The sequence below is a fragment of the Triturus cristatus genome, chromosome 2_2 (genome assembly GCF_964204655.1).
Source record: "Triturus cristatus chromosome 2_2, aTriCri1.1, whole genome shotgun sequence".
NCBI lineage: Eukaryota > Metazoa > Chordata > Amphibia > Caudata > Salamandridae > Triturus > Triturus cristatus.
In genome coordinates, this window is record NC_140582.1 from 844,160,935 (window position 1) to 844,233,023 (window position 72,089).

Below are 72,089 nucleotides of genomic sequence, written 5' to 3' on the forward strand. Positions count from 1 at the left end.
ATGTCATGCCCACCATCTCAAATGGGGTGGCACAACAGGAAGGGGAACCTGGTGAGCCTTGTACTTCCCTCCTGACTTTCCACTGGCCTTGCAGGTACGGCATGACCTGCAGAACCCATCTGAGGCCATCCTCTTACTGTTGCATAAGTTACAACTTTGGCGTAACTCTACAAGGGGTGCTTTTCCACCCATTGGTGACACCGGTGAACTTGCTTCTGTACACAGATGTGAAAGACAAGTTAATGTAGCCCCGCAAACACTACCCAAAGTATATAGAGGTACTGCTGTTGGGTTACTAACAATCCCATAAAAGGATCAGGGGCACCGTGGAAACAGCAACAAACCTTTATTTCGTTATTCACAGTATCACACACATTGTACTAAGAAGGATGAACATTGAAAAGTTAAAAGTACTTATTACTACAGGAACAATCTGTTTCTCAGTACATCTAAAATAACAACACAGAATATTATAAAAAACAGCAACTAGACGTTATAAATAACAAGAATAAAATGAACACTTCTAGCATTGTTAAAATGTCATTCAAGTTTCATCCAGAACCTAACACCCTAATTCCTACTTCTATGCACTATATTATGAGAGCATAAAAAGGCACAGCAACTTGTAGTTTAGAGTTTCTTAGGGAGAAGCGAAGCACTGCATACCTTGTTGACAGCGGAGGTGTGAAGACAGTGTTCCCCGCGAAGGGCAGACATCCACTGTGGTAGCAGTTGGTCAGTCTTCCTCCAGGACTTGGCTTTATCACATTCAGTCTTCAAGCAAGATGTATCATCTGCGAAGTGTGCTGGCAGCAGGTTTGACCATCTCTGGCAGAATCTGGGTGAAGGACCTCTCCTGACAAGTGATTAAGTGGCAGTCCTTAAATACTTAATCTTATCAGAAATTGAAATTTCTGACATAAGTTTAGAAATGTCTGACATAGATTATGTTCATCAAGGCATGCAGCCTGATGATTCCTTATCAACATATAAGGCTAAAGGACTTCAATTCAGACTACATTATTTTGTTTATATGTTTGTATGTGTTCTTGGTAAACCTTGACATGATGAGGAGGAGACATATGACACAGACGAATTTCACCTTAGATTTTTTATCTATATCATTAATCGAAGAACTTGACAATATCACAGTTTTTCTAAAGATAAGGTCTGCCAATATCTGCGTTGACAGGCAGATATGACAATGATTCTGCATTAATCAGGGAATGTGGCGGTGTCCATTGTCTAAGTTGAGGAAGATGGCGAACTCCAGGATGGAGTTGGGCCTACACAAATGGAGTCAGAACTTAGGGACTTTATGTCAATTCTAGGCCAATAAAAGTGAGTGGCAAGCCTGCGAAAGGTCTTGTCTTGTCCCAGATGACCTGCCAGGGGAACATCATGATCCGGTACAAGTAGGAAGGCCTTCTGGCACTGGGGGACCACCAACACATGAGTTTCACCAGGCTCAGAAACCTTAGGCTCGCTATACAGTAGACCATTCTCCCCGTAAATCAGTGATCTCCAGGGGTGTTGTCAGCTGTCTGGGATTTGGCTTGCTGCCAAAGGCCCTCCAGAGTAGGGCACTCCTTCTGCGTTCTGCATAATTCCTCACTGGTGAAACATACTTCCTTGTGTCGATTGGTCAGTTCAGATAGGCTTCCCAGGGTGGCAATGTACTCCCCTGTAGGATCTGTGGCATTACCCTCAGCCTCCTCCTGGACCGTGGGAGTTTCAGTAGTGGGTTTCCCACACCCCCTGCCCTTCCTCTTTTTTAATTATATATTTTATTGAGTTTCAAATAAAACGTCAAACCAAACAACCCTCACACTGACCCCTCCCCCCATTTAGGAGGACACATAGGCAACCAAATGACATGTATTTTTTACGAGTACTATGTAATGTTCTCCAGATCGCGGTCATTGGTCGCGCTGCCATTGGTCTGTGGCTATTTACCAAGTCTTTAGTTCCCACTGTTGTCTTGGGGAATACCACCATGGGCCACCCACTGCAGCAAGCCCCCTCCAACCCCAAAATATCAATCCATGCCCTTGCACCGGGCTCTCCACCTAACTCAGATTTTATCAAACTTGTTTGGACAGACCCGCATCTTGTCGATTTGTATGTATGTATGTGTTTTTTGTAAAGCGCACTGCTGCCGAGGCGTCGTGGCACTGTAGACCGCTGGGGAACCCGTCCTGGCTATCCCTGTGAGATGGTCCCTCATGGGTATCTCCAAGGTGAAACCAGGCCGTTGTGGAGATGAGGCAAGCTAATACCCAGAGTTGCCGAGTGTGATCCCTGGTTAGAGTAGGCACCGAGGCGAGAATTATCGAGTCCGCTGGCCCTGGTCCAAGACCCTGCTGCGTCGGGAATTGAACCCTGGTCCCAGGCCATCCTCTGCTTCCGGGTCTGCTGCCTCTAACCAGTGAGCCACCTCTTCTCTCATACACCAGTCTATATTGACTTCCCAGTCATCCACCCTCAGAACCCTGGCAAAACACTACAGCCAGGCTTGTTCTTAACCTTCCGTCAGGTGTTCCTTTGGCCCCATTGCTGAAAGCCTTACATTGGCTATTGATAAGGCAGAGAAGTATTTTTTAAATCTGCTGTCTTACCTATAACGCTTTAAGAGTTAAAGGCCCTAGATATCTCCAGAAGAAACTTAAACGCCATTTACTTACCAGAAGCCTAAGATCTTTGGATAAAGCATTGTTGAGTGTACCCCATATCCGTCTGACTATTTGCGGAGGCAGAGCCTTTTCTTACCTGGCTCCGCTTTATTGGAACAAATTACCTCTGCACATTCAACTCTGTACTAATATTGATAAATTCAGGAAATTGATGAAAACTTCCTTATTTAAGTTGAATTTTCCCTGCTTGTGCTTGCTTGTACCTGTAGGCTGCGCCAAGATGCCCTTGGGTGAGTTGTGCGCTATTTTAAATTTAATTCACATAACAACATAACTGCTCCATTTTTGGATCACATCACGCCTAGCCACCATTATGGCCACATCGCAGAATAAACAAGTATATTTGCCCAAAATTTTGACGTGGGGTCCAGTGTAGTGTCAATGACTCCAGACATCCTGTTCCCCACACCCATCCAAAACGGCTGCAACCTGGGACACTCCCATAATGTATGAAGTAATGTTCTTCAGTGTGAGCATCCCCTCGAGTACTTGTCTCATGTGCATCTATTCATTGCAAAGAGTGGTGTCCTTGTAAAGTATGCCCTATGTAGGGTTTTGAGTTGGACCAGCCTAACGTTCGCCTGTATCGCCACCTCCCTGGGATATTGGCATGCCTCACCCACTCAATGTTTTCTAGACTGCCAAGATCACCCTCCCACCTGTCTCTAAGGGCTCTGAGCAGCAGGGTGCTATTGGCTAGCAATATGGTATACACCGCTGATATGGTGTGCCTATATAATGGGGCATAGAACACTCTGAACTCTAGGGGGCTTTCCTCCAGGAGCTCCTCAATCTGACCTACACATCCCCGGAGGAAGTATCTGATTTTTACGTAGCGCAAGTACTGACTCCCCGCCAGTTCATATTCCCCCTGAAGTGTCTCGAAGGGAATTGGGCCCCTTGTAGTCCACACATCACTTAGCTTTTGAAATCACCAGGAGATTTTATTTGGTCCCCTTCTCAACTCTCTGAGGTGGCGCCAATTCAACAGCCTCCCAGAGGGGTGTCTCTAGCTTAAGACTGCCCCGCCATCCAATATACTTTGTAGCCCTTCTCCAGACACTAATGACCATGGTCCCTTTTCTCTGTGAATGACCAGTTGTTGGCAACGATTAACTGTGTCAACCAGCAGGATAGATGTAGGTCAGGGAGGGCAATACGCCCGTCAAAAACCCTCCTAGTCAGTATCAACATCGCTATTCTGGGGGTTTTGCCATCCCACAATTGCAGTCTCGTGGTCGCCGCCTGCCGAAAGAAAGTAACTGGAAACTCAAATAGGGAGTTCTGCAGAGCATACAAAAATATGGGCAAGTTTATCATTTTGTCGAGCGCTGCACACCCTGGCAGCAACAATGGTAGTTTATGCCAACTGCCTACATCCCTGCCATAGTCCCCCAGCAGCTTGCCCAGGTTGTTGCCATAGAATTATATTCAATATTAGAGTGAAAGAGGGAAAATGTATACCAGGCCACCCTCCACTCAAACTGTAATACAACAAAATAGACCTGGTAACATCAAGGCACTCCTTTAAATAAATTACTTACATGGGATTCCTAGGAGGGTAATGTAAAAATATATTACTCCTTCATTAGTAGTTCTTGTCATGAACTATCATTAGATCCCTGGTGCCATGCAACTTAAAAAAAAAATCTAATTCCCAAACGGTGAGGGTAACCAACCATGTATAGTGTCACTCAACCAACATCCATAAGTGACGGTGGTGCAAAAAACAGAAGCGAAAAGTGGAGAGAAAATGAGAAAGTATCTCACGTGCGCAACACCAGAGGAGCTGCTGGCAGGTTCTCACCAGTTTGCTCACGATTTTATCATCATCAATATCTTTCTCATACAAATGATTGTGTGTCCCATTTAGGAAAGTGTAAAAAGGAAAAAAAAAATTGCAAACCCCAAAACCAAAAGAGAACAGAAAAAGACCCGTGAACTCTTAAATAAAATTAGGTCTGGCTCACATATACAATTCCAGTTTCTTTATTCTGTTGTGTGAGTCATCCCAAGGTTAAAAACACGGTCATGTCATGTAACCACATTCAGGAATGGCCAACATGTTTCATTGCCTTATCAAATTTACGGCAAATTCATCAGGGCATCGAGGGTCTGCGTTCACTTTCCCTGGACTTTCTCTTTTAATAAGAGGAGTGACTAATGAGAGTCACGGGCCCGCATACCAGCTCTCAATTAGTTCAGTGAGCCAATGCTAGTTGCACTTCTTTTCCCCAATGTAAGCACATCCGTTACTTACACCGTAAGGATTCCTCGTCGGCACTGTAACTCGTGAGTAATATATTTTTACATTATCCTCCTAGGAATCCCATGTAAGTAATTGATTTAAAGGAGTGCCTTGATGTTACCAGGTCTATTTTGTTGTATTATGTTGCTATAGAATGACTGGCTGTCTCTGGTGACATAGATACCCAGGAATTTAAAGCCCTGCTCCTCAACAGGACCCGGACAGCTCCACTTCTCCCTGAGTTTCCATCACATGAGTGGGTAGAAACAAGACTTATCCCAGTTAATACGTAATCCAGACTAGGAGCCAAAAACATCAAAGATTTCCAGTATCCTTTCGATGGAGCCTTCAGGCTCAGCTAGGTAGAGAAGACGTTATCTACATAGAGCGAGACCACATCCGCCCACTCATGGTCCCAGCAGAGTCCACGCACCGGGGTGTACCATTTTATCCAGCCTGCTCCCGGATCCATGGCTATCGCAAAGAGGAGCAGGGACAGCAGGCAACCCTGTCTCATCCCCCTCTCCAGTGCAAACCGCACTGAGAGAGTGTTGTTAACCCTGACATGGGCTGTGGGGCAAGTATACAATAGTCAGACCCAGGCCAGGAAGGACGGGCCAAAGCCAATCTTTTGCAGCAGAGCCATGAGGTAGGGCCATTCCAAGGAATTAAATACCTTAGTCGCATCCAGTGTCAGCAGGGTCACTGGCTCCTGTATGCAGTCCCCGTGGGCCAAACTTAAGAAAAGACATCTTAGGTTATGCCTAGCAGGCCTATAAGGCATAAGGCCCGATTGGTCTGGGGCCATGATGGTGGGGATCACAGGCACAGCCAAGACCTTCACCAGAGGAGCATACTTCCGAGAGGTTTACCCTGCTTAGGAATTAAGACTATATCGACTGTTGAAAATCAGCAGACAGCACCCTCTGGGACAGCACCTCAGCAAACAAAGTACAGAGCAGTTTCACCATCTGACGTTTCACACAACATAAGAACTCCACTAGGAAGCAATGGAGAACCGATGACTTCCCCCCCTTCAACCTCGTAGGTCTACCGCTGTTTCCCCCCCTGCAATTGCCCCTCCAGGGACTTCATCGCCCTGTTGTCTGGTGTCACAATCGGACCCTTCCAGTGGAAGGCATGCAGCTCATCCAAGCACCCATTGTCCCATCTTTGGGTGTTAAGGCTGTCAGGTGCTCAACGAAGGCCCATGCTATCTTGGGGGCCGTCTGCACCATGTCACCCTCCCCCATCCTTACTTTCACAACCCACCGCCAGTCCTCCCTTCTCTGTTCCAACCACTCCTGCATCTTCTCAGCCTTATTCTCCACTTCATACAGTCTATGTTGTTTAGCTCTGAAGAGTGACCTGGCTTTGTGGTGGGCTAGCCGCAGTATTATGCTCTTGCAGTCTCAATGCGGGCCACCAACTCCTCCTTGGGGTGCTTCACATACTGGGCTTCCCAGTCCAACAACTGTTCCTCCTGCTCCCTACAGGCTTGATCCCATTCCCCCTTCTTGCCAACAGTAAGGGCTATCGGCCGGCCAGCCACCAACATTTTATAGGCCTCCCTCATAATAATTCCCGATGTGGCTGAGCACTCGTTATGCTTGAAGTAGGCCTCTGTGGCATCTTGTGCATAGTGCTTCGAGGACCAATCTGTAGGGACCCTGGGATCCAATCTCCAACCACTGCCCATGCGCACTACTGGGCCAGTAACTTGCATCGTCAGCAGTGAGTGAGCCAAGATGCCCTGAGGCAGGTAATGCACGTTCCTGCATTTAACCGTGTACCCCGCTGGGACCAGTAAGTAGTCTATTCGGGCCATGGATTGCAACTCAGTTGCCACATAGGGGAATTAGCTCTCTCCTGGATATGTGACTCGACACGGGTCCCCCAGCCCCATCACCGCCACAAAGCTACTCAGTCTAGTTTTGCCCCTGGGTCACTTCCCCTTTTGATTAGCCTGTCTAACTCCCCCCAACAACAAGGTTTAGGTCCCCACTCACCACCAGCAATGCCTCAGTAATCAACGTAATCCATCCCAATATCTTGTCTACGCCCTGAGATTGGAGGAAAGTATCAAATATCTCCCATAGCCACCGAGCAGCCCATTCCCCGTTTGTCACCCATGCCGTTTACATTCGAGGAGAGAAATGTGAGGGAAGCTCCGCTTGTGTTATGGAGGTGGCGTATCCCCCATCCTTCCCATGTCTGGACACATGATAAGGATACAGCCCCTCAAACTGCCCCCATGTACCTCCCTACTCCCCAGCCCACCCTGTTTCCTCGTTCGGTGAGTATGCAACCACCCACCCCCAATGCCCGAGGTACCTGTCGCCCACCCCCCAACACATTATACTTCACCCTACTGAGAGTGCAGTTCTGCAACTCCGTAGCATGTTGCCAAGCCTCACAGCTCACCACTCGCTCCTTGCTACAGCCCCGTGTGTTCCATAATCCCAGGTCCCAATCAGCAGTCATTCTGTGGCACATGCCCAATGGCCAGGACTCTCAAACAATTTTGCATGCTGTCATGGCATTCACCATGGGTGGTTCAAGAGATTCCCTTGCTGTCTCCCGAATAAGGGGAGTTCATCACCAAGGTGGATCATTTGTTATTTGTGCACCAAGTGCCCCATTCTGGACCTCCTGTACCATCTTTGAGTTCTCCTTCTTGGCCTGATCCTTAGTGGGGATCTTCTGCCCTGACACTGGGCAGAGCAACTGGATCTCTGCTTTTGCCATTCGGGATCAGAGCCCCGCTCAGCCAATCCGGACCCCAGATACCCCTTTCGCTCAAGCCAGTCCCAAGCCTCGGCCACTGAAGCAAAGAAGAAAGACTCCAACTCCAATGAGAAGTGTAGTTTCGCGGGTAAGAGCAGAGCATATTTCATATTTAAGCCTCTCAGATGCATTTTCACCTGTTCAAAAGTTTCCCTTTTCCGCAGGACTGCTGTGATTTAATCGGAATATATGTTAACTGGATTGCCCTTGACCTGCCAAGGACCTTTAGCTCATGCCTCCTGTAGAATGCGGACTCAGTTTCTGAAGTTGAGTAGTCTAGCAATTATCGGCATGGGTGGCACCCTCCAGGGGGGCGGACTCCCCAGGTCTATGAGTGGCCAGGCACATACACTCCACCTCTTTCCAGGTGGTGTGCTCCAGATCATTCCGAATCAGACAAATCATGGACTCACAGCTATCCTTGAGGAACCTGAGACCACCTCATTCAAAGGGAATCAGAGTCACTGGATTGTGACTCTCATGGTTGTCAGCTACTACAACTTGGTGGACGACATTTGGGACTACCTGCTCTGAGGACACCTGACGGTTGTCACGCTGACTCCTGTGTCTCTCAGTGGGTCACTCTCTTCCAATTGATGGTGGCCCACTATCTATATTTTTTAGTGTTTCTAGGCATATGGGCATTTGGCTCCTTCTCTCCCTCACCCAAAGACACTAGGGTAACCTTTGCACCACCCCCCACACTAACTGGGACAATCTTCTCCCCAAGCGCTATACTCGCCAACCCTGGTGTCTGCCCACCAGTGGGGGGTTGTGCCCACTTGGGACACTTGGCATCCCCCTTGTAATGCTCAACCTGTTGGCACTCACAGCACTTTGGCATGTCCTTCCCTGAGCACTTGTGATCAGGGAGCCATTTATTTGATTGGAAGTCCTGACCTATGGAACTATTTTGGGGACCTTTACAGAACTCCGTGTTTTTATGTTTGTCTCCCCTCTCCTTCTTCCTAGGTTTCTTCTGGTGGGGACCCTGCCCACCCTTGTGGGGATCCCCCCAGATACCTTTTTGTGCTGAGCCACCGGTCCGCCTCCTTGGCAAGCTCTTGGGGGGGTCAGTGAGCTTGCTGTCAATCAGATGTTGCTGCAGATCTGCAAAGTAAAGACTGAACATGTGCTCTCTAGCAATAAAACTATATAGTCCTTGGTAATCCTTTATTTCAGTGCCCTTCACCCAACCATTTAATGCCTCGCAAAAATGATCCACAGAATCCACTCGGGTCTGCTGGGGCAGCTTCTGACTGTTCCTAAACTTCTGCCTTTATTTTTCCGGGGTCAGACCATATTTCCTGGTCAGGGCCTCCTTCATGAGGGGATACTTCAGGCTGTCCTATTTCCCTAGGGCTAAAACGGCATCCATCCCTTCAGTGGGTATGTCCCATAGGCCTCAAGCCAGTTATCTATGCCATCTCCCACAACAAAGTTAGGCACCAGATTTTTTGGGATGAGGATCACTGCACAAATACAAGTCCTAATCTCACCGCTGAATACCAATGTAAGAAATTAGGTTACTAGTTGAGGGGAGGATGGAACCCCACTCAAGCAGCAACCACAATCCTTGTCAGCATAAAGTCGCAAGCAAACCCCAAACCAACCTGTCCATAACCCTCTGGTAGCTTGGCACAAAAGCACTAAGGCTTAACATAGAGGCAATGTGTAAAGTATTTATGCAGCACTTCACAGTAATAAAAGTGAAACACAACACAAGACAAATCTCACACCAATTGAAAAACAGTAGAGCAGAATGTAATAAATAGTTGAAGACCAAAATGACAAAAGTTTAGGCAGTAGAAAGTGAGACATTCAATTTTAAAGATTTAAGTGAAAATAGTGCCAAAATGTACAAAGTGCCAACTGTAGAAATCTGGTCACGTCGGACAATTTATAAAGTCACAAGTTCAGGCCGATCGTGATTCAGCGAGGCCCGGCTACAGGGACTGTTAGGCCAGCTGAAGAAAAGTACCTTAAGTACTGGTTGCAGAGTGTTGCAGGGTCCCATTTCGAGGATGAGTTGCGCAGCGTTGATTCCTAGGAGCTGCAAAGCTGTGATGCAGAGTCCTGCATTGGCATTGAGGATGCCGTCGATGAGGGGCTTGTGATGCGAAGACCTACGTCGAGGATGTGTTGCACAGAGGCGGTTCCTGGAAGGCTACAGGCAGCGATGCGAAGTCCTACACTGGAGGCAAACCATGCAGTGGTCCCGATGTGGCGTTTGGTGAGGCGATGCATCACGGAGCGACTCTGATGCAGAGTTTCTGGTCGGCAATGCATCTCACAGCGGCTCTGATGCATCAGTTCTGCTGGGACCACATTTGGGCTGGCAGAGCACCTTCAAGCCCACTTCCAAGGGTCCAGGAATGGGGTAGCACCACTTGGGTGGGTACAACTCACAGCAGGCAGAGTCCAGGTACTGGGTTCAAGGTCGTTGGAGCCTTCCCGCCCTGAAATTCTGGTCAGGAGGCCAGCCAGCTAGTCCTTGGAGTTACTCTGGTGGTCCTGGGTTCTAGAAGCAGGTTCAGTCCTCCACTCAGGCAGCTGGCAGCAGGGCAGCAGAGTGGCAGTCCTTCTTGCAGAACAGCACAGCAGTCCTTCCTCTGAGTTTTTCCAATGGTCCAAAAGTGAACTGAAGAGCCCGGTCTAAGGGTCCAATATTTATACCTTGTGTCCACTTTGAAGTAGGAGAAGGTTCTAGAGGTTTTCATCCCCCTTAAGGTGTCAGACATCCCTGTCCTCCCTACCCTGACCTCCGCTTGTCTAGGGTCACAAAAGACCAGTATCAAACTCTTTGGTAGAGTGCTCAGCACAGTCTTTGTGATGTACACGTGTGATAGGTGAAAGCTTCTTCCCCTCATCAACTCAGAGTGGCCCACCCTGCCAACATTTCTCTTCCCTTTGTCTCACTGTCTGGGAGCAATAAATAAAGGCCACCTGCCAGCTACAACTAGTCACGTGACCCAGGAACCGGCTGCAGGGACCAAATGGTTAGGACAAAAAAATTCCAACTTTCTAAAAGTGGCATTTCAGAATTGTGACTAAAGATCCGACTTTACAATTAAAGTGGGCTTTTAATTATAATTCTTTAGACACCAAACTCGATATTCCCACCTACTCTAAACTGAAAATTATCACTTATTAAATTAAGTAAGTTAACCCAATGTTATCTTATAGAAGTGGTAAGCCTCACTATAGTGAACAAGATTTTTTCACTACCAGGACATGTAAAACTTAAAAGTACATGTCCAACCTTTTAAATACACTGCGCCCAGCCCTCTGAGCTGTGTAGGGTCTACCCCAAGTGTGACATGTGTCTTAAAAGGGGAGATTTGGGGCCTGGCACAAGTTTGCCTTGCAAGGTCAAACTGCCAATTTAAAACCGCACACACAGGCCGCAATGCCAGGCCTAAGATTTGTTTAGAAGGGCTACTTAAGAGGGTGACTCAATCAGTGCTGCAGGCCCACTAGTAGCATTTAAGTTACAGGCCGGGTACATGTGGTACTACTTAACTAGGGACTTACAAGTAAATGAAGTAGGCCAATTGGGTATAAGCCAATTTTACTATATTTAAAGGAGCGAGCACTTTAGCACTGTTCCACTATAGTAAAGTGTGCAGATTCCTAAAGCCATTAAAACGAAGCCAGAAAAAACAGGAGGCTGAAAGGCAAAAAGTTGGGAGAATACCACGCCAAGGATGTCAGGTCCAACAACATATATTACACCAACCCTATGCTCTGAATAGTGAAATATAAGGTTTTGTGTGACTTGGACAGAGACTTATTGTGGGGTTCTGTATTCAGAACATTAAGACTCAAGTAAGTATATCAAGTTTCAGAGATAAAAAAGGCAAATAAAAAAGTAGTCTGTATGCATAGAATAATGTTAATGGTAAACGTCTAAGACTTGTGTTTCATTTCATTAATTTCAGCAACATGTATTAACTATGCATATTGAATAAAAATTTTAGATAAAGTTGTTTGTGCTTATTTATGCGCTGTTCAAAAACATAATTGTTTCTCGGTGTTTCTGCTGTAAACACTTCTGGTTACAGTGATGTGTTGACGCTGTGCACGGTTACATTGACCCAGACAGTAGTTTCTTAATGTATATAAAAAATACATGTAGTGCATATGGCTCTACAGACTGTATAGAGCAGTGTGTCCAGTGACTAAAAGGCAGCCATTCTGACATGGAGCCAGTTGGTCTTAGCAGCCAGAGGTCACAGTAGCAGCCTGCAGGCCTCTAGGTCACACCTTTGCACAGGATTTTAGTAATAGTCTGGGTTAACCTAGGTATCTGGGCTCTGCCTTGAGAGAACAGAACTAGAAGCCAGGTGATTCAAATCTGCTGCCTTTGGGCTACAAACAGTACCCAAATACATGCATCGGTTCACTTCCGCTGTCAGAACCCAGGTACCCCGCCTCTCTCTCACTGGCTGCATCCTTGCTCTTGAACCTGTACAGCGCCCCGAAGCCTTTAGGCTATATTCATGCAATACTTTCAAATCATAAGATTTAGATAGAGCAGTATTCAAGGTTCCACGGGTCTTATTAATGCTCAGGCTTCTCACAAAAAGGTGTCTCTCTGGTTGCCCCTGTCTTACAGGCTCAGCACCCTGCATTGCTGCATGCACATGCAGGCACCAGTACTGCTGTCATCAAGGGAGCGGGCAATGATGGGGCCTGGCTGCATCTGGAGGCAGTGAGGCGGCCTCAAGGCGCTGTGCTGCTTGGGAGAGGTGCGTCCCACATCAATCTCTTCCCTGCTCAGACAGGCTCAGAAAACACAGTGTCCTGAGAGATGTCGGTGTCCATACCCAGCACACCGAATGCAATGCCCGGGAGAGGAGTGGGGTAACAAGATGAAGCGGAGGCCCCGGGTGTCTTCATGGCACACATTGAGGAACCAGCAGGCTGTGGTGGGGAAAGGGGGGGGGGGGTGACGTGTGACAGGCAGTACTTCTAAAACCGCTGTAGCAGGCAAAGAATGATGAACTGTCACCAGACTTCAGAGGCCCACATCAAGGGATTTGATGGTTTTAGTTGAAACAGCTCGATGGACTGGCACTTCAGGGGATTTTGTCTACTGAGGAAACTCACAGAGCCATGTGGGCACAGCAGAACACACAAAGGTTCTCTAAAATGGGGCTTTAAAGAGATTTCTGCACAACTGCTGGGAAGATTTAAGAGCGGCTTCCAATCAGTGGTCGAAGTGGGCGGGATCGGCATGGAGGGCATGCCCCTACTTCTTTAATTCTTTACATTCCGTTCCCCTACTTTTTAGGTCTCGCATGACCCAGCGCATGCGCTGGTCTGGCGAGACTTATTGAGAGGGCTCCAAAAAGTGCTACCAGGCCAGCCTAGAGCTACAGTGCATGTGCGCGGGCTCGCGCGCCACTTTTACCGCGATTACTTTCACTTACGCGGCCGCAGGGCCGCTTGGCATAGCCAATAGGTCTCGCTTTTGGGACCTTATAAGTATTTAGTTATGCAACTGTTGTATGGCTAAACACTTATAAGGTCCCAAAGGCGAGACCTATTGGCTATGCCAATGCTTGTTTATTTTAAACATGTGTCCCAGGACAGCAGAAATAGCCAAGGTCTATAGATAAGGCTCGGCGTCCTTGGCCATTCGGGGACGGGTGGTTGGGCGGAGAAGGAAAAGGACTCTTCTTGCCCTGAGAAGACAAGGACAGTGTCCACTTCTCCTGCTCTGTGGGTGGCAACTGCCCTCCCCCCTCTCTTCCTGTTCCTCTTATTTCCTCTCTTTCTGTCTAGCTCCTCCTGAGTTACTGAACACTGTGACTTCAAGAAACGGTTCTTACCTTCTCTTTCCTCCTTTCGTTTATTTGTTCCTCTGTGAAATGGATCTAAAAAAGACAAGCATCTGCAATGCAATAGGTCTTGCATTAGCGGAAGTTTAAGCTATTGGCATTGTAAATGACAATGCCTTTTATTTATCAGTTTTGATAATTAACACATAAATAAAAAGCGTTGTCATTTATTATGTCAATAGCTCAAACTCTTGTAAATGCAAGACCTATTGCATTTCAAAGAAGCGGCCGCCATTGTCCCAAGCTGCTTGGAAAGTGAAAGAGCGCATGGCGCACTAAATGTTGCAGGAAAGCATGTTGTGCCTGTAGTGGGTGAAACTCATTAAAGAAAATAGGGCTTATAGATTAAATAAGACGTACCATGTTACAACCAAAGTAAATGGGTTAGCCCTCATGGAAGATTACAAATAAAGACAAGGCGGTACTAAGGAGGGACTAACAAGCCTATTAACGAATCAGAAGCCAGCATTTACGAAGGACAATGACACAAGCCAATGACAAATAGGGGCTTCAAGTCTTTACTCAAATACAGCATGCCACGCAGAGCAGTGCATACGCTTGCAAGGCTCGACCTAAAAAGTAACATTGCGTAAAAAATCTTTTTTTTAAACGAGCGGAGTGGACGAGCTAGGGAAGGAGCAACATGGAGGGAACAAGGGAACGTAGCCATCCAATCAAAAGGACAGAAAAAAACTAGTTCAGGAGGAAAAATTTCAAACTTCTGAATGAAAGTCAGCAAATAAGAATCGAGCAAATTATGTTGACAAGAAAGCCAAGTAGTAGTGTGCAGTGGGGTGACCCATTGGCATTTGCATTTTCACAATAGGTGTGACACCACAGCAGACGGAAGCTGTTGGTTAGCAATACCTAAAAGCAAAATGCTGTAATTCCTGAAAATCTGGGCAGCAAGATGTCCACATGGATATTTACACAATATTTTTGAAAGGATAAATTGCTGCTCTTTACCCCCCTCCCAATCTGCCATCAGTCATTTCAAACCTGGATGGAGTCTGTGTTTAGGTCTGGCCAAGCCCAGCGAGAGCTCCTAATGTCCTTCCTCTAAATGTAAACTTTGCACTGCAAACCATGCTTTGTTTCAGTGCCCAAGATCAGTATGCAGGGTATTGTCATTGCCGGTTTTGAGAAGTTGAAAGCTTAATATTGACAAGTCTTTTAGTGTTCTAAAAACAGGATACACTGTAATACCAGTCATTTATTTTTAAGCATTTAAATTTGCATGTTCTGGGTTACTATCTTTTATCTGACTGTGAATGTTTTATGTAATAGGAGTATTTGTTTCATGTTGGAAATGCTTGTTACGGCTTTCTTCATATTTACAGTGTTTTTGTAAAAATCGATAAACAATTGTGGGTGAGGTGTCATCAGCTCAATTGCGACCAAAAGAATGTTCGGCACCTAACCATTCAACTTTAGCATCGCACTGCGGGTGGAGACGGTTTTCAAATAGTGGAGGAGGAAGGGTGCCACTGCCCTAATGTGAGCCAGGAAGAAGCACTCCTCAACCTGGATTGGGTATGAAAATACCGTTCTATTTGGAATGCAGTGGGGCCCGTGCGCCCCGGTACCACTGTACCTGCTGAGCCCTGGTTCAGCAATATTTACGAGATTGGCCCGTGGGAGATTTCGGACATAGACTATGGGGTTACTGGTGAGATTATCAAACTCAATTTAAATTCGCTTTTTTGCATTTCACCTCGCCGCTAAACATTCAAAAAGACTTCCCCCATCATGTTCCCGTTCTATGATTTCTTACTGTAGCAGGGCAGACGACAGCTATGTGACCCGACAAGGCAAGCCCTGTAGGGGGACTTTTAGCCATGTTATTGCTGCTCTGGAGAGACACACATGTATTTGGTTACTGATGGATAGATTTGCACGGGTGCATTGGTAGATGGCTAAGTGGCTGCATAAATGGATGGACATGCGGATTCGCTTGTCACATCTCGGCAAACCGAACCCTCTCTCTTTGCTTGTCTCAGCAAAGCGATATCTCAGCCAATGCTTTTGTATGATTATGATAATAATAGCTTTAAAAAAGCAATGCAATGTTCTAAGCTGTGAAAATCACACAGCATGCTGGCAGGTATACTTTGAATGCCTGAAATGACCCCACGACCGAAAAGCCAACCAACACTTACACCGCAGGCTTCCCTCCTCCTTTCAAGTTACAGGAGTGCAGTGGAGGCATGAAACACCCCGCCACACTCGGGAACCAGAGAACAAGCAGTTTGAAGCCCGGTTTGCCAGGAAAAATTAGCACCCGTGGAGCTTCGTTCCATTGCGTTTTGCTGCCACGGGCGCGGTTATGTAGTATTACTTTGGGAGGGGGGGGGGGGGGGCAAGCCAAATCGAGAACGATTTTGTGTGTGAAAAAGGCCGCTCTATTGAAACAGGTGCATATTACAAAATAACCAACTGGCAACTGCCTTACAAAACTAAAACCACGCTATACATCGAATAACTGACCCCCCCCCCCCCGCCCCTATGATCCCCTCATAACAACAACATTACACAGTATTGTAGTTAAAACTTTTTGCTCCAATGTACCCACATTCGCTACCTGCCGTTCGGCAACTGTAACTAACAAACGTCTACCCTGAAACTTAGACTACCTGCCTACCCTTTCCCTGCTCACAAACTTTCAATACTTAACCAAAAACCTCTGCCAACCCTTGCCAACTTTTCAAGACCCCACAAGCACCTGTTCCAAGCAACAACATCCATAAGATCCCTTATGCACCTGTCTAAACAAACCTGGCCTGAAAACAGGATACCCCAATGTCCCCACCACAGATACATTCTTAAAAAAGAGGGATGGGAGGGAGGGGAAAACTTTACTAACTGCACTACCCTGCTCCCAGCCACCAGGTCACCAAACCTAAAATGGTGGCTGGCAGCACCTCTCATGGAAACATATAACCATTGGGCTACTTGGGCTATACATGGGCTATACCCAGAAAGCCCAAAACTGCAAAATGGCCATCCTTGGCCAGCCCTGCCCCTCCCCATCTGCCCAGGGGGGGGGGGGGGGGGCAGACCTCGTTTTCTTTTAAACTCCTTATGCGAGGCGATTCGCCTGAAGAAAACTACCTCAATGTTCCCCCACTTGGAAATAACGACAGAGATGGTCATTTTGTTGCGGCTGATTTTAATAAACACTGAAGTGTTTATTAACTCGATTATTTTAAATTAGAAAATCATGTGGCCAAGTGGTGGAGTAATTTGTAGAATAACTCCATTTTTTTGTTTGACGGAAGTGCTCAGTTAAAAGGAAGCCTGGTGGCTGTGAGCCGGGTTGAGTTCCTGAGCAGAGGCGGGCAAGTATGCAAATAAACAAATGAAAGGCTTGGTATGCAAATAAACAAAAGAAAGGCTTAGGAAGCGTGCCCACGGATGCTGGACTAATGAAGCCAAAAAAACACAAACACTTAAGGGAAATACGTGCTGAGCCAGCAATGAGCCAAAAGCATTGATAAAGAAAGATAAAGTTCTCCCAAACAGGGAATAAAGACGTAAGCGTCTGTACACTGTACTTTACCGGTGCTCCTCAGCCTTAAAGGAAGTGAGCTATGGGCTGCAAGTTCGAGACAGGAGCCTGCAAAGAAGAGTGACGCTGGAATGCACCAATGGTAAGCAGGAGGTGGTAATAGAGTGGTTTTATTGATGACAGCAGGTCTTGCAGACAGCGCATGCACTGACAGACTCGACCTAAAAAACACTTTTGCTGAAAATGTCATAAAGCCTTGGGAATAAAAGTTTCAAAATATGAAAAATAAATAACTAAATTAAGCAAGCAGAGTGGTCGCAAAGTGGTCAGATTGATATTATTCACACCAAAACACATCAGCGTCACTTTACAGAGCTGGCCAGTGAAGCACTAATTTTGTTTTCTTGTCTTTCTTTAAACTGCATTGTTTTCCCTGGTGGGAAAATGCACCAATCCTGGAAGTACTTCAATGCCTGATTGATGGGTGGATTGGAAAACAACATTTGTACAGCGGCTCTGTGTTCATGGATGTGGTCTTTTTAAACCATACTGCTTCCGTTTGGTAAGGATATAAGCAATGGACATTGAAATGGGTCCCTTCAGGGCCCTGTAATCATGTCCTTAACTTTTCAGGCAAAAGTGTTGTGTGTTGATTTAGATACCGTATATAGGTTTCCCGGTTTATGTCCTTATATAGGCACAATTCGCATTGCCCATATTTAGGCATAGAAATCCTATCCTTATTTAGGCATTATCCATGCTAACCAAAAATAGGCATGGCCACCTACATCCGTTCATCTACGTCACAACGAGTTCTTGGAAAACCAGAGTCTTAAGCCTTTAGGACTTCCCCTTGCTTGGATATTAATTTCTCCAAGAACTCATTATTATGCATGAACATCTATTCCTTAGGGGTTCATGCATGACGTTCTTCTGCCTGACTTTTACGTCAATACTGGCATTCCTAAACACCTTCAAGGTATAAATATACCTTCACTTGCCATGGCAAACCACGGTTCGGCTGCCTACTTGCACGACGCGGCTCGCCACGGCAAGTTCGGAAGGAAGTTCAAGTCCCCGCCTGACGCACTGACCAGACGCTGTCATCCTCCTCGCCGAGAATCCAGCTCCAGTGTTTCTGACTCCCCTTGCGGTGTGTTAGTGATCGAGACTCGGAAAGAGATTCTAATCTCACCCATTCTAAGGTATGGAGCGGACTAGAACCTAGAGCAGGGATACTCATAGTACGGCCCGCGGGCCGCCAGCGGCCCGGCAATCCTTCCTTGGCGGCCCGCGGACCTTGCAGACATCGTACCTGTGCAAGCACCGCCGGTTGCAGCAGCGCGGAGCTATGGGGGCCGGGCCGGGTGATTCTTTTAAAAGCCATTCACTTGTTAATAAGGCTTTGTTGTATTTCACCTCTTCTTAGCGCCCCTGCATCTCCCCTCTGAATGAGTGGAGATACAGGGGCGCTAAGAAGAGATGAAATACAACAAAGCCTCATTAACAAGTGAATGGTCTTTAAAAGACCTGTGAAGTACTTGGGTGCGGCGGCTGTTTGTGTTCCAGGGAAGCTGACTCAGCGCGGGGTGAGGTGACGGACTTTCACCAAAAGGTTTCATGTTTCAAAAATGTCACAAAACGGAGCAATCATACACTGGCCAGATTAATGGCATCCTGCTTAACTAGTGGGAAATACATCTGTGTTGATAAAACAACGCCTAACAAAAATTGAGTTTGAGAGGTAATACCAGGTGATTTGTCAAAAGGGGGTAGTAATTTCAAAACACTTAAGGTCTTTAATCATCCAAAGATATAAAGGACATTTGGGCAATGGGTTAACAACTGTTCACAGACCTTGCAATGCCACCTACAAGCTACAACACTTTGGGCTGGCTGGCTGGAGCACACATGGAGTCTGCTCAAAAGAACCGGGCACTACTATGTGTATGCATGTGGGCGCAGAGCGCTCGCCTGCCGTACCACAGCTCGCTGACTATACACCTGTCAAAAGAGGAAACTGCACACCTAGTCCATCAAGACGCTGCTGTCCAGGTCGCCTAAACCCTTCTCAGCCCCCACCCTGAGCTCAGCACTCTGAATGTGGAATCTGTCGTGGCACACCCACGCAACACACCGCACATGCGTTCGTCTGTGAAGCACCTATGATAGGAAACAGGGTTTCAACAACAGAGGCAATTTTGATGCAACAGCTGAAGACAGTTACATTTTTTTATTGACAGGAAAGTGAAATATAAATGTTATCTTTAAAAAGGGAAAGAAAGAAAGAATATAAATGAAAGGGAAAGTCTTTGGACCTGCATTTAACAAACCGTGCAAAAAAAATAACACCAGGAGCCATATTTATAAAACCTCAGGCTCTCATTTGGGTGGGCCTGGTGCAGACAGCATCTGTGTGCAATATCGCAAAAATATGCCTTCTCTCCAGGGCAGGTGCACCTCTGCTGAGGACAGCGCAGCAGCAACAGACTGTAGTTGCTGGTCTGTCCGTCAATGCAGAGGTCCCGGCAGCACATTGGGTGGCGAGAGGGATTCCTGAGTACAAAAGCATTAGCCTGCAGAGTGATGCCTGCAGGTCCCGGGGAACGTTGTGTCCTACTCCTGAAGGTGCACACACTGAGGGTGCGCATTGGCTGTACACCACTTCATATGCTGCGTAGCATTAGTGCACCTATCGACAGCCGGCTTTTCCCTGTGCCACTGTCTGAAAGATATGACGGACATGACAAAGTCTTCCAGGGCTTAATTTGTGCGGGTGTTTGCCAGTGCTTTTAACGCCCTTTATCTATAAACATCGGCATGTATTAACTAGAATCCACCTCGGCTGCCCACCTTGTCCTGTTGCTTTCTTGCCATCCTGCTGTTCCTGCGGCTGGGCTCACTTTTGCCCCCTTGACAGGGGGAGGGAGGGAGACAGGGAGGGAGGTAGACTAACGCAGTGAGTGAGGCAGATAGAGAGAGAGAGAGAGATAGAGGAAGAGAGAGAGGGAGAGGGAGGTAGACAGGGAGAGGGAGAGTGATAGAGGGAGAGTGATAGAGGGAGGGAGGGAGACAGAGCTAGATAGATAGATAGAAAGATAGATAGATAGATAGATAGATAGATAGATAGATAGATAGATAGATAGATAGATAGATAGATAGATAGATAGATAGATAGATAGATAGATAGATAGATAGATAGATAGATAGATAGATAGATAGATAGATAGATAGATAGATAGATAGATAGATAGATAGATAGATAGATAGAGATGTGTGAATGCCGGGTCTGGTGGCTCAGTGGACGAAGGCGTCTGCTGCAGGGGCCTGTGTTCAACCTCATGGTCACAGTTTTTTTTTGCTCTAGCCCCGCCCCCTCCCCCACTGACCCCGCCCCCACCGGTGCAGCCCTCGGCCACAAACCACACTGTAAATTTGGCCCCCGAGAGAAAGTTTGTGAGTACCCCTGACCTAGAGGGACTTTTCTTGGCTACTATAGCTAAACTAGACTATACACAAACAGCACCTACTTCTTACCTCGTCCTACACTTAGGTTAGGTACACTGGGGTAGAAGTAGCTAGAAGCATCAGATGAGTATTAACATTTTTGCCTGTGTTATTTATGTATATATTTTTATGAATATCTGTCATAGCTATAAACCATGCTATTGCAGTAATATTTTATCTTACTGCTAACGCTGTACGTATTATACTTCGCATTCTGTCTTACGATTGTCGCAGTTCATATCTCTTGCACGAGAAATAAGACTGTTCAATAAACCCTTTTTATTGAAACGCCCGTCGACCCATTTCTGTGTAACTCTGTAGAAACGAAGCATGCACGATTGACTGAGTGCAACTGTTATCTATTGTTTCTACGATTCTGAGATTGTTCCGATTCTAAGGGAAACAAAGTTGTCATGTTTATGCGGTTGTCAGAAACTAATTCCTTCTTGTTTATTCGAGTAGTTTCTAGTGACCTCTGAGTTAGCTGGCACACACAAGTAATTAAGTTTAATGTACTCGATAGAGACATACTGACCTCAGTCCTATGTCAAAACTATAGTGTATATTATTCCAATGCGCAGAGCCTATCAGGAATATAGGAACTACACTACAAAAGCACTCACTGATTTCTGAATTGTGAGTGTAAAAGTGTTATGGTAACCTTATTGTTCCTGTTTCCATTTCAAATGCTTTACTTAATCTTGCATTCCCTACGAATGTTTGCTTTTTCCAGGATGTTATTATTTTGTTTTTAGGTAGCATATTGCTCTTGTCTAGTGCGTAATTTGAATTGAGTCACATCCAGGTGTTTATAGCGGTGCACAATTGGGTTGCAGTTGAAGGCAGTGCGAGTTTCTTTCAGTGGGGCAGTATGGTGTTCAATGGGGGAGAGGATGTGGCACTATGGTCAGAGCTGCTGAATTTAAAACTGGGGAACCAGGTTCAGCCTTCATGACCAGTCCCCCAGACCACTTTCCTGAGGGAGCACATTCCCATGCTAGACCTTAGAAGGCCCTACAAGACCTTAGAAGCCCTGGTGACTTAGCACCAGCAGGTGGACTCTAGCGGTGGCAAGTCTGGGTTAACCCTTGAAGGCTTGTCCACCACAATCCATACTGAAGTTCACCTCCAGTCGTACATGCAGGTCTATGAAGCAGCACACCCCAGAGCAACAGTGACTGTCACTGAGGTCACAGGAGCCTTAAGAAGGGCGGACTCTAGGGCGGTGTGACTGCACCAGGTGTCTACTCTGGGTGGGAGCGTCGTGTTTGCCAGTTTATTATGGTCTTAAAAGCACTTGCTGCCTTCTTCCTGGTCTCCAGCAATTTTTGGCAACAATAAAAATGTCATGATAACTCCGGTGATTAATGTTCTTCCTAGAGAGAGATAGGAGTTTTGTCTAGTGGAAGTTCTGACTCATGGAAAGGTAGCACGGAGGTTTAATGTGCCTGCTGCAAAGAACATTTACCATGCAGATCACAAAGTGCACATAATGTAAATTGGTCAGTGGGTTACTGCTTTTGTCAGCGAGATCCTTTTGTTACTTGCAGTTTATAAGTAACAGTGAGTAATTAACTGTCATCTAAGAGCTGCATGAAAGCGGCACGGTATAAATTAGAGCATTAAGGTTTTCCCCCCAGTCTTTGATTATCCTAATGTTTCAAAAAGTGTTCTTTTGGATAGAAGTTAATTCTGATTATTAAAGAGAATCCCCAACCATGGTATTACATTTTAAATTATTTGTGTTTCTCCAAACCAATCACTATTAAACTATACTGCCTACTAGTATGGTTGTCATGTGACTCCTACACCTTTTAATCCATAGTCTTATGTAACATTTCCTATACAGTGATTTACACATGTATAATTGATTGTCTCTGTGGGTTGTATGATAGAGGCACACAAGGCTCAACCAAGCGTGCTTCTACCACGGAGCCTGAACCACGAATGTGACTTAACCACGCATTCCTTCACCACACAATTTTGTGGTAAAGGCATGAATGGCAAGGGTGCATGCGTGGCTCAGTTCATCACTACTCCAACCCCCCTACCCCGGCCCTCAGCCCTAAATTACAAACACCCCACCTGCTCCCCTGCCCTAAGCCCTGAATTACAAACCCCTTACCTGCCCCACGCCCTAAGCCCAAAAAACGGCCCATTCCTTAACTACTCCCCCAAAACCAGCCCTCAAAGCTACCACAACCCCCTCCTCCTGCCCTGGGCCCTAAAAACTTGCCCCCTCCTTAGAAGTACCCTGACCCCCTCCGTCTCCCTGAGTCCTAAAAGCTTACCACCGACCCCACCCCCCGTAAGCGGCCCTCAGACTCGAGCCCTAAAAATTTGCCTCCGATCCCCCAAGCCCTACATTACAAAACCCCTACCTGCCCCCCCGCCCTGAGCCCGGAAAATGGCCCATTCCTTAACTACTCCCCCAAACCCAGCCCTTATAACTACCCTCAGCCCTCTCCTTCCCCGAAAGCGACCCCCAGATCCAACCCCAGCCCCACTTACCTGTCCGAGGCCGCTTCCAGTTCCGACGCTCCTGTTCCAAGTCCACGCTCATCCCGAACACCAAAGCGCATTTGCCTTAGCCTCGTATATGTGTGGTTTAGACAAATGCGTTGTTCGGTAAGCGTGGTTACGCTTGCAGGCTTCCAGAACTCGTGGCTCTGGCCGCGTAGTTCCAGATGTTTCCTGTCTCTGTGTAATGTGTGTGATGTAAAGTGCTCTGACACCATCCACTGGTATGAGTTGCGCTTAGATCAGATTATATGCTTCTGAGAGAGAGTGTGGTTATTGAGACTCGAGGGGCACTGTAAAAGGATGGTAGTGAGGGAATCCATGGCGGAGGTGCTCACTGGAGGGCACCAACAAACATTGCTCCACATGGAGACACCAGGGATAAACCCGGCCCAGCCCTTGGGGCCAGTCCGCCTCACCCCTTGAGGCCAGTCCGCCTCACCCATCGGTACCTCCATTGGCTTTGTTTCAGCAGTAGTAGTGCAACTCACCAGGGATCAGCAATGCAAGATTTGCACACACATCAAACTAAGTTTGCAAACTTCACAATCTCTCTGCTTCATGCACAAGCACTTTTAACATGTGCTGCCTGCTTTGGGGCCACTGGAATTATGCAAAAAAAAAAAACTAAACTATGCTGAAGTGTTGACTGAATTATGCAGCAGTGAAAGGCTGCGGTGCAATGCAGTATATTTTCTGATACTTTATTTTGACATTTTTACACATGCTAACAGTCTCTGGAACGATTTTGCCTTATTAGTACCAGTGTAACATACAAATGCAATGGTGAGAAAGGTGATCAGTCAACCTTTGCAAAGGGTTCTCCGCTTCACACCAACTTAAGTCAAATTTTTGAGTAACTTTTGATCCGTTTGAACAACAAACTATTAGTTAAAATTGTCAGACTATACAGCAGATGTTGTACTATGTGGCAAATATGGGAGAGACATAATTATATAGAAAACATTTGCAAACTAGGATATTTTGCCATTCATGTTTGAACTGCTCTTGTGGAAAAAGGGAGAAGTGCTGATGACAGAAACCCCATGGCTCGGAGAGAAATGGCTTTTGCTTCCAGTTTTAAGCGTATTTGGGACATTCTGTGATTGGACAGATATCCCACTTTGTGAATGTATTTTAATGGCAATAACTCACATTAATTCACTGAAAAAAGTCTGAAGTACACCCTTAGTTTACCCCACATTTTTTGTTCATCATATTATAATCCAGTTTGGCGTGCCTACACTCTTATGCGCTCTGTTCCTTGGCGCAAATTTAGCATGGCATCAAAACATTGTGACACGCAGTTGTCGTGCCCCAGAAGAGTTGCACAGCCTTATGCTCATTTGAGAAACATATTCACTTGTACTCCATAGTATTACCAAAGTTCATCCAAATTTATTTCCATTTTTTAAAATCCATATTCATCCGTCACGTCAAAGAAATGAAGTTCAAAAGTTTTCAGCATTTTAATTGCTCAGGAATTGCCCATCCAGGCCTATTCACAGGCATGTAAGCAAGCTCCATTCCTCCGATACATTTGAATAACCCAATGCATTTCGGTCTGATTTCGACCTTCGTCAGGGGTATCTAAAATGATTAAAAAATGATCATCAGCCCCACTCGTTTTTAAACAATATAAATACTCAAAAATTAATCAAGAACCCAGTGGTCGAAGTGGGGAAAAAAAAGTATGGGAACTGTGGTTGGAGAATCAGAGGGCGGGAATAACCCATGGACTGGGTCAATGGGCGGAGTCAGAGGTGTGGCCAGAAAGAGCAAAACATCCCAGTTTTTAGTATTTGCTTGGTATTTCACAGACCGGTTACAACTTATTACAATATTTAATTCAACCAATGGATACACATGTTTATTAAAGGTTGAATATGAGTTATTCACGTTAAAATGTATTCACAAAGTGGGATACGTTTCCAATCACAGAATTTCCCAAATACACCTAAAAGTGGAAGTACAAGCCATTTGTCTCCGAGCCATGCAGTTTCTGTCATCAGCACTTCTCCCTTTTTCCACATGAGCAGTTCAAACATGAATGACAAAATATCCCAGTTTGCAAATGTTTTCCACCTAATTATGGCTCTGCCATATTTGCCACATAATACATCATCTGCTGCATAATCTGATGATTTTAACTAATAGATTGTTTGTAGCTCAAATGGATCAAAAGTTACAAAAAAATGTGACTTGTGTTGCTATGAAGTGGAGGGCCCTTTGCGAAGGTTGACTGGTAACTTTTCTCACTGCTGCATTTGACTGTTACACTGGTACTAATGAGGCAAAATATTTGCAGAGACTTTCAGTCTGTATAAAAATGTCAAAATAAGAAAATATCAGAAAATATAGCGCATTACTCTGCAGCCTTTATGTGTGCTGCATAATTTAGTCAACACTGTGGCATGATTTTGTTCTCTCTTGCTGCATAATTCTACTGGCCCCAGAGCAGGCAGCACATGTTAAAAGTGCTTGTGCATGGAGCAGAGAGGCTGTGAAGTTTGCGAACTTAGTTTAGTGTGCGTGCCAATCTTGCATTGCCAATCCATGGTGAGTTGCACTAGTACTGCTGAAACAAGGCTAATTGAGGTACCAATGGGGAGGCGGACTGGCCTCAACGGTCCTGTGACCTCAGTGACAGAGTCACTGTCACTCTGGGGTGTGTTGCTTCGTAAGCCTGCCCGCAAGACTGGAGGTGATCTTCATCATGAATTGTGATGGACAGGCCTTCAAAGTTAGCCCACACTTGCCACTAGTAGGGTCCACCTGCAGGTGCAAGGACACCATGGCTCTTACAGTCTAGCTGGGCCTTCTAAGGTCAAGCATGGGAATGTGCTCCCTCAGGTGAGTGGTTTGATGGAGTGGTCATGAAGGCTGAACTTGGTTCCCCAGTTGCAAATTCTGCTGCTCTAGCCATAGTGCTACATCCTCTCTCCCACTAAACACCATACCTCCCCACTGAGAGAAACTCACGCTGCCTTCAGCTATAACCCAATTGTGCTGTGCTATCAAAGCCTGTATGCCACTCTATTCAAATTATGCACTAGACGAGTAATATGCTGCCTGAAAAAAAGTAATAACATTTTGGAAAAAGCAATTACTCATAGGGAATGCAAGATAAAGTAAAGCATGTGAAATGTAAGTAGGAACAATGTGGTCTTAACAGGGCTCAACGAGGTGAAATGCTTTATGCTTTACTAAATATATGATGGCCGATGGTGCCATAGAGGTAAAAAAAAGAAAGATAACATAATCTCTTCCAACATCCACAAAAATGTCAGCTTTGCTTGACAACCTCTGTGCGTCCAACATGCACAATAAGACCAACTCTGCTAAGAAACAATGCAATATTAAAGAAGATTAGTGCCAACTCTCGCTTGTGACACACAACAGTGCAAGTCATCCAGGCCACCATGACTACCCCATAAAGAAACACTAGTGCACATGCAGACTAATTTTGTTCAAAAGCTCTACATTATTAGCCCAGGTTCGTGCAGACACTCACGTCTGGCTCAAATCCACCCAGCAATCATGATAGTCCCAAACACAAACACGGTAGGTCTCAACCATAGCATATATGCACTGGTCCAGAGGGCTATTAAATACCCATCAACTTCTGTTTCTAAAAGCACTAGAACGTGACTGAAATATGTCCTCTTGCAAGGAAACCCTGAAATGCTGATAAAGTCCTTCTTTACAAGCCTGAACATGAAAGAATAAAATCTTCAAAGATAACCTTTAATCAAGGAATAATGCATTCCAATTAGATCTCACCATGAGATAGACTTTAAATATCCAAGGGGGCTGCAGACACGATCTCGTCATTAAACTCAGAAATGTCACTATCTATTTCCACAATCATGATGATTCAGGGAAATGATCAGTCTCTGCTGGCCTTCCATTTCATTTTTCAGAACCTAAAAAAGTGAATACTAACCACAGTGAAAATTCCCTCAGCCCATAAATAGCTGCTACCCACAGGTGACGCCCACCCTGTGCTATAGCTTCCCATCAATCCACTAGCCCCCAAACCACCTCACCTCAGGGGAAAGGCCTGCCACCTCGTAGCAGTGCCGCTGACCATAATGCAACTGATAATCCCAGCCCTTTTATAAAAATGCACCTCATTAACACTCCCTCTCCCTTGATGCAGACAACATCTTATGTTCTTCCTACTGCCTCACGTTTAACTCACAGACATCGTTTAGTGACAGCTTCTCTACTTACCTTGATGATCTCCTCTTCCCAGACCACAAAACCATTTAAAAGATCTGATAGGGTAAGAGAAGAAGAAAGATTGCCCTAACCAATGCCACTAACCTTTACTGCACTATCATTGCCGAAACAACCTATTCGCTGTTTGAATACATAGCATCTTGTGTCTCCATCAACCCCATGTTCTCTCCCATTGTCTCAGTAGTCTACCTCACACAGCCACAATCCCAAATTCCTGTAGGAACTCCTGGACGTGGCAATCCATTTTCAAACTGAGATCAATAAATGTTATCCTGCCCACCAGAACCTACAAACCGTCCCTACTACATTCTCCCCCTTTGAACCACCAGAGACCTATGAGATGCTAAGCCTGTCTGTCAAAATAAAAGCATCTAATTCACCCATGGAGCCATGGTCAGCTGAGCGTCTCCTCCCTTTCATTGACTTTGATACAACAAACATTTCAAATGCTTTATTCCACAGATCAGGTGTGCCCCCACTCCTTCCAAAGCATACTATCATACCTCTCCTCTAAAGAAAAAGGTCCTTTGAAAATACAGGTACCGGTTCAAGCTTCCTTTTCTCACTAAGGTTCTGGAAAAGAGGAGTATGATGCAGCTCGGACAGTATGTGGAACTAAAGTAGCTCCTCTACGACCGTCAACACTGCATCCTCATGGAACATGGAAGCAGCCCTCCCCGATATACGAGAGGAGCGCCTCCTCTCACCGTACGAATGTGAGAAAAATACATTGTGGCATGCTGTGTCGGTATTTCTTCTCTGTTAGGTCTATTGTTATGTAAATTGGTATTAGTAAGGCTATTGATTCCCTTCATGTTCTAGCTCGGAACTCTGTTGTGCCTGTTTGATCGCTACCGGTTTTCGTGCCCCTGGGCCCTTGGTACCCGCAGTTTATCTTCAGCCTACAAATAAAGAACTACAAAATTATTTGAGAAGCATCTTCAATACATTACAGACATTTGCAGCAAAATGCCTTCTTTCTTTTTTAGATCCATTTCACAGGGGAACAAATAAAGGAAAGAGAGGGTAAGAGCCGTTTTTGAAGTCACGGTTTTCAGCAACTGAGAAGACAGAAAAAGAGGCAATAAGGGGAAGACGTGAGAGAGATGGCGGCAGCAGCAAGCGGCTGAGCGGAAACGGACACTGTCCTTGTCTTCCCTGGGCAAGAAGAAAGAGAGATAGAGCCCTTTTCCTTCTCTGCCACACGCCTGTTCTTGAACGGCCACGAAGGGCCGAACCTTATCTAAAGGCTTTCGCTATTTCTGCCGTCCTGGGACGCGTGACTAAAAACAGAAAAGTAGGGGAACGCATTGCATAAAATGAACAAAGTAGGGGCACGCCGTGCCCTTCCGATCCCGTCCACTTCGACCACTGCTCTGCACTCACAGTGATCACTCTGCACTCACAATGAACTTGCGCTGTTCACCCTGTACTTCACCCTGCAGTCACACGAGCATCCTACTCACCCTGCCCTCATGTGACATTTTACTCACCTGTCCCCCTCACTGCTCATTCTGCAATCTCACTCAAACAAGCCCATCACTAACCATATATTCATTCGTCCCACTCTGCACTTGCATCCGCACCCAAATTCATATTGTCACCTCACTCACCCTGTGCAGTCACTCCTCTCACCCTACTCTCACACTGTTGCATCATTCACCGTGCACTCACATGGGCACTCCTGTCACCCACACAGTGCAGTGGGTTAATATGCCTGCTACAAAGAAGGTATACCAAGCACGTCACAGAAATTAATGTGAGTAAACTACGAGTAGCCCTATTAAAAAATGAAATGTTTTCAGAAAGGGGCTTTAGAGAGATGCGGTGTATTGTTGGCGAGTGATAGTAAGGGAATTCATGGAGAAGGGGGAAATGGGGGAGGGGCACCAAAAAAGACTGTTGCACCGTGTGCGACCAGTGCTATGGCCAGCCCTGGCTGGGAGTCTTAGATCCAACGAAGATCGGGTCTAGTTGCACCCCTTATAGGGACCCGGAGGGCCGCTCACACCCGTTGGCTCTGGTGCCACTACACTTGCTGCACTATTGATAGCTAGCTCTTAGGCCTGCTGCTGTGCGACCGGCAGGTTGTTTGCAGGCGTTACCTTTATCAAGACCACCCTTTGGGAAGAGGCCTGGGTCCTTATCTATATGGGGGCAGAGGGATGGAGTAAAGCCTGTATCTGAGGCCTCCAAAGAGTGGGGCAGCTATGGGTCCGAAGGACCCTTGTGTACCCTTCCCAAGGGTTCTTCCCTGTTGTGGGGTCTTGTTAAATATCCTTCACCCCATTGGCAGCGGGCCTCTATTGACATGCTTCCAAAACAGGTGCATGCGCTTGGGCAATAAGGGACATCATACTTCGCAAACGTGCATTGATTCTCCCTCTAGAAGACCACTCTGCTAGCCCCGGGGTCAACTCCACCAAGACCATACCCGCCAACTCACATGGTGCCACGTGTGTCACACGATCTCGACACCCTTCACACGGGCACCCGGCGATGAGCCGAAATCACACGGTGGCATGTTGCAGGGAAAACGAGCTGGAAATCACTCTAAATAGAGGATTTCCAGCGCGTTTTCGCTGACTTTGAAGTGCAGACGTCCATTATGTGGTGTGAAAACACGCCAAGACATCGCCACTAGCCTCAATGACCCTTTGTTATTACTGTTTTTTTTTTAAAGACCGTGGCGGGGTTGCCCCTTAGGTAGCTATCGGCACGAGCCCCACCACCAAAGGCCCCGCCCCCTCCTCACAGGGTGGCATCAATTTGTAAGTTGGCAGGTATGCAACTGCGTTTGCACATAAGCAGTAGTTTGAATAATACTTCTAATGTCCTAAGATAGTCATGTGACGACGGTAACGTCCCGTTTTTCACCCCAGCTCCCTTAAACTCCAATGCAGTGATTTATATTACCATGAACTGTGCGTGGTATCTGCTCCTTGGAGTGGGAATTGGAATGTTGAGGATATGGAGTTGTCTTTGTTGACATAGTGATGTCTTCTTTCTGTCTAGCCTTTTTACGGTACGTCTGTGAATCTCGTTGTTATTAATGTTGACAAGAGTGCTTCCCGTCGCGTACTGCCCAGGACACGTCAGAAGCAATAAGGCTCTGGTGCCAGGTGCCATTTTGTGACTGGGTAAAAAAGCAGATGCAGGTAGTTCCTCCCTCTGGCCACCAGATGGCGCCCGGAGCCTCTCTCTCGCTCTCTCTCCACTCTCTTCTCCAGTAATTGATGGAGGCAGCAAGAGGAGATAATTAGTTTTATGTATATAATATTTGATCATGGAGATATTTTTGCCTTCTTCAAAAACGCTATATGGAGCCCGTAATATGTGTTAAAATAGTTAATTTGGCATTATCTGTTGGAATTGTTTTACCGGCCCTAGTTGAGATTGTTGTAGCATCCGCTGAAAATGTAGGCAATGTAAGCAATGTTAAATCTAATTTTTTCTGTGCAAAACCTAATTAGCCATTTTAAAAAAGGTTAACGCCAGCGCCTGAGACGGTTTTTGTTTAATAATCCCATTACTGGCGGCTCATCATGTATAAAATGGTGCAGTAGGATGCAAAATTTCCACTTGTTTATAAGTGTATCCCAGAGAAATGTATAAAACAATCCGGGGCAGAGGAAAGGGAAGGTTAGTGCGGCGTAGAGTGTCCTCGCCGGAAACGTGAGTATAGATCTTAAGCCCTCTTCCCTTCGTGTGTGTATATGTGCTCAGCTGCTGGTCTTTCTTTTACACCGATATATTTGTGTGTACGGCGTGTTGGTGTATTTTCGCGGCTGCTCTCGTGCGTTTTCACCTCTGTGTTTCCTGCCTGTGCGTTTTACCGGCGTCGACAGCAGCAGCCCTGGCTTTGCTGCAGTGTCCCCGGGAGAGGTGCCGTGCAGCGCTCGTCTCTCTGGGGGTCTAGGGGCGGTGGGCAGGACCTCTGAGGGGCCACCGCTACCTGGGACGGCTGGACACGGGGACCCCTTGATGCCCCCTGCCTTTTTCCGGGAGTCTAAGCACATTCAGCCAATGACCGAAGAATACAAAAAGTGTTAAACTCGGGTTTACGGCTGAAGTGGGGGCTCCCATTGTGAGGTGCGAAGGCGTGGTATTTGTTGGTGTGAGACAGCCCAGGTTTTAATGTTTTATATTTCGAATATGTTGGTGGAAATAGTGTTTGGGTCACTCTAAAATCATATTGTGCTAAATATGTCCGTGATTATATGAATCATATTTTAGCTATTGTCTAGCAGTTGCAGCGGTTAGTTAGTCATATGCGCACCTTTACCCATCACAGGTCTGTTTTTTCCAGTTTGTGTCGAGAGGCAGGCGGCGTTCCCGCCAGAGTTTGAGGCACACAGGGCTTTCGAAGACCGACCGGGTCACTGCGGTGATCCGGGGAAGAACCATAGGGCCCAGTTGGATAGAAACGCGACAAGAGGGCTCGGATAGCGCGTGCGTAGTACGGATCAGAGCGGCTCGTTACCGTGTCCCATCCGCGGCGGTATTTAGAGCGGTTTTTCCTACTAAGTGCAGTCAAGTAAATATACTGCGCGCTAAGGTTCCTGCGCGCTAAGGTTCCTGCGCGCTACTTCAACCCGCATTGCACTGGACTTTGCTGCATGATGGAGCTCGTTCAAGAACTCCTCGTCTGTAGGTCTATAGTTACAGGGATCATTTCTCTGGTTAAGATTTCACTTGACCATTTGCAAATGGATGCACGACCCTTTTGCTAGTGTATGGGGTTCTGCGCGGATCATTTTTCTGGTGTTTGCAGTCGCATATTGGCCCTAGCCGATGAGGCTTTTCAGGTCTAAAATGCTACTTTGAATTTACCTGTAGAATGTCCTGTTTTCCCCATAGCAACATATATAGTCCATTACCCAAACCCTGTTTGCGCAATGCATGTTAAAGGAACCATTTAGTACTGGACGACTGGATTTGACATCAGGGTTTACTAGTTTATTTCTGCTCTTTATTCTTGTACCGTTAAATCTGCCAATAGTAACACCTGCTGTTTGCAACGCTTAGCAACGACTTCGAAGCGCTATATTTAATATAGATTAGCCCCACTATCATATTTAGCTCAGATGTAGACCGATTCCGTCTCAGCCACTTCCACGAAGGGACAAACCTCTGAACAGAGTATGTTCACCGATGGTTGACCGGCGTCTTGTGTCATCAGACTGAACACACCGCACTGCGCACACGCGCTTTATGCACAGTTTTCTTATTTGCACACGCCGTATATTATTTCTAACATCGAATTCAACAGGGGCGCTCCCGTTGCACGTCGTGTCTGCAGGCGCCGCGTTTGTTCGTGGAATCCAAGCAGGACCCCGTGGGTGTGGGCTCCAGCCGTCCTGCTGCAGGGGGCTTCTCCGTGGGGGAGAAAGGGATAATGATACATTTTATATAGCGCTTGTTACTGCAATGTGCTGCGTCTAAGCGCTGTAAATAGCATATTTCTAGGAGGTTTGCCAACCTCGCAGAGATAATAGACGGAGTGGGCTTTGCATGGATGAAGAATCGTGATCTCGGCGCCTACGTGCAGTGGTGGTGCCCGCCGAGGCACGATTATCAAAGTGACTGCCCAGGGACAGTGCGTCTCTCTTGGACCCTCACCCCTTGCACCCCGAGTCTGCGCATACACAATAGTGCCTACTATATATTTCACCAAGTGGAAACTGGCTCCAGGAGGAGAGCGGGGCTGGGGCGGCAAACGCTCCCGTTTCCAGTTCATTCACTATTAGAACACGTGTCAATCGTGCTTTTTGTGATGTTGAAATGCGTGTTTCATCTGAGTAGGGTTGAAAGGTTTGTCCGAGGTTGTCACGGACGCCACGAGCGGCTTACGTACCTGAGCCGGGAGCCGCCGCCGCCGACGGGAGGAAGGTACCGGAAGCCACGAGCGTAAACTATCTTAGTAACGTTGCACCTTGACGCGGATGCGCCTATATGCCGGAGACTGGAGCGCCTTTCCCCTGGTCTAGACGTGTTTGGTTGTGTATGTGTATATATGCATATACGCACACACACAAACACACACTTGATTGTAGTCAGGCGAACCCTGAAAAGTGACCCGCACCCCATAGCGGCTTTTCAAGCAGTTCTTTCAGGTCCCACCCCTACTGCCACATTTTCAACATTGCTAATCCTGGAGAAAAAAATTGACGCAATATTTCCCAATTGGCGTTCTGCTGCACCAGTAGCGCCTAGAAAAGTGCTGCGCTCCGGCGTAAGGAGTCCTTTATAAATCGTTACAATTCAGGACGGTGCTCTCGCTTGTAGCGGCTAGAGGCGCGATGGTGGTTCTGACAGTGATGTGCAGGCGGATCCTCCCCAGCATCACTGACTTGCAACAAACACAATATCTCGTTTGTGTTACAGATTTTTTTGTTTAGTTAAAAGCGCCGTGTTCGCTCACGGGCGTCTTGCCGCTACAAGCCACTTAGTAGCCCAAACCAAGTTCCGTAGAAAATATTCTTATTTCCTGAACTGAAGCTGATGGCCCAAAATATGGGGAAAGCCCTGGCTCTTGGACCTGCCTGCTCTTTCCTTCTAAGGTATGAAGGGTGCGAGGTGTCCCTGTTTCACGAGTCTCCAGAGAGAGACGGGGAACGAGGAGGCCAGGACGCCCTGCGAATCAATGAGAGGAGTGATTGAGGGAACACACTGGGAGATGGGCAAGAGACAGAATGATGGACTGAAGACTCGGGTGTTATACATAAAGGAATGAAAAAAGAAAGGGAGACGGGAGGAGAAGGGAATTGAGGAAAGAAGGAAGAAGGGAGGACGTGGGTGAAAGGAATAGAGAGATCATAGAAGGAAGAATATACGGAAGAAAGGAAGAGGGAATGGAAAATTATAAGGGAGGAGAAAGAGAAGAACGAAAGAAAGAGAGAGAGAACGAAAGAATGAGAATATTGAATGAGTGACAGAATAAGGTCCCGAAGTTTGGATCAAGAAGGAAGGATGGGCGATGTGTATGAATTAAGGAATGTAGGGGTGACTGAGCACCTTGCAGTGGGCCCTTCCTAGGGGAATCGATCACCCGAACCCTGGGCTTGGGAGGAAGGGGACAGGAATGTGCTCCGGAGGAGGTGGGGGGGCCGGGGGCATACAAAGGTCCCCCGAGTGACAGGCCGGCCCGGACCAGGACGTGGACAGGCGAGGGGGCTTCAAAGGACGCACATAAAGGGGGCGGGACGCCTTTCTGAACCGAGCATGGATGAAAAGCCCCCAAAGCAAACAGGCGAAGAAAGCGATTATTCCCGAAAAAACAGAGGGCGTCAGAGGGGAAAATTGAAGAAAGGGGACAGGAGAAAAAATAAAGAGACAACCTCATGAATGTGCCGCCTTTGGTGTGAGGAGAAATGTGACAAGGACATGAGGCAGGGTGTAGAGGCGTCGAGCGCCCTCCGGGAGCACAGAGGGACCTGCTACGGGGGCAGCGAGCACCTGAACTCACTCACCCGTAAAACAAAAGCGGCCAGGTCTGGGCAGTGTTCCCTTCACCTCACTTCAACTCACCCATAGAGCCAACGATAACGGCGCTGGGGCTGGAGCAACTCACCTCACCCATAGAACCAACGAAACCTGCGCTGGGGCAATGCGCATCTCACCTCACCCACAGAAACATAGACACGAGCTCTGGGGCAATGCGCATCTCACCTCACCTCATCCACAGAACCATAGAAACCAGCTCTGGGGCAACGTGCATCTCACCTCACCCACAGAACCATAGAAACCAGCTCTGGGGCAATGCGCATCTCACCTCACCCACAGAACCATAGAAACCAGCACTGGGGCAATGCGCATCTCACCTCACCCATAGAACCAACCAAACCTGCGCTGGGGCAATGCGCATCTCACCGGCAGAACTATAGAAGCCAGCTCTGGAGCAATGTGCATCTCACCTCACCTCACCCATAGATCCAACGAAAGCTGCGCTGGGGCAATGCGCATCTCACCTCACCCATAGAACCAACGAAACCTGCGCATGGTTAATGCGCATCTCAGCTCACCTCACCCATAGAACCAATTAAACCTGCGCTGGGGCAATGCGCATCTCACCTCAACCATAGAAACCTGCTGTGGGGCAATGCACATCTCACCTCACCCACAGAACCATTGAAACCAGCTCTGGGGCAATAAGCATCTCACCTCACCTCACCCATAGAACCAACAAAACCTGCGCTGGGGCAATGCGCATCTCGCCTCACATCACCCATAGAACCAAAGAAACCTGCGCTGGGGCAATGCGCATCTCACCTCACCCACAGAACCATAGAAACCAGCTCTGGGGCAATGCACATCTCACCTCACTCACAGAACCATAGAAACCAGCTCTTGGGCAATGTGCATCTCACCTCACTCACAGAACCACAGTAACCATCTCTGGGGAAATGCACATCTCACCTCACTCACGGAACCATAGGAACCAGCTCTTTTGGAATGCGCACTCACCTCACCTACAGAACCATAGAAACCAGCACTGGGGCAATGCGCATCTCACCTCACCCATAGAACCAACCACACTCGCGCTGGGGCAATGCGCATCTCACCTCACCTACAGAACCATAGACACCAGCTCTGGGGCAATGCGCACCTCACCTCACCCACAGAACCATAGAAACGAGCTCTGGGGCGATTCACATCTCACCTCACCCACAGAACCATAGAAACCAGCACTGGGGCAATGCGCATCTCACTCACCCATAGAGCCAACCACACTCGCGCTGGGGCAATGCACATCTCACCTCACCTCACCCAGAGAACCAACGAAACCTGCACTGGGACAATGCGCATCTCACCTCACTCACAGAACCATAGAAACCAGCTCTGGGGCAATGTGCATCTCACCTCACTCACAGAACCACAGTAACCAGCTCTGGGGCAATGCACATCTCACCTCACTCACAGAACCATAGGAACCAGCTCTGGGGGAATGCGCATCTCACCTCACCCATTGAACCATAGAAACCAGATCTGGGGCAATGCGCATCTCACCTCACTCACAGAACTGTAGAAACCCTCTCTGATGCAGTGTGCTTCTCACCTCACTCAAACAAAGAAACCAGATCTGATGCAATGAAGGCAGCTCGAATGCAGTGTGCATCTCACCTCACTCACAGAACCAAAGAAACCAGATCTGATGCAGTGAAGCCAGGTCTGGTGCAGTGTGTATCTCACCTCACTCACAGAACCAAAGAAACCAGATCTGGTGCAGTGAAGCCAGGTCTGGTGCAGTGTGCCTCTCACCTCCCCTACAGAACTATAGAAACAAGGTCTGGGGTAATGCACATCTCACCTCACCCGCAGAATCACAGAAACCACCTCACTCACAGAGCCAAAGAAAGCCGGTTTGGGTTTTGAACATCTCATATTCACAAAGCAAAATACCCCACTTTAGGGCAATGTGCACACCCCCTCCCCCACAAAGCAAAGGGATCTGCTCTGCGGCAAGCGCACCTTACGTCACTCCCAAATAAAGGCAATGTGCATCTCGCATCACACAGGTAGAGCAGAAAACAAATCAAAACCCTCTGGGGAAATGTGCACCTCACATCAGTCACAACATAAAGAATTCAGCTGTGCGGTATAATGTGCTCTTCACGTGATGCAGGCAGTGTGCACCTCACTGACAAATAGATCACAAGGACCCACCCCTGGGGCAATGCACAGGCCACAGGGGACGAAGTGCGCCCCATATCACTCTTTCAAAAGGCCCAGATAACCCTTCTAGGGCACCACTTGGCACAGGAGTGCCTTGCTAGGTTAGTGTGCCTCTCACGTGGAGAAGTGTGGCCCAGGGGTTAGAGGCAGCAGACCCGGAAGCTGAGATCGGTCCTGGACCAGGGTTCAATTCCCCGCCTCGGCGGGTCTTGGGCTAAAAATTCCACGGACTCGATAATTCTCGCCCCGGTGCCTCCTCGACTCACGGGTTCACACTCTGCGACTCTGGGCAATAGCTTGCTTAATCTCCACAACGGCCCCTCGCGGCGGGATGCCTGACTTTCACCTTGTGGATGCCCTGCTATCTCACAGGGGAATACCAGGACGGGTTCCCTAAGCAAGCGCCGGGAAACCCACAGCGGGTAGCTGTGCGCTATATAAGCTCAACTACATCTACATTTACATTTACACCTCATAAAAATACAGCAAATGAACCTTGTTCTTGTCACAGCGTGCCTCCAATGACAGTCCGAGCCAGCGTGACCCCACTTCACTCACAAGCAGAGAAAAAGAATCCGCCTATGGACTCTGTGCTCTCCACGTCACACACAAAACATAAAGCCACCTCGATCTGGAGCAGTGCACCCCTCGCCTCACTCCAATCACCCTGCTCTGTGGGGGACCTAGAGCACAGCAACACCTCGCTCATTCACTTACAGACTCAAGGACACCGAGCTCAGAGGAGCGGACCTCAGAGCACAGCATCACCTCACTCACTCACAAAACTCAAGGACACCCCGCTCAGGGGAGCGGACCTCAGAGCACAGCAACACCTCTCAAGCCAAAGGACCCCTGCTCAAGCGAACGGTCCTCCGAGCACACCAACACCTCAAAATCCAAAGGACACCCCACTCAGGGAGGGGACATCCGAGCACAGCAACCCCCCCTCACTAACCAGAGGACAACCCAGTCAGAGGAGCCAACCTCAGAGCACAACAACACCTCACTCACAATCCAAAGGATTCCCCACTCAGGGAGCGCACCTCAGACCACAGCAACACATCGCTCACAAACCAAAGGACACGTCACTCAGGGGAGTGGATCTTAGAGCACAGCATCACCTCACTCACAAAGCAAAGGACTCACCACTCAGAGGATTGGACGTCGGAGCACATAATCACCTCACTCACAAACCCAAGGCCACTCTGCTCAGGGGAGCGAACCTCACAGCACAGCAACACACTTACTCACAAAGCAAAGGTCACCCCAGTCATGGGAGAAGGCCTTAGAGAACTTCACCTCACTCAGAATCCAACGGACACCCCACTCAGGGGAGTGGACCTCAGAGCACAGGGTCACCTCACTCACAAACCAAAGGACACCCCACTCAGAAGAGTAGATCTCAGAGCACAGCAACACCCTTACTCACAAACCAAAGAAAACCCTACTCATGAGAGTGGTCCTCAGAACAGAGAGTCACCTTACTCACAAACCAAAGCAAATCCCACTCATGGGAGTGGATCTCATAGCACAGCAACACCCTTACTTACAAACCAAAGAAAACCCCACTCAAGGGGGTGGACTGGGCACAGCAACACCCTCACTCACAAACCAAAGGACACCCCACTCAGGGGAGTGGACCTCAGAGCACAGGGTCACCTCACTCACAAACCAAAGGACACCCCACTCATGAGAGTACATCTCAGAGCACAGCAACACCCTTACTCACAAACCAAAGAAAACCCTACTCATGAGAGTGGTCCTCAGAACAGAGAGTCACCTCACTCACAAACCAAAGCAAACCCCACTCATGGGAGTGGATCTCATAGCACAGCAACACCCTTACTTACAAACCAAAGAAAACCCCACTCAGGGGAGTGGACCTCAGAGCACAGGGTCACCTCACTCACAAACCAAAGGACACCCCACTCAGGGCAGTGGACCTCAGAGCACAGGGTCACCTCACTCACAAACCAAAGGACACCCCACTCAGGGCAGTGGACCTCAGAGCACAGGGTCACCTCACTCCCAAACCAAAGGACACCCCACTCAGGGGAGTGGACCTCAGAGCACAGGGTCACCTCACTCACAAACCAAAGGACGCCCCACTCAGGGGAGTGGAGCTCAGAGCACAGGGTCACCTCACTCACAAACCAAAGGACACCCCACTCAGGGGAGTGGACCTCAGAGCACAGGGTCACCTCACTCACAAACCAAAGGACACCCCACTCAGGGGAGTGGAGCTCAGAGCACAGGGTCACCTCACTCACAAATCAAAGGACGCCCCACTCAGGGGAGTGGACCTCAGAGCACAGGGTCACCTCACTCACAAACCAAAGGACATCCCACTCAGGGGAGTGGACCTCAGAGCACAGGGTCACTTCACTCACAAACCAAAGGACACCCCACTCAGGGGAGTGGACCTCAGAGCACAGGGTCACCTCACTCACAAACCAAAGGACACCCCACTCAGGGCAGTGGACCTCAGAGCACAGGGTCACCTCACTCACAAACCAAATGACACCCCACTCAGGGGAGTGGAGCTCAGAGCACAGGGTCACCTCACTCACAAATCAAAGGACGCCCCACTCAGGGGAGTGGACCACAGAGCACAGGGTCACCTCACTCACAAACCAAAGGACACCCCACTCAGGGGAGTGGGACTTAGAGAAGATCACAGCACTTACAATTGGAGCAAAGCGACCCTGCCCTGAACAGTGTGGGGGGCCAGCACTTCACCCCAGTACCGGGGATGGCCCACTCCGGGGGCGGGATGTGTGAGAGCGGGGCCCTGGCACACTTCGCCCACAGCCTTAGATCCGTGAGAGTCGTGGTTTGAATTACAACAAGTTGCACATGCCCTTCCCGAGATCACCTTGATTGCCAAAATATATGGTTCGTCGGGCGGGTGTGAATGAAGAGAGCGCCTGGAGGGGTGGGCGGGAGATGGAGGAGCAGACGATTAAAAACAAAAACAACAAAGACAAAAACCTGTGTGTGCTCGGGTTTGTGCTTCATCGGATTACGTATTCGCCTTTTTAAAATCGAGCATCAGTAGCGCTTGCATAATGCAATTAACGTAAAGCGCCCGTAAATGTATAATAATAATAACTTTTATTGTTATTATTATTGTTATTATTATTGTTATTATTATTATTGTCATTAATATTATTTTTTTCTTCTAATATGGAGGTCAATTTAAAAAAAATGCTCACTCGAACAAGTATAACTAATTGAGTGCTTGTTACAAAATAGAAAAAATCCAATCAAACACAGATAAATAAAAAATGGCTCTACTTAATTTCACCCCAAAAAGACAATGGCCGAGAAAAAATAGATAAAAGTGCTCGATAACCAGCAGCTTCAAGCAGCGGTTTTTATCACTGTGACTGCGGCGGCGGCGGGGTCCGGGCAGAGCTGCTTCTTCGCGCAGCGAAGCCCGTTGTGCGTTGTTGAAAGACGAACGCGAGCAGCCCCCCCCCCCCCCCCCGCACCCCGCGAGCGCCGCATTCGAAGGCCGCACCCGAGGCTGCATGCACCTTAAAAATGTTTTAAAAGAAGGGACGAGAACTGGTATATGTTTCGGTTGAAAAAGCAGCGCGCAGCGTCTGTGATGTGACTGGAGGCCTACAAAGGGGAGGTGTGTGTGTGTGTGTGGGGGGGGGGGTTAAGAAAGAGAAAATGGTGAGAAAGGAAAGAAAGGAAAGAAAGGTCGCGAAGAAGGGAGAGGAGAGAATAACGAGTGAAGTGGGAACCCGGAGGAAGGAGACAAAGGGACGGCAAAGAAAGAGGGAGAAGAGAAAGGAAGAAACAATACGGAGGAAAGAAACGAAGGAGAGGAATGGGTAACGAGGGAAGAGATAGTAGGGAAGATGGAACGGGGTGAAGAAGGAGGGGAGAAGGAATGAATATACAATAAGGAGGAAGGAGAGTAGGTAATACCGAGGGAATACAGAACGGGGCAGATGGAAGGGGGCGGTAGAAGGATGGAAGAGGCAATTTGGGAAGAAGGAAACGAAGGAGGAAGGAGGGGAGGAAGGAAGGAAAGGGAATAATAAAGGGGAGAAAACGACTATGGAGAGGATGAGAGAACGGTAGAAGAAGCAATAGATAAGAAGGAAATAGAGTGGAAGGGAAGACGAAACATGAGGAAGAAAGAAAGAAAGAAAGAAAGAAAGAAAGAAAGAAAGAAAGAAAGAAAGAAAGAAAGAAAGAAAGAAAGATAAGGTGTGCGGAGAAAGTATGGAACAGATAGAAGATAAATGGGAAAGTGGATAAGAAGGGAAGGAAGGAGAGGAGATATAAAGAAAGGAAAAGACGGAACTAGGGAAGAATGGAAGGGAGGGGACATATTGAAATAATAGAGAACAAAGAAGAAATAAGAATGGTGATGGCGGCGGGGATAGCGCCGAATAAACGAAAGAGGGCCCTCGCAAAGACTGGAATAAAAAGAAATCAAATGAGAAAGAAGAAAATAGGAAAATAAAGGCAGAATAAAAAGATGTTAACATCTGGGAATAAAGAACAAAATAAAAAAAAACTGTGAAAAAGAAGGACGCTATACAGGGGAAAAATAAGAACGTAATAAAACAAAGAAAAACGAAAGGGTGGTGACAAAAAGAATAATACAATCAAAAGAACGGAAAAAAACAAGAAAGAACCGAATAAAAATGGGCGCCGAATGGGGGAATATCGAAATGAAAAGAGCGGAAGAACGAGTGAAGGCAAGGATGTGAAAGGAACGAAAGAATGAGAGGGCTGAGGGTGTAGAATAATACAATTTACGGAAAGGGTACACAAAGAAAAGACTGGTTAAATAGAAAGAAGAGAGTGTGTATGTGGGATATAATAATTTATAATAATATGATAGAAGGAAAAAGAAGAAAGAAACATAATAGTAAGGATGCAGGCGTAATATAAAATTAAACAATAGTGAAACCTGTTACACCGACTAGGGACGTCAGAAATACGGTATGACGTTCTGTATTAAAACCAGCTAGTAATTTAAGAAGGAAAGACGGCGATTGTAAAATGGAAAGGAAAGGTAAATAATAGAAACATAGGGATGGAGGGGCAGAATAAACAACGATTACAGTAAAAAAAATATTTAAGGATTAAATAAAAGAAAGGAGAGGGAGGGAAAAAAGGACACATTAAAAGTAAGGAAAAGAAAAGAAATATCTGAAACACAAAAATACAATACAGCCAATGAGAAAATGAAGATCAAAATTCTAGAATGGAATAAAACGATAAGGTGGGCATGGGGTAAAAAACACAGGGCACGATAAGGTGGGGTGTAACCAGTAAAGGTAAAATAAGGACTTTAATGACAAAAGATGAAAGGCGTGAAAAAAAGTAGGAGAAAGAGCCAAAGGAAGGTACAAGTAAAGGGAGAGATTAAAGGGCAAAAGGCAGGACGGCAAACAAAGGATAATGGAAGGCCCTAAATCTAGAGTGAATGAACAGAAACAGAATAAAAAACAAGGATACATACATCAAATCTGAATACATAAAAATAAGAAACTACCACGAAGACAGGAGGACGAGGGAAAATCGAAAAACAAAGGGAATGGGGAACGTAACAATGCGGTAATAAGATGGGGGCGCAAATCAAACAGACACAAATAAAAATGTAAACGGGCTCCAGAAAATATTAACAGCGGGCCAAGATGACCCCCCTCCCCCCCCCCGCACCTTTCTCCTCAGAGCTATAAAGGTGCAAGAGTCTTTCCTTCACTTCTTGGGTCACCCTGCCCAGGCTGCTCCCCCCCCCCCCTCTCCAATGACACGCAGAGCCAGCTTAGCTCGCTTGGGAGACACCCCAAAACGTGCAGCGCCCTATTAAACGCCCCTCCCCTTGTGTGCGAAAAGATGTGCGTCCCTCCCTCCTGGGCTCTGTAAATACACGTTTTATTATTGTCTCTATTATTTTAGGGTTGTAACATTTCTATTTATGTTGTATTTTTACTTTGTAAATATTCATTGGCATATGCTGTACAATGATCATCTTTGCCCGTCCAATGGCCATTTCTGGATATATCAGAAGCTGCCCCCTGTCAGGTGCGAGCAGTTCTTCCAGACATGCCTTTTATGCTGAGACACTTCGGAGTAAATTCACCTGCTGCGGGAATCCTTGTGCACCTGCGCTTCACCTGAATGAATATCGATGGAGCCAGCATAGCCTGTCATCTTCTCCAGGTCGATAAGTGAAAAACAAGTCCATTTTTGTTAGTTCTCGACCCAGTGAGTCTGCTTGTCCCCTGTATTTATTATAGCGCTGAGACACCTTTTATGTGTTTGTGTTTTAGTAAAGCACAGTGGGCGGCTTGTCGGATACCTCTAGGCGCCTTGTAGAGGTGACAGCAGTCTATGAGTAAAAGACAGGCAATCAACCAGTTAGAGGTGAAATCACTGGATTCCACCGGAACTCTCAGCAGGTTACACCCCAAAGATCCAAAGACTGCAAATCGTGATGGCAGCACACCTTCTCCGCATTTTATTTGTAAACTTTAATAATTATCGCCGTTGCTAATATTCACACACTCTTGTAAAATAATAATAATTATTGCCGTCAGTATTAACGTTGATAATAGTAAAAACAGCTAAAATTATCTTCCGGTGTGAAACACACATTGGAATAGTAATACTGCTTTTCAAAGTAATAATGCATTGTCATAAAATGTATGTTAGTACTGTCAATAATGATAATATGTTACATATTCAGCTATATACGTTGTACTCGTTTATTATTGCTATTACTATTATATGTAGCACGCCCGTCTCCTGGCAAGCATCCTTTTCGGCCACAGTAGTGCAGCTAGCTCGAACCAATCTCGAATTGTCCAAGAGTTTTTAAGGTTGAAAGGGGAGAGAGCTGTGCTGCTCTGTCCCTTGGACGACCAAAGTAGGGGGGGGGGGGGCTGTACGTGACATGGGGTCTTCCGCAGTCAGAAAACACAAAAGTGTCTGGTGTAAATACTCATCGGCGAAAAGGCCTGAGATTAACATGATAAAGTATTTACTGGTCAAATCCAATATCAACTAATCTGCTGCGCCCAACCGCCAAAGTAGCAAAAAATGAGAAATTAATTGCAGCCAATTAATAATTAATCCGGTTTTAACATCTTCATTAAGGGCTGTCGGAGAAGGGGTGGCCCTGGTAACCCCCAGAGGGGATGAAAAGGACCGGGCAGTTATTGCTTCATCCGGCAGCAGAGATGAGCCAGAGGCGGCCGCGCCTCACAGGGCGCTAACGGGCACATGCTGTGCGCCGGGATTCTGTCCTGTCATTCACTCTAACAAAGTGAACATTTATTGCATACATATTAAAAATTATTCCGTCCGAGTGCCAGCCCGGGGGCTAGTGTTATTGGAGGCCTCCCAGAGGTGAACTCCCCCGGGTTGGTAGCGGGAGGCATTTGTGTCGTATTATTAGCACTATTTATTGCCTATTCCCCTTGGAAAATGTTTCAACATTTCCCCCGGCTAGGCGCTAAATTGAGCTGTTATTTGGACACCACAAACAGTTTGAGGAAGTGCTGGGCGTGATGTTCATGAAACCGCGGGCAGCCCAAATAAACGATATATCTCGGCAGATCTGGCCCTGGTGGGGGCGCTGGGACAGATGACGCCTCTGTGACTGGGCCCTGACCCCCGCCATTGGACCCAACATGAGCTTCACATCCTGCTATCTCTGGCTTCATAAACAGACTCTTCGGGGTTCACAGACCCCCCTTTGTGCACCTCGGATCCCGAAATAGGAAGAGGGCTTGGGGAGTCCACGCAAAATGGCGCCTTTGTGTCCACGGGAGGATGAGGAGGCGGCTGGCAAGAGGCTGATGATTAGTTTGGGTCATTAACCTGTCAAAAAATGAACACTGTCCCAATAATAGAGTCTTTAGGGAGAGTTATGAGGTTCGGGCGCGGAGGAGACAGCAACGGAGGGCAAACAAGGGGAACCCGACCGGAAGTGCCCATGAGCTGGGATTCTTCTTGGATAGGAAGTGAATGGCGGGAAAGCGACACAGAGACTCTCCTAGACACATACGTTGCCGGAAAAGAAGGGGGGGGGGCGGGGGAGGTGGGCAAGGGTCATGAGTTGCCAGCTTCAGGTTCCTGGCGTTTACGTGTGGTGGAAAAGTAATACCGTAACAGTTGGGCTCTGCTTCCTGTTGCACGGCACGTGGTAGGTGAATATTTCATTTACCAAATCCCCATTTCTACCACTTGCCGCCCGCATTTAACTATGTATGTTTGCTGTGCTTATATAACGCCGCACGCTACCTCCACGCCTCTTCGGAGCGCTGGACTGTTCAAGCTATGGCTGAAGGGCTGCGGGTAGGGAGGTCAGATATTCACAGTTTCTCTCCTGTAAGTTTCAGCTCCGCTGTCGAAAGCCGGTGTGAACAGTTCAGCTGTGGGTGGATGAATTGAGTGCGAGTTCTGGAATCATGCTCGGGGTCAGCGCATTCCATCCTCTTAGGCCCCGATCTTACACTTGCCTGCGTCTGTTTCCCACGCGAAACCTTTGTGGCTCATGGGGGATACTACAGATGTGAGCAGCCATGTAATCCTGGCTCGTGTGGCAGCGCAACTTTCTGCACATATGATATGCAGGTCTTTTTATACGTACGGTGTAAAGTGTTTAGAAGCAGGCCCCAGGATAGCAACGTAACACAAAATGATGCCCCCTGCAGAATGTGAAGAGGGGCCCCCGAGTCTCCCATAGCTCACAGGTTGATATTTATTGGCCTTGGGCTGATGGTGGCCCTCAGCAGATGTATGGGGGCCCTGGAGGGTTGGGGTGCCCCTCTGCTGCAGAGGCCTCCGTCACGCCCCTGCTCCACACCTGTCAGCCGCTTAAGGACTTTGGCAGCAGGTTTCGCCTGATCGTTTCCAGAAGGCCCGGCCATGCTTATCCCCTCTTTTAAGGTGCTTCTGTATTACGTGAAGTGCGTACTTGTGCAGTTAGAATTATAAAGACTAAATATGCACGCCACCCCTAGCTAAAACGTCAATGTAATAAAAACAGAAAATGGCAGATAAAACACTAAATATTAAGGGCATACTTCCAATACTTTCTTTATCTTTTTAGTCTTGTAGCTCACACATACACAACACATATATATTGCCAGACAGGCACACACAGAGGTACTCAAACATACAGACACACTGACATATGCACACATGCCGAATGTATAGTACTCCCGCGCACACGCACCGCGCGGTGCTCCCACGCAGGCGCGTCACACGCACACACCCTGCCGGGACGTGGCATCCACTCTAACGCTTCCTCCTTTTAACAGCAGACTTTTGTTAAGCTCTTAGACCCAGGCCTCGGTTGGCGCCGAGCCCTGACAGCCCCCGCCATGCCCCGCAGTGAGGGGCAGGGGGACAATAGCAGCCCCGGGGCAGGGCTAACTGGCCAGAGATGGATGGAGCTGCCCGTGTCAGACCGGGAGCGGCGTCTGCACTACGGCCAGGCCTGACCTCTTCTCACCGCGCCCGCTGGGCCCAGGCCTCGGCGCTCTGCGCCGCAATTTGCTGCATTTAGCTTACAATAACCCTCACTGACATAAATAACCAGCACGCTGTGTCTGGAGCTGCTTGACCCGGTGAACTGGCCTTAAAACACTCAGATATTGATCCAAATTGCAGTTTTGTGGCTTTCCTTCAAAGATGCAGGCATCCGCCTCTGTGTGAGCTGTCACCTTCGCCTGACACGGTGCAGCAGGGATGCCGTCAGTGTGCCAGCCTGTGGTGCAGCTGGAGACAGGGGTTGGACACACTTGCTGCACTGTTTTATTAAGTTCTGTTGTGTTGTATGTATTCAGTGCCATTTCCAGGATTTTTGGGGCCTAGGGCAAGACATATTTTAGAGTCTTTTGTTAAAAAAACATGTTTAAATCTGTCACCTGTTTTCAGGTATTGCAAGTTCGCTCCCGTCCGTGTGAAACAATTTTGAATTATACATCAAACTTTAAAAAACAAATACATACGAAGACAATCAAAAGCTCAACCTGCCAGGTGTGCACCCGCAAAAGGGTACCAGAAAAGTTTGGAACTCATTGTTTAATCAGCCCGTTCCGCCCCTTGTAGGAAAGACACTGTAAGGATGACCTGCTGGATGTTTAGTGGACTAGTTCATAATATTAAAATAAGACATGCACAAAGCACTTGTAATTGTAGCTTTAATTTCGAACATTCGTGCACATTGCTCTGAGGATTTTCACCATTCCATTGGGGGAAATTGTCTCCTGAATTCCCTTTCCCTGCGTTTTTTCTCCCAGCCTTGTGTGGTGATCAGCTGTCTGGTTGCAAAATAAATATTGTGGGCTTACCAAAAACAGAGGGGGTTGCAGCACGTCCATTAATTACCATTGTTGACTTTAGTGTCATTCTCGTTTGCCTGCTTCCTATTTGTTGGCTTGTCTTGTCAATCTTGTGTCTGTCCATCCCCTGGAGCAATGCCAATTTACTTGTGCCCTTCCACTGCTCACTTTTAGGGAACTGCTTTTTCCTTTTGCCTTAAGCACTTCACAAGAATGCATGCATTTTCCAGCTGTCACCCTAATGTGCTTCTCTTCCCATTTCCGTGCTCTGAGTTACTATTTCTCACCTACGTGCTTCACCCCCACCCATCTCCGTGATGCGCCCACTCTCGTGTGCTTCTCCCCATCACACTGCTTTCTTGCTTTCTCCCTCACCAGGTCCACATTGTTCTCTCTCTCTCGCCTGTTTGCTTTCGTCCCCGTGCTACTCGTTGCTTGATCTCATACCCATTTGAGAATGGTAGAGAAGAAGACGGAGGAGTAAAGAATTGTGAGCAAGGTGGGGAAAGAGATGATAGATTGAACAATAGGTGATTTAGAGGAAGAAAGGTAGAAAAAAGGTGGCGAATGGTGAGGTAGTGGTAGGTAGAGAGAGATAGAGTTAGAGGTAGAGGTAGGCAGGGAGAGTGATAGAGGTTGAGATAGAGAGACAGAGGAAAGAGAAATAGAGAGAAAGAGTTCTTTGACTGTCCAAGTCACTTTATCGGGGACCCCCTAGCAGGTGGGGCTCTTGGTAATTGCTCACGTAGCCTAGGCCTTAAAACGTCTCTACATGTATTTATATAGCAATCATTCTGCCATTGTTATTGCCTTACAACCCCAATTGTAGTTAGTGCCTCCTCTTTCTCTGGTTTAAAGGTTTTCATGCTTAGTCAAGCTTTTGCGTATTGTACTAAATATTGGTGGTATGTAGACATGCCTTGAGTTGTTGGGCGTAGCCAAGGTGGTTATGCTGTTAGTCTGTTTTGGGATTTTGCTTTGCCTATTATTTGCTATATGGGACACGGTATTGGGTGGTGCAGTGGGGTTCTTATATCTAGTTGCTGGTTTATCAGGTTATGTTGGGAGGGTGCTGTGAGTTCACTTTAGATGTACTCTTGTATGACCACATTTGAGGATGATGTGGGTGAATGCTGTTGTGAGCATGCTGATAGCCACCTGACAGCTGTATCTGTGCGGTGCTAAATGTGTTGGAAGTGTTTTGTCTAAATATGCTGATTTGGAAGATTGGATGTGTGTTTTTTCTTAGCATTACAGTGTGCGTATTGGACTAAAATGACAAGTATTTTTGCATACTTAAATTCAATCCAGGTGCTCAGAAGCCATCTGCAGGTGTCATTCTCAGATCCTAATGTGTGGAAATGTATGTGTGCAGCTGGTGCTTTATATGATGGAAACTATGTCAATTTGGTGGAGTTTCATAGTTATAGTTTGAGGTGTAGTTCAGGAACATGGCTGTTCCAAGGGGAGTGGCAGCCGCAGACATTTTGAGAAGGCAGTGATCTGTGAGATTCTAAATAATTCATTTGGGAGAAAGATCCTACCAAATTAGTAATCTCTGGTCTTATCTGCGTAGAAGCAGGCCGCAAATAGTGGGTGCCGATTGACCCCCAACTTATTACAACCTGCCTGTAATTTTACGATGTGACCTTTGTACCAATAGGTGTCATTGCAACATTCCTATTTCCAGAGGTCCACAAAATGACCTAATTAATTATTAGTAATTAGCAGCACTATAAATGCATTGAAAAAGCTGTGTGGTCTTTAAAAGAGACGTGTCCAAAGTAGCGCAATTAGGAATCCTTTCCAGGAGGTGTGACCGATGCAATTAAGAGCGTGGCTTAAAACAGGTAAACTAAAATCCTGAGCTTCACACAGCGTGCCACCTGACCTGTATTTGGGGCCCTCTCTGTGAGTTTTCTGTTATTTCATTCATATAACACAACAGCGCACATACACCTAAAATAAGCCAGCCCTATTGGCTTTGATAATGCTTGTTAGCAGTATCAAATAAATGAGTAACACAAATGATTTGGTTGTGAGCAATAAGAGCTAAAATGTTATCATTTTGGAAATACGAGATTGTAAATGAAACATTACCAAAGTCTGTGGAAGGGATACAGGTCTCGGAGTATCTCAATCAGTCCCATCCTCCCTTTCACACCACGTTCCTCTGGAGTGTCTCACTCAGTTAGTAATTTATGCCTCTTGCCTTCTTCACATACTTCCTTTTCTCTCATCCACGCCTCCATTCCCCCACACAATCAACCCACCCATTCGCCTGTAAACATTGGATTTTCTTTTCCTGTGGCACTGTCCATATTTCGACAGCTGGGTCTCTCATCCATACATTTTCCCTCGAGTACAATTGGCACCTACTTGACTGTCACACTGTGTGCTCTCCGTTCAGACAAGGATTGGGCGAGCATGTCGTCTGAACGCCAGTGTGACCCACCAACAAGCACTGCCATCAGCCTTAGTTCCAGAACTCTGAAGTGTGCTCTACCACACGTCTATAGTCTGAGCTCACCCAGACACCTGGCGATGACTTAGTACAAATTATGCATAGTATGTAGTTGCATGAACAAAAATCAGAAACACAACATCTGTCAAAGGCAAATACCCTTAGGGAATGCAAGATGAAGACAAATTTGACAAATGTAAATGGGGGTTCCATCTTTGGCAATGCTTTAATGTTTTTTGCAGTCTTTGCAAGTGCTTTTGCTTGTAACTTAATGACATGAACCTAAGGCCCAAGAGAGGCCTGTTTCAAAGTCAGTGTGTAATGACTGCTGGGTGTAAGACCTTGCTGGAGCCGCCCCAATACAAGTATGGGTAATTCGGCAGGAAAATAACTATGATTGGCCGCAAAAGCAGGGATGGATGTCTGCAAGGGACAGCAGTCCTCTGTCCTTGCATTTGAATTTCCAAATGGGATTTGTTTTAAAGCAATCTGTTGTCAATAAGGGGACAAGAGCTTCTAAAAAAATAATCCCATTGGGGAAGACATTGTGTGATCATGCAATGCATTGGGATCCCTATTAGGGAAGCTCTTCTAAGCTAGCTTCTCCCTTGTGAATCAGTTGCCAAGCCAATTCAGGGTTTTGTATCTGATCAATGGTATACAGCCACAATTTCTTTCACAAACCATTGGCACATGCTTTCCAACTTGTAAATAAATATGAGTGTGACACCCCCTTTCATTCCTCCTCCTTTTTGCAAACTGGAAATGGCTTTTGTAGTTGCAAACCGTTTGATTTTGTGAATTGCTGGGACTGTAACCTCAAAATGGATGTGAACATCAGGAGCTTTGTATCTTGCTAGATCAGAACACTAATTCATGGAGAAAATCTGAATCTAGCACTTGGCAGCAAAAGAACAACGCAGAATAAATTTCCCCCAGACATTAATGTTGAGTATTTGAGCACTCCAAGCCAACATTAAAGCCAAGAGACAAACAAATACAATTATCAAACTAATTGAGTTAAAAGGAGAAACATTTAATAAGAAAATAACACAGAAGTGTCAGAATCAGATTATTGGACTCAGTTATATGCTTTTTAAAAGTTTTAAAAGCAAAAAACATCCAGAAACTGCAAATCTTTTTTGGTTGCATTTGACTAAGACCTAGGCATCATTTTAGGCAGACCGTTATGAGGCTGGTCAATAATTTTACCTTTGTTATAATTCGGGCAGACCAGTTTTCTCAAGTATCCTATCGCTTTGCCCAATTATAACCAGCACGGTGTATTCACACCTGAATTTCCTGTGTGCGGGAACACTGGATGCAGTTTTACCATCCAGAAAATGTGGCCAGTAAAATCTGATGAGGCTCAGGGAAAAAACACAGCTCGGCTTTAGCCCCACCCCATTACAACACGGGGAGAAAAGAACGCTCCATTAAGGAACGCTCTCCTTTATCAGCCCACATCCTCTGTTGTGCTCAGATGCTCTCACCACCACATCTTTCTCCTACCCCTTCTGAGAGTATGTGGTAAGTGAAAGTGTGTTTGTCCCCTGGAATGGAAACACCGCACGCAGATTTGGAACCAGTAAATATGGGTCCTCGTGTCATTCCCCATTATGGGGACAAATACTCATTATAGCTGCAGGGGTGGCACCTCCGTAATGGCAATGGAGCGTCGCCTCACTGGTCAGAGTCAGTCACAGAAAAATAACATGATAATAAAACAATAATATCATTTTATTTTTCTGTGACTGGCTCTTGCTGATGCGTGCGTGTGTAGGGCAGGGCTGGACCATGACAGGGAGGAGTGGTGGGCACTCAGAATTGCACACGTCAGCTTGACCGGCGTTTGGCTGATCATCTTAGGCCGGCCAACCAGACATGCGCACTTCTATTTCTCCATGTGTGTTGCACAGCCAGGTTGGAAAAAAGCCACAGGCTCCCAGGCACTGTCTGAGTGGCAGACCAGGACGCTCAGACCAATCATGGCGCTGTTCATAGCATGAGAGCACCATCTGGATTGGGTGGGGAGCCTGTGCTTTCCCAGTAACTGCCGGGAGAGAAGCACCAAGGCGGCTGTCGGTGTAGTGACAGGTACGTTTTGTTGCAAATATTATTTTACCCTAAATTTCCCTCTCTCATCCCCACTCTCATTTTGCAACAGCCACCACTGAATAGATGGATTTATGAGTAAGGATGCCGATTAAAAACATTACTCACTACATGGTATCCCACATATAAGCCTGGCTGTATATAAGTTGGAGCCATAGTCTTTATTTATGGTAATCCAAATCATCCAGCAGGTGGGTAGGGACCCACGTGTCCTGAAACCCTGCTTGTTAGTTCCTGTTGAATAATTTTTCTTTGCAGCAAAAAGCTCAGAGTGGGATGAACCAGGAAATCCTGCCTGCCAAGATAATAACTTTCTCATGTAGCCTAGGCACTTTGTCCTAGTCACACACAGCTCAAAAAATGGCCCTCCATTTTCCTAGAACTGGATTTATTCCTCCAGGTTATTCTAAATCTTCCAACTGCTAGGAAAGGCTCATTGGAGACATGCTACAGGTGGCAGTGGGAGTCAAGCTGAACCGTTCACTCCAGCCAGGGCTCCAGCAAAGTCTGGTCCCCGAGTAGAAGTCAGTATCAATCAAAAGCCCCAGTCCTTCTGGTAGACAGGCAGTAGGAACCTCCTCTTGTGATATTCAACAAGTAAATTTGTGTCCTAAGGAAATAGTAGCGGTCATTTGACAGTGATGGCTAAAAAGTCTTAAGCCATTCCAGTTGCGGCTCCTCCCAGGAAGCAGCAGTGGGGCGGAGAACAGGGCAAGGGGGAGAGAAGGTGATGAGGGGGTCCTGGGGGAGGAGAGGGGGTTAAAAATATTCACTTACCTCTCAGCTGGTTCGCTAGCTGCTGCCTCTCTTCCGTCCTTTTCCTGGTTTCTCCTGTGCAAACAGGAAAAAGGAAGCACCCGGTCTCCCAGGCTCTCCAAAGCCCGTGAACTACCGTCCTATATCTCTCCTCCCCTTGTTAGGAAAGATATTGGAGACACATGTCAACAAACAGATCATCACCTACTTGGAGAGCAACAGCCTACTGGACATCTCCCAATCAGGCTTTAGACCATCACATTGGACTGAGACTCCTCTATTTGCTTTAGCAGACTCCATTAGACTTGCCCAAGATGATCGACAGCCAGATTCTACTGGATCTATCAGCCGCATTTGACCCCATCTCACTCTCAATTCTGGTGCAGCATCTCCAACAGATAGGCATCTAGGGGTTAGCATTGGACTGGTTGGTCGATTTTGTTAACAACAGGGTTCAAACTCTTTCTATAGGGACATTCCATTCCAGAACCATATCACTGAACAAAGGTGTCCCGCAGGGCTCTTCCCTAACCCCTACACTTTTCAATATCTATGTAGCCCCATTGGCCCAGCTTATTAAATCTTACGGGTTCGAGACATTTGTATATGCAGATGACACGCAATTGATCATCGCATTTAGACAAGACATAGAGAGCATCAAACAAAAATTCCTCACCTGCATGAAAGAGATTGCTACTTGGATGTCCCTTAATTGCCTCCGACTTAATGCAGAAAAGACAGAAATTATACTGTTTGGCAAAGTTCAGATTATATGGAAGGACAACTGGTGGCCAGCAGAATTGGGTTCTGCCCACCGGCCCCCTAGAACCGCAAAACATCTAGGCACAATCTTGGACAGTCAACTCTCAGTGCAAGACCAGATCACCTCTGTGGCACATGCTTTGGCACCATGCGTTATCTAAAAAAAAATCTTTAGGTGGCTACCATTGAACTCACGAAAGACACTCATCCAGGTGCTAATTGTCACGCGCCTGGACTATGGAAATGCTTAGTTGTGTGCCTCCAGTGAATTCATTCTGTCCAAATTACAAGTGGTCCAAAATACAGCAACACATATGGTTAATAACCTACCCCCAGGAACTCGCTCAGCCCCCATACTTAGAGATCTACACTGGCTTCCCATTCGAAAGAGATTACTATTTAAATTGCTCTGCCTGATATACAAGTCTCTTTCAGGGTCAGGGCCGAAATACCTAAGCAGTAAGCTCACCCTCTATATTCCAGGTAGAAACCTCCAATCTAGCCACCTATCTCTTTTATGCTCCTGACGTATTTGCACCGCCAAATATGGAGGCCATACCTTCTCCTATCTGCCCTGCTCCACTGGAATAAACGTCCTCTTCCCATTCAAACATGCCTAAGCTTAGTGGAATTCAAGAAACGCCTGAAAACCTGGCTGTTCTAACCGCCTCTTACCTGCCCTACAGCGCTGAGATGTCCCGCAGTCATGCGAAGAATCAAATAACATAACATAGCCAATCAAAACGTTGCAGTGCAGCGTTGGGATTGGTCTGAGCGCCGTGTTTCGGTGCTCAGCCAGGGAATGGGAGCATGGGCATGCTCTCCACCCAGGCTGTAAGGCAGCCTGGGTGGAGAACATGTTAAGTGCGCATGAATGTTTGGCCGGCCGGGAACAGCCGGCCAAACATTCATGCCCACTTAGGGAGTGCACACCACTCCTTCCCTGCTCTGTAAGCAGGGCACTTCCGCCGCCCGCCCAACGCTGCAGCAGCAACAAATAAAATGATAATAACTTCCAGTTATTATTTTATTGTTCCTTTTTTTACACTGCAAAAAGGAGTGGGGCGACGCTCCTCTGCTTTAGCGGAGGAGCCGCCACTGAGCCATTCCCAAGAAAAGGTCCACAGTCCTTCATTTTCAGTATTCCTGTCTGCTCTTCTGAAAACAGTCTTGGAAAGCCTTGCAGTCTGGGTCTTTCAATAGGACATGATCTCAGTGGCAGTGTGTAAGGCTTTGAACCCCTACCCAAGGAAAATCACTAAAACGAGGAAATTCCCCTGGAAAAGGAACCCTGGCAGGATATGAACTTGCCACACCTTCTGCAGATACATGCAGGCTGGCTTCATTGGAGGGGCCATCTAGTGGTCTAGTTCTCTCCTGTGTCTCACATTCCAAGGTATGTAGCACTCCTCCCAGCCTTCATGCCAGCAGGCCAAGTGTAATTGTTGCTTCCCAGAAAGATGTTTCACACTGCATCAAGGAGCCAGTTACAGCCACAGGCGGAGGGAGGGCCCTGCAGAATTGAATTCATTACTGTCCAGGCATTAGGTATAGACAAGCCCATTTTTGTGAAATCAACTATGCAGCAGCAGAATCCATGTTTACTTGAGATTAGATGTCGGGTAAATATTACAACGATGCATGGATTATTTATGTAGCCCTTTTCTAACATGGCGTGTACTTTATGACTTTTGTTTTCAAGTAAACATTTACAATAGGGAAAGGCTGTCACAGCCTATGACTTGAACGAGAGCTGATGTAGCCTGTCACTGCAGGGACACATCAATCGAAATATTAGCCATGCCCCACTTTTGTACAGTACGTGCGAGCTGCAAGGTACTACGTGTAAGTGTCTTAGCTAATGGAAAAGGTATGTTATTAAACATTTAAAATGAGTTGCCTTGACGTATTCTAGCTCCAGCTTTGTTCACAGCAGATCAGAGCTGCAATGCTTGGTACGAAATGATGCTTTTAAAACCACTCGTGGTTGGAGTAACCTTTTACCGCAACACACGTGACATCTAACTTTTATGCCTCGCCTTCTATTTCTGCACCATTGTACTGTGGACTTACCTACAAGTTAATGTTTCGCCATACTTAGAGATCACATCACATACACTGGGTGTCTGGATAGCAGTCTCCCCGTGCCAAAAGAAACAATATGCTGGCCAAATCTGTTGACACCAGGCAAATAAGCAAATTACGTGGGCCCACCCGTTTCTGGGATCTATCTCATCCTGTATTTTTCTCCAAAATGATATTCTTTTTATTATTGCTTTGTGCTCTCTGTAAATTTGTAAAGCGCTCTGATAACCACAAGTGTCATGTTCGCGCTATAAAAAAACTTTATGGCTCCATCCCCATAGTTTTTCACACCCATCTCATGCACCTGCGGTTAGTGCCACAAAAGGCTGGGACAAGTGTGTGAAATGGTTGTGAAAAACTGTGTGAGTGCAGGCTTTTGCCACACTTACTCAAGCCGATTGAGTACCTTGTATACAATCCAGAGACTGGTGAGTATGCATGGAAATATATGGTTTGCTTGCATACTCATGGGAAGTTTATTGCCTTACGTAAAGGTGGAAATTTATTCAAATCATGGCTGGAAGGTACTGATAATAGACTTCCCTTTTCCAAAACATTTTGTTTATGGATTGGGCCTTTACTGCTTAATTGTATCAGGAAGGATGAAACTCCGGCAACGGTCAAGATAGCCGGGTCTGTGGCTCAGTGGACTAATTTGTCCACTGCAGGGGCCTGTGTTTGACCTCATGGTCACAGGTTCAAATCCCGGCGGGTCCACTCAGCCTTTCATCCATCCAAGGTCAATAAAACGAGTACCGTTGGGTAACAATGGACATCTGTTATTTAGCGCCAAGATACCTACGGTGAACGTACGCTTACAAATACACATGTTATAAGATAGGGCACAGCGACAAAAGAAGATTCATGGTTGGTGGGCACTTGATAATCCCCAGACTTACCACGTTGTGGTTAACTTTGAATTGAGATTCACTGTTGTCAATCTGAAGACAGAGAATGAAATATCGCACACTATGTACATTCAAGTCTACAACAAGGAACAGCAGGGATTTACATGGAAGTCTGAGATCCAAGACAGCCATTGGCTCAGTCAGTTTTGTCTACTCAAAGCCTGCTGTCACCCAGCACACTTACCACCCTCTCTCTAGCACAGATCGAGATGGCATTTCAGCATATTGTCACTTGTGTCAGCAGTATAAATATTCTTATCTTTAAGTTTACTTTCTGGGTAGCCTGGAATGGAGGCCCGGCTGCTGGTGCAATATTTTAAATCAACTGTCAAGCATGCTCACCAGCCTGGCATTCAGCATACTTAGGGCGGGCATGGTGGTAGCAGTGTGTCAACAAAAAATCGAGGTATTTCTGTTAATGAATTGTGGGTTTCCAGCTAGCTGGCACAATGGCCTAGCTCAGTGGTTCTCAAACTTTTGACTCCTGAGAACCCCCATTGAGTCACTACTGGAAGCCGGGGACCCCAAAGCAATTTGTACTATTTAAATTTCAAACATTTACACAGCCATTCGCAAACAACATACACAAAGAAGTGCACACCAAACAAATACTCGAATTACTATATATTGAAAAAAAATTGCAAAAATCACAACATTTTAATGGGAAGGTTGGAGCTACATCTCGGCGACTAACTTTTCAATGTCTGGTTTTATTTCGCGGTATGAGGCTCCTACTCCTGACATGGCTGGACTGGAAACCCAAAGCAGCCCAGGCAAATGTTGTCAGACCAGTCCTCGTACGGTGCATGCCAAGTGCAGTGAGTGAGCCTAGCCATTACAAAGGGGGCTTTGGGGGCCCCTCCCCCCAAGAACATTAGGGAAAAAGGGTGCATTCTACAACACATTTGTCGTTATACATTGAATTGTATTAGCATTCAAAGCATAGCAAATGATGACCTTACTGTGCACCAGGATATGACAATCTTTGTTGTGGCTCTTCAATGATTCCCTCACTACCACCCTGCCAACAGTGCCTCTCATCTCTCCACAGTCCCTCTGTCACATGTATTTCATTTGTTTCATAGCACCTCTTACACCAGTGTACGGTGTTATAGCACTTTTCACCACTTACATAAAGAAACAATGAATAATACGTGTGTAAATCAGTGCATGGAGAATGTTACATAAGGTAAAGAGGACTTCAATGTGTATGATTCACATGTCATACATACTGGTAGGCTTTCCTTAAGACTGCTTGATCTGGAGAAGTACAAACGCAGGATTCAGAACATAACACAGTGTTTAGCATGGACTTTAATAATAGGAATTTTTTTATACCCAAAACAAACCTTTTTTAGCAGCATCAGGAAAATGAAAGACTTGGAAAAAACATAACTTACTAACTTGTACCATAGAGTTTGCATGCAGCTCTTTGATGGCAGTTCATAGCACACTATGCTAGATTACGATTGTAATTTATGAACTTCATAGTGCCAACAGAATCTCAATGACAAAAGTAGTTAACCTCTGAGCTATGCATATAAAATATTGTTTTTGAAATGCATGGTACACGTTCTTTGCAGCAGGCATATGCACCCTCTACGCTACCTTAGATGACTCAAAGCTGCCCCTGGACAAAACTCCCATCTCTCTCCAGAAAGTACATTAATCACTGGAGTAATCTTGACACTTTTATTGTTGCCAGAAAACTGCTTATTATACAATAAACTTTGCAGTGCTTTTACAACTGCTGCCTGCGGACCCCCTGGGAATGTGTCACGGACCCCTGGGGGTCCACGGACCACAGTTTGGGAACCACTGGCCTAGCTTATGCTTCCAGTTTAGGGTCACTCACTGGCTAAAAGATGATGATTTCTTTGGTACTCTCAGAGAATGGAGCTGGGGTTATCTGGGATATAACATTCCACCCAGTGCTTAATTTGTGCCAGTGGTTTCCAGTGCTTAGCACCGGCACCTATTTAACATGACTATTTAGTTTTTCTTCCTTGTATGATGGGCCCAGTAATTCCTAAAAATAAATGTACGTACCTGTTGCGATTCAAAACGTCTGATATCAAAGGAGGCTTCGGTTAGAATGCATGTCTGCCTGGTATGTCAGTCCCACCCAGGTCCAGGCATGATGACTCCATCACGTTAGTGATGTCAGTCGTGCACGCCTGCCTGAGTATGTTACTCCCATTTGTTAAATACATTTGAGGGCTGATGACGTGCTTGAGCTGGGTTCGAGGCAGGCTGGGTCCTGGAAAGTTCAGGTCTGTCCGTTTTGAATGGCAGCAGGTATTGTAGGGGACTTGTTTATTATTATTATGGCGCACATGGGTTTGAGGGCTGGGGTTGCTCGATCACAGTTAACTCAAACATAAACACTGAGTTGGCTGCCAATAATTTAATGTGGGTGGTAACGAAGCACAATCTTCAGATCACGGCTTACAATTCTGTTTGGGCTAGCTCACCTTTCATTTTTTCAAGGCAGATGCATTCAGTTTAGTAGTGGTATCTAGAGAGTTATGAAATTTGTAAACTACTTAAAAAAAAAATAATATTCTATTTGCCAATGGAATAGCTTAATTTGTCTCAGCTCATGGCTGCAGGTTCTTGTGAGGTCGAAAAACGAGTGAAGGAAATGGGACTAGATGATAGATGCTTGTGAAAAATAGGACAACTATTATGAGTGTTCAAGAAATGGTGCTACGGTCGGAGTAATTAAAAAGTGCGTAGCTTACTGTTTTAACAGCTCGTACGACACACTGAACTGAATCCAGTTGAAGCAAGACAAAAATTATTCATTTTTATGTGTGCAAGCTATTGCTTGTGGCATGGGCCAGCCCGCCAAAACACAGCGCAGTGACAGTCCTTGTCAGACCTCGCCTCGTTGTGCACAGCAGTTCAGCACTGCACTGTATAAAAAAACTGCCAGCATGCACCAGCACCATAAATGCTGTGCTGCGTGAGAGTAGCAGCATACAGTGACTAAATCAGATGGTAGCGGATAGCACTGCAGGCATGGTAGGCCAAGCTGAACCTTAGAGGCCTGCCCTGCCTGTCCAGAAGATTAGAGCATGACACACGACACTGAATGACTGGCTGTGACCACACCTGCCAACCTTACATGATTTCATTTACACTACACATATTGTACATGCTGCATGGCGTGTGCAGCTGCGTGGCCTTCAGGGTGGGGCAGGGCGGTTGTGGTGAGACTGTATTGTGTCATGCGCAGTGTAAACTGCATGTGCGTTGTTTCATACGGTAGGATAGGACCAATTTGCCAGCGGTCTGCACCTGTAAGTGCCACCAAAGCTGCAGGTCAGAGTTAAGATGAGTAGTTGGTCGTCACTATAATATATCGATAATATCTTGTTCTCTGTGGTGAGGCCGGGCCGCGGCTGCAGTATTCAGGCCAGGGAGCAGGGGTTGTGAGACTTCAGCCATTATGATATTGCGACTGACTGTGAGCCTGCGGCCCTGCGAGTGCATTGCATGCTTTTGATGCTTCTTTATTACTGATTGGAGGGGCCAGTCACTGCAAGGGAGAGGTGAGGCTGGCTGGGTGTCCTAAAATGTCTGTGTACTGGAGTAAAGGTCCCATGTGGTGAAATACAATTTTGTGTGGAAGTAGTATGATCAATTTCCCACAGGGCTAAGGACCGTGTGATCAATGTCCCTCTGGTAAAGGTTTCGTGGTAAGACACATGTGTGGTAAAACAAGCGGACAAATACCAGTGTGGTAAAGTTCCCAGTGGAAGGATTAAGTTTCGTCTTTGTGGTAAAGAGCCTAACATGTGGCAAATATCTGTGTGGTAAGGTAAGTCACTGGGTTTGGGTTAAGATCCTGTCTCGCAAATATGTGTTAAACGGACGAGTACTGAGGCGTGTATTAAAAATGTCTTGTGCGATGCATGTTTCCTTCCATGTGGTAAATGTTTGTGTGGATAAAAGGTCTCTTGTGCTGTAGGGTCCCACTTGGTAAAAGTGTGTTTCGAGTGTTGTGAAGTGTTACTGTCCATCAGACAGACTGGTGTTGAAGCAGTGCATGCGCCTCAAGGTGCTGGGACCTACTGTATCCGTGTGGTGACACTGACAGTGCACCCATTGTTCCTCAGAGACCAGCCTCAAAGAACTATGTGCTAGGTGAGGCTGTATCTGTGATGTGACACACACCCATTGTGCCTCGCACAGCCTGCATCTGTCACAGACCAATTTAAGGTGCTTACTACACTTTTGTGGCCAAACCAATCAATGTTCATGTTCCACAGCAAGCATCTCACGCTATTATTTTCTTACTTTACTGAAAACTAGAAAGGTGCCATCTGGGGAAAGCATTGTCTCATGGCAATTGCAAAAGTATGGAACAAACTGTGCATCAGATGCATTACCTCTTGTCTATGCAGGTTTTTTTTCAAGGCTTTTTAGCATTAAGGCAGTTTGTTCTGCTATTTACTTTACAGTGCCATACATGCATATTTTATAAATAAAAAATTACATAACAGAATGTAACACAGATCCTGACTCAAGTTTGCATTTATTTTGTCTGTTTTTTTGTCAGCCAGGATCTGAGTTCAAACCACTGCTTGAGTAAGACACTGAGAGTCAAGAGCTATAAAGAGAGTGACTTGGGTATCCACTTGGAGTGCATTAGCACATGAGACCCTGGCTATAGGTGGTTGACAATGGTACCATACACAGATAGTACTCCAGAAGCTGTGGCGTCACCTGATCAACAAACGGTCTGATGGCACATTTCTTCTCTTATGGTTGTGCTCCCTAAGTCTTAGAAGATCCCTAGAGCCTTGAAAGTTTTCATGGGGGCAGGGGCAACCTCCTAGCACAACCTTACTTGAGGAAGGCTCCCTTGCTGAAATTCAGATTAGATATTACATCTGGCCTTTAGCAGTGGCAGCTGAGGATATGGGTGGCACCAATAGAGTAAGTGGGTGGAGCCATTGGAGGAAGTGGGTGGAGCCAGGGACGTGGGTGTGGCCTCCCCAAAAAATGTGAGCACCTGGACTTCATATTTTACAAATTAGACACTGATTCCACCCAATAGCAGGGCCCCACATGGCAGTTCGCAAGGCCAACAGACATGTATCTGGGCCTGAATCGATAGACCTACCTTGGGGATAAAATGCTCCACATTAACCCCAGCTATAACCTGTATCCAGTACAGCTGGTGGACCACATGTCTGTTCATATCCCCCTCAACCTACAACGCCTCCCCAGGTTTCCACTTAGCTCACTGCCCCACATACATTTGGCTGTTCCTCCTAACAATTCAGTTTCCCCGTGACCTATTCCATTAAAAAAGGAAAATATTAAAATGCCCCCACAGCTCCTAGCACAGATACTGCTGTTAAAGAGAAAGAGGCCCCCAAGTCTGAAGCCACAAGTGCAGACAATTCAGAGGAGGAGACAATTCCTCTATCTAGCACTGGGACAAAGCCAGTTCTGTGGGTTCCTTGGAGGATGGTCACGCATATCTTCATGCAAACCAAAGAAATGCGCTTAGGAATCCGCAATCTTTTTGTGGCGAACGAAAATCTCATTGCAAGGATGATTGAAAAAAGGGGCTCCAGGAAGGGTCACATGGCCGTTTTTCCTTCCCACCATGTAGTGATTTTGTGTGCTCCCTGCTGTGGGAGTTTAGGGTTATTCGTAACCTGTCCTTTCCAAAGGGGCAACCAGTGAAGGACGCAATTGAGCTTAAAGCCTCTGATGCGCACCATGGTTCCCTCGACAATATAGAGGCAAGGCTGAGGGTGCTGGCAAAGGCACTTTCCTAGCAAATAGTGATACAATACCAGCTTTTGAGTTTCTGATGGTGCATCTAGACGAATTTAGATTGGCTTTTAATATGTAGGTTATGCCTTTTGAGACAAATGTGCTCCCAGGGTCAGGTATGGGTTGTGAAGGAAGTGACCCAATTAGGGCCACCCGGGTCACTCGTGACCACCTCTCAGCCTTCCATACAAATGAAGAGTCGGTCGGGCTGTAGAGAATAGAAACCAAGTATATGTTTATTCAGATACACTCAAGCGGAACCCCATCTGCCCAGTCGCTTGGGGTGCTACAGAGAGGACTGATATCACAAACAATAGTGCTACATTGTGTACAATTCAGAACCAATGAAGGCACGCCCAGACTGGAAATTTCCAGACGGCGGCAGCTACACAAAGGAGGTAAAGAAGGATAAGTTTCGATCCTGAGACTGGGCACACACTATCTCTATGCCAAGGTCATTCTGCCTGCAGCCATCGCTGGACTAGTGGGAGCAGGCCTCTACCTAGTGGGAAAGGTATGCGCTAATAAGAACAGTGTATTCATTAGTACAGCAAGGCCCATCCTTGAAGGAAACGAAAATTACCAAGGCTGCTTCTCGCAGAGACAGAGAAAAGCTAGTTTTGATCATGGCTCAAAATGGCGGCCAAACTTAAAATGGTGCTACAAATGCTAACTTATGCAGAACCATATATAAACAACACAGCTAAGAACTTTTTATTCTAACAGTTATGCGCATGCTTTGAAATGAATGAGGTGTTTTTAGGCTCCAGTGAAAGTCAACCATTACCTGGACAATTTTCTGTTCTTGTGCCTCTATGGAACAGGAATATGACAATAAGCTGGCAATGTTTATTGTTGTGATTGTATAAAGCTTTCAGGTGTTCCAATGGCATATGAGCAAACCTCAGAATTCACAACTCCTATAAAATATTAGGGTAAAGACTTGACCTCGGTTGAGGATCTCTGATTTGTGCACATTGTCAAGGTTGGTATCTCTATTGAGGTTTCTCTCCAGTTAAAGGAAGTGACATCACACCAACAGCAGGTTGATCATGGTCAGATGAATTTTGTACAAGACTCATTCTCAAGGAGTTGCCTCGGTGAGATCTAACTCTAGTCATTGTGGGTCCTGGTGGCCAAACATCGCAACACTAGGCTTATAGCTGGTGTGAGGAAATGATTTTTTAATCCAGTGGATCTTTCTCTGTGATTTCAATGGGGGAAACAGCTATTACAACATGGTTATAATCACGCGATGCGATACAAATCTATTACCATGCACAAACCTTTACCACACATGCCTTGATGACGGATATGCCTTTACCACGTATGCCTTTACAAAGAATTTCATTCTAAAGGCATGAATGATAAAGGCATATTTATTTATAAAGTTTTGTATAGCGTGAACAAGACCCAAGCGGGTATCAGAGTGTTTCACATTTAGGTTAGGTAGGATACAGTAGTAGGAGAAAAAGAAAAAAACATTTGTTACATATATGTGCATAGCATGCTAAAACTGGGATTCCCAGGTGTACAACTATATAGTAGTCAAATCAGAGCACTAAAATAGAGGGCAAGTTAGTAAACAGTAGAGCTAAGGCCTTTTAGAGCAGAAACGTGTTTACTAGGATTTTTTCACTTCCTTTTTGAAAGAAACGATGGATGAGAGTTCCAGATCTTCAGGGCAATACCTGAGAAAGCTCTGTCACTCGTTCTCCTTTTGTGGAAGATCTGTGGTTTCAGAAGCAGTGAACTTGCACTTCGTGACTGTCTGCAATCTCCTGATAATTCTAGTTTTTGAGCCAGATAAATGGGGGTCTTGAAATGTAGGGCTTTGTGAGTCATGCAGGCAATCTTTAACTGTATAACACAAATGGGGCCGCTCCCAGTCTAGAGACCAAGGTGTGTCACTGTTAGTTTGTGAGTGCAGGCATCTCACAAAAAGTGAAGGACTGGTCTCACCCACCACCTGGTGTCATGCTTCATCATTGACCAGTCCTCGCCCTCTAGAAACTTGGTTTGGTAGAGGGCGGGCATACACCTGACGACAGGGATGCACTTCTAAGCTAAGTGGGGGCCCGTGTAAAAAATAAGTGAGGTTAAGAAGCCATTATAGATGCCAAATAGATTTTAATGTGACTGGCGGCTATATGGTATTTAAAAACAAGTGAACGGTGTAATGGGGATTTAATTGTCCACCCACCGTGGTGAGTATGGTCGACATGTTTCTGCCGATTGGCCCAGTTGGGTCCGTGGCATTTATCAGGACATATAGAGAAAAGGGCTCCGCTCTTACCAAATTTTGGTGAGAAGGGGCTGCCTTTTCCTAGTGCCCCGTGCATCTGGTTCCCTCCCCCAGGATTCTCCCGGGGTAAACGTGGTTATATAATCTTTAACTGTATTCATATGCGTGGTAATAGCTATGTAGTTACGGCATTGCAAAAAAAAAAAAAATACTATACTATAAAATACACTATATATATATATATATATATATATATACATATATATATGTATAAATTATCTACTGGCGGTCGCCAGTAGATAGTTATAGTTAGGACCGTGTTTCCATAGGAAATCTCAAAATTCTATTTTGAATAACTTTGGCGCCAGTTGACGAATCTTCGCGAAATTTTCAAAACTAATGGGGTGCTCCGCTCAGCTCCTACCCTGAAAGTCTCGGGGGGATTCGTCAAGCGGGGGCCGAGAAAAATGGGGGTTCCAAAACGCATTTTCCCCATGCATTTTCCCATAGGACCTTTAGTCGAAGGTACAGCCCGAATGGCTGAACAGAATTACTTGAAATTTGTCAGAGAGGTAGTCCTCAGGTCAGGGATGTGCCTTTTGCATATATGGAGTCAATCTGTTCAGTAGTTCCTGAGAAAATTGCATTTAAAAGCACATACATATCTATAGCCGCGCACCCTAACGTGCGCGAGCGTAATTCAGATTGGTTTTTACATGTCAGTCAACGTTAGAATTGGTCAAAATCAGGAAGTGTCGGCCGCCATTTTGTTTGTTTTCAGTGCGAGAGTGGAAAAGGAAGGTGGCGAACGTGAAAAGGGGGCAGGGTAGAGAGTTCCTGACCCCCTAGCCTTTGTCAGGGGGTCCCTGAAGGACACCGAAGGCAAAAAAAACCCATATATTTTATTTTTTTTAATCGCGGGGGTGCGCGCACCGTGCGCGCACGGTGAAAAACCATAAAAAAAATAATATATACATAACTTAGCATTTAAAAAAACGTACAAATTCACTGAAAAAACCATAGGTTTCACACACGTTATAGTTAGGAATTAGCATTTAAAAAACCTTGCAAATTCACTTAAAAAACCATAGGTTTCACACATGTTATAGTTAGGTGGATATTTCACTCGTAAAAAACCAATGAAATTCCACCGTTATAGTTAGTTCAGATAACTATAACTCGCGCGACCGCCACTCTATCACAAGGATGATGTCATCAGTGATGTCAAGAGTGATGCCACTGACCATGTCATGAGTGATGTAATATGTGACGTCATGAGCAGAGGATTGCGGGCGCGCGAGTTATAGTTATCTGAACTAACTATAACGGTGGAATTTCATTGGTTTTTTACGAGTGAAATATCCACCTAACTATAACATGTGTGAAACCTATGGTTTTTTAAGTGAATATTATATATATGTATATATATATTACATATATAATATATATATATATATATATGTTTACTATAAAAACTAATACAGCCCTCCCCCCCGCCCCCACCTTCCACTGTTCACATAAAGCTGCTTTCTGCTCACGTCCGGCCTTCGGTCACGTTGCTCTCCAGTTTTTAGGCCTCAGGGGTTGTCCCGGGGTAATAGGGTTATAGGGATGGGTGGCCAGGGAGTCAGGCTTAGGACTCAAGGACGGGATGTTTTTAGAACTCCAGAATCAAGGGGGTTGTCATGGGGGTGGGTATTAGATCTCAGAGCTTGGTGCGGGACAGTTTAAAGAACTCTATGGTATTGGGCTACAAAGCTGGTGTGCACCAGCAGCAGAGCCAAGGAGAGCGTGTCCTGGGGCCTGCGGCCGGCCTTTTGGTTCTTGTGACAACTGGTCAACGGGGCTCCTGGGATATGCCTGTGCAACATTTAATCCCACGGCCCCTGGTGTGGCATTTCCTGGTCCTGGACTGTGTGTTTGCCCATTGGGGCGGGACTGAGAGGACCCACGACCAGCCTCCATGTTCCAGATGGTGCTGCTTATCCACCACTGACATCATCTGGTCACTGGCCCCTTGCAACGTGGAGCACTGAGGGGTTCATGGAGGCCCCCGGATGTTCACCACCCTGCAGCTAACAAGGTAGCACTGCACACTGGGCCCGCAGAGCCCTGCTGTCATCGCACATTACCACACATGCCGAATTTGGTGCACGTATATGCCTTTACCAACCATGGCTTTACAACGAAAATTTCATTGTAAAGTCATGCGTGGTAAAAGGATATGCATTGTAAAAAAACACAGTAAATGCCTGCATGGTAATAATGCATGCACTGTATTGACACCGTAGTAAAGGCATGTGTGGTAATTGCATGCGTGGTACCGTCATTTCAATGGTACCGTGATTTGAAGTGCACACTTGTCACTGAGTACTGAGTTGGATAAGCCAATGAATTTTGAACTGTCCTTGTAGGCATGTTTTTTTTAAAATTACTTTATTAATTTTGTTCTTTCGAAGGTATAGACCATGTTCATATACAGTCACATATCTCATATACGACAGCTGATTCAATGAACATTCCAATAGTAGACTCAGGAATTTAGACACATACTCTCCTCCAAAGAAGTTTCCCAATCTGACAAAGTTTTTGTTTTGCGGTAACCAAACCGTAACTAACCCAACCCCCTAACTCCCCCCCCCATCCCTGGAAACCCCCCATCCCTCCCAAACCATCCCCCCTTGCCAGGTCCATGTAACTTGAGGTCCATGTGTCTTAAAAACCGTCTTGGGTCTCCTCATGTCTCCCCTCCTGACTGTGAGTCACCACCCTAGTGGAGTGTGTCTCATCTGGTGATACCTGTGTGGAATGTGGGGCCTGTCCCGCTATCTCCTGTACCATCCTCCCCCACGCCAGCAGTACCTCAGGCAGTTTGTCATCTCTTCTAGTGCTGCACATATGCACCTCCTCAGCCAGTGCCCACTCTCTCAGGTCTGTTTTCCAGGTTGCCAACTAGGGCCCCTGCTGAACCAACCAGTGAATCGCTATATGGCACCTAGCTATTATAAGCCCGAAAACCAGGAACCGCCTGCTCGTCTTGCGTTTAGGGTCACAGGAGATTAAACCGAGGAGACAAGAGCGCGCATCCAAGGTGATCGTCCACCCCGTTATACTATGTAGGTCCTCTAGAACCTCTGCCCAGTACGTCTGAATTGTTGGACAGGTCCGTACCATATTTGGGAAGTCCGCCTGAACATGGCGACATCTAGGGCATGTTGGATCTCTAGAACTATCAATGGCACGGAGCCGCCTGGGTGAGAGGTAGGTCATATGAACCATGTTATACTGTATTTGCTTGAATCTATTACATACCGATACCTTGCGTACGCTCTCATGAATTTTCTCCCAGTCCCGCGGTGTAATTTCCTGCAGACACACCTGCTGCCATTTCTCCTCTACTTTAAAAGGTCCACATTTTTTATCGTCCCTCAGCGCCCTATATAGGCGGGTGACAAATTTCCGCCCTCCAGCCATGGCGATCATAGTGACCAAGGTATGGGTGTGCCCCGGGGCCTAAGGGAACGAGGTCCATAACTGCCGTGCCCTTGCCGCTATTTTGGCATATTGCAAAAATTGCCCCGATCCTAACACAAAGGTAGCCACCGCCTCCTGATAGGTAATGAACCTATTTTCCGGGTATAGGTCAGACAACATTATGCAGCCCCCTTCCTTCCATTTGTCAGTCGACATTACCCGCTCGATTTGAGCGAAGGGTGGCATAAGCCAGAAATCTGCCTCTGGGACGTATGGCCGCTCTCGGATAAGCTTCCTGACCACTCAGTTCCATATCACCGCTAGTAACCGCACCAATGGAGGACATTGTTCCCGACACCCCCCCCCCGCCCGCCAAAGGAGTGCATCCAGCTGCCGGTCTCCATACGTGTCTGCCAGTAGGGCTCTTTCACAGGAAGGGTCTGTGTCCAACCAGGCTATGGCATGCTGTCATTGTGATGCAAAGTAATAATCCTTGTAGGCATGTTGTTCCAGAAGAGGGCTTTGAATCCTATGCAATAAGGAATGTTACATTTTTGGAATTACTCCAAATCATTGTGGCATTGGGCATAATGGCAGGGCATCTGAAAGGTAGATCCGTATTCAGTCTAGTCATCACACATCGAAGGTGGAGGCCGTTAACTGTCAATGGGCAGGAGTCCCATCCAGGCAATCAGAGTTACTGAGCTCAAATTGTGATACCGAGAGACTTATACATCTGGTGTCCTGAACAATGCTTAATTTGTAAAATAATGCGTACCGGTGTCCAAAGAGCTGCTCAGAAGCCCGTGGTCTGTGCTATTAAATGTCAACATGCCGAATACCAAGGCTGTGTAGTCCTGATTCCACCTCAGCCCTCTTTAATCCACTGCCAGGCACCGTCTGCCCCTTTATCTCACTCTTGCAGGTTCCTACTTTCTCCCTTGTCATGGTTTTTCCGTCTTTCTCTTCATCCTTTTTTCCAGTTTGTTTTTTTCCCTCTTGTACTCTCTGGAAATGTCTGATCAGGAAAGAAAAGTCCTGGTCCCCAAAAATGAGTGCAGATAGCCCACACAGGCAACCACCAGCTCAAATTAAGCACTGGTCCTGGGGCTTGCCTTACCATGGTACCCAAATCTGACCTCACGTACACCTCTTTAGCACTTGACCCTCAGGATAGCTAGGCAGACTGGTCTGATACATACTAAGGGAGGTGGTGTGGGGTAGTGACTCAGAACAGCAGATGAGAACAATTAAGACATCAATATCTAGCCAGTGCTCTAACATGAAATTGAATGAAAAAGTACTTTATCATCACCTTACGGCTAAGTACTGCAAAAGGAATCCAGCTAGCAGAAATCTACATTATTGTCAGGAGAAACCTAGGATGTAGACCAGTTCCAACGCTAAACTGCTCCTGAATATGTTTACAGGCAGTGGTAAATTCTGAGCGACTACAAGGAAGGGGTGCCTCCCTGGCTCTGAAGTACAGACTCCTCTTACTGCTAAGGGTTGTAGCCAGATCAGCAATAATATTGCCAAGGCGTGGTTGCTATGAAGATTATTGGTCTGGAGTGTGTGAAGGTTTCCAGGATCCTCACACTCTTAGTGCGCAATGTACTTTTCTAGTCTTGTGTCTTGGGATTTTTCCGCTTCCGGTCCTGTCTATGTGTGCACTAGCACACAGTCCCAATAGAGGTCTCATTGACTCCATTCTTCCTCTTCCAGCTCAACAACGTCCTTCAGTGATGCTGCTGTGTGCTGGCGTGTACCTCCAGAGGACAACACAGCCACAGAATGGCACTAGCAACACTTAGTTGAGCTAGGTGGGGGAAGGTAAATCTTCCTCTTGGGTCTTCTTTGGGTTCAAAGTGTAACCCTGCCACCCAAATAAATGATTAGCCTAATAAATACCCCAGCCATGGTTGCAACCATGATTGCAACCATGTTCTTGGCAGGGTTATAAAGTACATCTGCTGAATGCAATTAGGATTAACTTCAGAGCAAAGCCTTCACTTGTGGATTTGTTGTTTGAGATGAAACGAACAAACTGGTTGTGATTTGTTTTTAGTGTCAAGTTGTGACAAGTGCTCCTTCTTGGACTCCATCATTAGTAGCCACCAGTGCTTAATTATAGCCAGTGGTTTCCAGAGCTCGGCACCGGCACATAATTGCCAACACCAGCACTTATGACAGCTGCCACATGATGGTGCTGTTTGTGTAATTTCGAGATTAGCAGAAGAACATTTGTTTATTAATTCAATATACATTCAAAACAACTAATACCTGCCAACCAATGCATTCTCTTAGCTTTGGGGGCCTCGAAAAGTGAGAACTGTCACACTTGTAGCCGTGTGATTATTAGTAGTTGTGTAGGTAGTATCCTTGGCAGTGCTGGCGGTAGGTATGGGTAGTGCGAACTACAGTAGCCTCCTGACGAGGGTCCTGGCATGTTTTCTTTTTTTTTTTTTTTTACAAATTAAGCACTAGTAGCCACTCTTTCTCTCTCTGGTTACCTCTCCCTGCCCATGGACAGATCAGGAGGAGGCCAAGGCGCCCTTGTGCAAACAGAGATCTGGCATGCAAGTTGCCTCCTTCTGGAGAATGCTGCAAGGGGACTGAGGTCACACAGCCTTATTGCATGGCCTGACATTGCAGATAATTTCCTGTGCTGTCCACGTCAAGGTCACCAAAGGGCAAGCTAGTGTAGTACCTACTACCAGGGCTATCGATAACTGATGTCAGTGCTGCTCCTTGCAAAGGGTTGGGCGATCTGCTTGAGAAGGTTCCTTAAGCTGGAAAAACGTACCTCTTGTGATTGTAATTGCAATTATATAGCGCTCACTACCCCTGATGAGGCGTTGAAGCACTTTTCAGCAAGTAGCACGCTATTCTGGAACCTAGAAAGGATTAGTGGCGGATTAGTATAGATAAACTGTTAATTTGAGCGGTGGACATCTAAGACTGTTAGTTTAAATAGGATAAAGGAGGAATTCAGGACAGAAGAGTCATAAAGTGTTATTAGGGAGATCATTGTAGTAAAGTGAGGTTTCGGATGAGTAAAAAAAGAGGGCTACAAGAGGGAAGAATCTAGTGTTAGAAGCTGGCTCTGTATATACTATACCAAAGTGAGGTATAGTGTGCACAGAGTCCAGTGGAACCCCCAAAGGTAGGCAGAGGTCAAATTAGATAGAACCTTACTCTCTATTTGCGGTAGTGTGGTCGAGCAGTAAGGCAGTATCAGAGGACAGTATTAAGCATTTGTTGTACACACTCAGTCAGCAAATGAATTCACACACTCAAAGACTGTACTTCAGGCCAATTGTTTTTGTATAAAAATATTCTTTTAGTTATTTGACTTTTAGAACCAAGCAAGCCTGGCACAGGTAAGCAATAAATACTTTGCAGTAGCAAATGCTGATTGTAAAACAGTCCAATTGCAATTGTAAATGTACTATGGTTTGACTTACAGTATTGTTTCAGGGAAATGCAATCACTTGTAAATACAGTGCATAGACTTGAATGGGATTTTCAGTAAAATAGCAGGTAAGTTACTTTTGGATTACTTTTCTTACTCAGTGCTCTATGCCTGGATGCAGCACTGGGACATTTCCTGTAAACAGGTGAGTAAAAGCATTTTTGTTAAATCATACAATTTTAAAGAATTTCTTTAGGTTTCAAAACTCCACACAGAAACTTTTTCAGGAAAAAGTGTCAATGTTATCCTATGGAGGAAAATATGGTTATCGGTTTTTAGGTAAGTATTCGGTAGTGGGAGTTGAGGTTCTGGGGGTAGACTCAGGGGTCCCCCAGGGTCAGTGATGCACTCTTGTTACACCCTCAGCTGCACTAGGGTGACCGGGTGCAGAGTGTTGAGGCCCAATGTTATCCAATGGGGGATAGGGGGCCTCTGGTTGTTGGCTACTGGCAAGCAGGCCACTAGGTTGTGGAAGCAAAGCTTCTGGACTTTAGCTCAGGGCAAATGGGGAAACAACTTAGCACCAAAGGTGCACCATCAGCCGCACTAGGGCGGCCGGTGCAGGGTGCTGATTCGACGTTGGATGCCCTGTTGTTTCCAATGGAGAACCTCAGGTTTGCAAAGGCACTGCAGGCAGGGAGACGAA